The sequence below is a fragment of the Bacillus rossius genome, chromosome 10 (assembly GCF_032445375.1).
Source record: "Bacillus rossius redtenbacheri isolate Brsri chromosome 10, Brsri_v3, whole genome shotgun sequence".
NCBI classification, from domain to species: Eukaryota; Metazoa; Arthropoda; class Insecta; order Phasmatodea; family Bacillidae; genus Bacillus; species Bacillus rossius.
This window is the reverse complement of record NC_086337.1, coordinates 42,879,957-42,940,904: the sequence shown is the minus strand read 5'-3', so window position 1 is coordinate 42,940,904 and position 60,948 is coordinate 42,879,957. Positions and strand designations below refer to the sequence as shown.

General features: G+C 37.0%; 3 protein-coding genes across 3 annotated transcripts in view; 1 reads left to right on the top strand and 2 right to left on the bottom strand.

Annotated features, from left to right (window-relative positions):
* Positions 1–3,485: 3,485 nt before the first annotated feature.
* On the bottom strand, positions 3,486–22,588 carry LOC134536029 (3'(2'),5'-bisphosphate nucleotidase 1). The gene is made up of 6 exons (XM_063375539.1): positions 22,446–22,588; positions 22,118–22,315; positions 18,228–18,437; positions 15,864–15,912; positions 13,427–13,713; positions 3,486–13,098 (listed from the first exon to the last, which is right to left on the bottom strand). Exons 2-6 carry the CDS (start codon positions 22,235–22,237, stop codon positions 12,841–12,843), a joined length of 924 nt encoding a protein of 307 aa, XP_063231609.1. The 5' UTR covers positions 22,238–22,315; positions 22,446–22,588; the 3' UTR covers positions 3,486–12,840.
* Positions 22,589–26,009: 3,421 nt separating this feature from the next.
* Positions 26,010–32,121, top strand: LOC134536028 (uncharacterized). Its single transcript, XM_063375538.1, has 2 exons — positions 26,010–26,206; positions 30,291–32,121. Exon 2 carries the CDS (start codon positions 30,331–30,333, stop codon positions 31,210–31,212), a length of 882 nt encoding a protein of 293 aa, XP_063231608.1. The 5' UTR covers positions 26,010–26,206; positions 30,291–30,330; the 3' UTR covers positions 31,213–32,121.
* Positions 32,122–38,759: 6,638 nt separating this feature from the next.
* Positions 38,760–60,948, bottom strand: part of LOC134536026 (pneumococcal serine-rich repeat protein) — a 608,959-nt gene continuing 586,770 nt past the window's right edge. The window contains exons 16-22 of the mRNA XM_063375537.1: positions 59,316–59,528; positions 57,905–58,008; positions 55,859–56,023; positions 53,788–53,964; positions 53,046–53,120; positions 51,168–51,322; positions 38,760–48,960 (exon numbers count right to left, since the gene is read on the bottom strand). Of these exons, the coding sequence (XP_063231607.1) occupies positions 48,786–48,960; positions 51,168–51,322; positions 53,046–53,120; positions 53,788–53,964; positions 55,859–56,023; positions 57,905–58,008; positions 59,316–59,528 (1,064 nt within the window). The 3' untranslated portion in view covers positions 38,760–48,785. The remainder of the gene's footprint in view (positions 48,961–51,167; positions 51,323–53,045; positions 53,121–53,787; positions 53,965–55,858; positions 56,024–57,904; positions 58,009–59,315; positions 59,529–60,948) is intronic.

The window sequence follows — 60,948 nt, the reverse complement described above, 5'->3', positions numbered from 1 at the left end:
CCACGTAACAAATACAGGCTGTACTCGTGTAAATAAATAAATAAAATACTCTACACAGTAGTGCTACCTGGCGGACGGCGGCTATTATTCCGTGCGCCTGCCGAGTGGAGTGAACAGTGGACACCGAGCGCGCATTCTATGTAATTCGAGGAGAACTAGGAGAAGTATTTACATTTCAGAAGTTTCGTAGCCGCGGCCCGCGTGTACAACACAAGTAATTGCAACTGGCTTGTTTCCGTGTGTATAGTTGGTTCGATTGATAATTGATATACTGATAGTGTTATGAGCACATATCTGTAACTCGACATGACTGGAAAACATATTTTTTTTTGGAAATAATACGGTTTTTTGTAAGTATGTATTATTTCTGCTTGTAAAAAATAAAATAACGTTAACCCTAATGGTGGTGCCAAGGCACCTGTGGCACCTACCGTGCGCACGCCTATAAATAGGTACTTGAGATTTGTATCCATAAAGGTTGTAGACACTTTTTTTTTCACAGTTCGATGAAGACAGTAGTATTTATCTTATTTTAAATGGCAGTTGTGCTAAATATCACCAAGAATTATCAAAATTCCAATTTAAGGGGTGGGAAAGGGTAATGGCAGTGGTTTCTAACACGTAGGCTGTGACATTTCATCAAGCTCAGAATAAAACTTTAAATTTGTATAAAAACATGCAAACACACACACATAAACTTTCTTTATGTATGTATATATGTACACATATTCATGTATACCCAATCAAACATTTTGAATATGTTTACAAGATTTATTTTTATTGTAACTAAAAAATAAATTTTATATGCTTAACTAGTGTAAAGTAAACAAACCAACTGACTGAGCTGTGTATATAAAATGATCATAACACTTAAACAATAAATAATAATATGATTTTCTTTAACTATGGTGTTGAAATATAATAATGAGTCATACAAGAAAATTTAAAATTTTACATAGAAACAGACTGGTTTCAATCCTGAATACTTTCGATCATCAACCACGCATAATACCACATTGGTAAACACATAGTCTGAAACTAATTGTAAAATATAGCGTTATTAAATCAGTAATACTAAAATTATAACATAATTTTAAAGTTGCTATTATTTCTTTTGTGACTTGAAAATTATTAAATGTATTCCCGAACATTTTTTTCTATCACAGAGATTTATTTGGCGCACACACAAACTTGATATGCTCTCCGGTGTTCATGAGTATATATAGGTTAATGCCACCACATGCAGATGACTGGTACCAAAGGGCCTAATTTTAACTTCAAAAATGACCTCGAGCAGTTAGCAACATTGTAATTGATGTAACCAAACATTGAATTAACTTTTACAGCCACAATAAATACCTAGAACTAGAGAAAACTTGGAAATAAACGTACATTAAAAAAGACTTGTCTCAAATGCACTTACACTGTAGGATCAGGCCATGCCGTTAGAATACGCTGTCTCCCATTTTTGACGACTTTACTAGATTGATCTACTACAATATTTGGTTCATCACTTTGGGCGGTTCTTCCTTCTACCCACTTAGCCCTGTTCTACAATACAATTGTTCCGTGAGATCCGTTTCTGTGTCATTGTAGAACGGACCTTACAAGAGCTTTGCGATTATGTGCCCATTCAGAAATCTTTCCTTTGGACATCCAAAGATTTCTCGCATATTCTGTAGCAGGACCTAAATTGGACTGACAAAATCTTAGCGTACTACTGGGCCTATGCATTACATAACGTTTCAGAAATTTTCACCAGAAATATAATTTTCCATCACAGAAACATCTTTATTTCCAGCTACATTTCAATAATGTACCTGCATTTTGCTTCAGACTAATTGTTAACTTTGACTAGTGACATTGATTAAATTAGGGAGCAATTGAATTACTCTATGTGAAGGACATTAAGAAATTGTAAGTATATGAAATTGCTTCACTCACATTTGCATGGAGAGAGGATGGAAGTCTACTACTATACAGCAGGAAAACACAAATCTTAATTTAGGCGGTCAAAATAGAACCTGCATCCTTCCGAATGCATATCGTGCTTTTTCAGAACTTGGACAAACATGTTTGTAAGGGTTTTATGTGGTATAGTCATGTGCAGAGCTTTAATGAGGTGGTACCTTAATTAATATTTTTCTTAACATTTCTTGTTTTTGCAACTGACTTTTGATAAACTCATATATAACCAATTGTAATTGTTTGTAAACAGTGTTTTCTACTAAAAAAATATTCTTATGTGTAGAGACCTGAAAATTTCGCGGATTCATTTCGTGAAATGCTACAATTCAAATAATTATACCTTAGTGCTGCTCCTGCCATTGGTTCACTGTTAATCTGGAGTAATGAGGGCCAATTTAAGACCCTCACTCATATGTGTCGAATCACAGGCTGCCCAGTCGAGACGACTCACATGTCAACAGCCAATGAACAGTTGGCATTTGCCCGAGTGTGTAGAGGATAGTGGGGTCCATCCTGGAGGTCATTGAACCAGCGATTTTTTCCGGTCTCTACTTATTTGATAGGTCCCACAGTCTGATTTGCACATCCATCCTGGTCGATAGTCACACAGGCCCTTCTGCTGTGGCACACATCACGGCTGGTTAGCAGCATGGGTGACTCAACGTTCATCAGTCCCTTGTTGCACCGTTGCACGGATGAAACTGCCTTAGTGGACCCATGGGAACACAAGAGGTTGCCATCAACGTAATGAAGAAAACAATAAAAAAAAATCATGCTTACGAATATTATCACTGTGCCACTGCAGACTGTTTTTTTTTCCTCAGGGATGCTGTTACAGACTTCCTTAAATTATATCTAGCAAAAAAACTTCAAATGTGCGCGTAACATGCAAGACATCCAACTTAGCAGAAGTTTCTACTTATACCTGCCTATCCTGCAAAGATAAAAATTCTGTGGTTAAAAAACTTTAATTATATCTGTATACTTAATTATTTTGTGCAGTCTAAAGTTGTGTTCACAGGCTTAAACCAATTTGTAAGTAATATTCTGAAAAGTTAAAAAAGGACACTTATTTTTATTAAGTTTTCGTTATTTCCAAACATTTATTTTTACGTAAATGTAATACCAAAATAATTTGGGGTCATAAAATATACAGAATAACAAAGCAGTCAACAGATATTCTTTTATTTACTCAAATATATTTTCATTACGTGAGAAAGAAGCAAACACAAGAATAATTCTCTCGCACGACCGATGGTGTAACATTGTAACACGCAACTAATGATTGGCTAAGCTGATGTAGTGGCAGACTATTTTTTAGGGGAATACACCCTCCTAATAAAGCTCTAACTGATTAAATTTCAGCTTTCACTGAACAATTCCTGACCATCTCTGTAATTGCTGGTCTAATAGCGGATGGTTTCATTTTTGCCAGCACTGAGACAAATTTCATACACAAGTTATTAGCTACGTTATAACCCATAAGAGGGAAGGGCTGTAAAGAAACAACCACTTCATGAATGGCAAGATTTACTTTAATTACAGTTTAGTGGGAACTGTACACAGTTGGGAGTAACTACACAATAATAAACTATCTTACCTTACTAGGTTAACCCATGCCACATTGACAAATGTGTAGCAATGTTTTGCTCTGCTTTGCAGCAGGGAACATTAGGTTGGGAACCTGGGAAGTGGCAGGGGCCTATATACCGGATGTTTACTAACACCTTTATATTACAGGGATAAAAAAAAACAAAAAACAATACTGATATAGATCTATTACTCATAGTAACATGCCTTTTTTTTTTAAGTTAGAAAGTTGAAATTTTTTCAGAGATAATTCACACATACGTAATCTAAATGGACAGTCTTCAAACTAGTATTTATATTTAATAGAGAATTACAGGAACAGGACACCCAAACATGAATAGAGATGACTAAGCTGAGTAAACCATGGGCAGTGGCGTAGCCAGGATTTGTGTATGGAGGGGGTGTTAAGAAGCATCCCCCCCCCCCCCGTACTAAAGTGGGGGGTTCGGGGATCCTCCCCCGGGAAAATTTGGATTTTAAGGTGTAAAATAGTGCTATTTTAGCAGTTTTCGGTACTTGAATTTAAATATTGTAATGGTAAAAATTTTATTAATTTTTAATATGAAATTTGTTTGAGTGATGAATAAGAAATTTAATTAAAGATTTGGTGCTGGGGGGGAAGGGGGTTAAACCCCCCCCCCCCCCCCCCCCCCCCCCGGCTTCGCCCCTGACCATGGGGACCACTTATTGAAAAAATAAAACAAGCACAAACCATGAGGAGAGAAGCCATACAGGTTCTGATTCAGATTGGCCAACAACAGCCAATGAAATGAGGCCATGCACGATTGGACGATACTGCAGTCAATGGCAGGAGAGCCCTCCTCGGATTGACTGGCACTAGAGCAAATAGGAGGAGATGCATCTCATGATTCTTTATTTACCAGTTCACCACCTCCCAGAGCCAAGCTCTGATTTACAAACTTACCAACCGGGCATTTGCCTAGAGCACCAATATTTGAGGGGCAGGAGTATTTAAGGTGGGGGAAGAAAAAAGAAAGAAAAAAAGAGAAAAAGAAAAAAAAAGGCCAAATAAATTGAGGGACAGGAAAAAATTAAGGTACAGTAATGAATTTATTTACAAAAATGCATGTCAAGTGGAAATGTTAGTTTATACTAACCATCGCAGTGTACTTAAAAATATTAGGCTTTAAAACCAAATACTTAAATAAATAGATTTAATACTCATTTAACAATATACTGTATACTATAGGACTATAGCTCATGTTTTATTACGGTAGTTATAACAGTCGTATAAAACTTCAATAACAATTTATTTTAAATAAGAAAGATAGTTTTGAAAAAGCTCAGTATTTAGTTTCATAATGTGCTGTTTTAAAATTAACTGTAAATAAGATTGAATTTGTAATATTTTATGATGTGTGGGGGTAACTGGAAAAGGAAAGGGGACAAATGTATATTATTTTCCCAGAGCGCTAGCTGCCTGAGATTAGGGCTTGCATCCCAGCTCTATTCTCAATCCTGAAGATGTCTGTTGCAAAGTAGAGCAAACATCTGTACACACTAACACTGCAACAAAACCCAACTTGTCAAGTTAAGGTAGTTTATCAGACCTGCATTCTACTTCAATTGTGGTGTAATACAAACCAATGACTACAAATACACACAAAAAAGTATTCTTGGACCACAAAATTTTTCATTTTAAACATCTTCACATATATTACATTCATGAAATACATGATATAAAACTACTTATTTCATTCATCACATATCACAATACTTTACAAAATATAATCTTTGAAAATAAATTTTCTCTTTCAGGCACTGCCCACAATGGTTATGGGTCAGTATTTTGTGCGTTTGCAGCTTGATAAAATAAAATTATCACCATAACCTGCATTTCTTCGGAACAATAAACTGCTCTTTCATTTCACAATTATCTTTCCTATCAATCTTCACTATTAATTCACTTGCAGCATATTTAAGTATATACAAAATAAGTTACCATGCATATCATAAGCTATTGAAAGAAAAAATAATTGCCATAATAAATACTGTTTGCTAGTTACAAAGCAAACACTGCATTCTAACTTAAGAAAAACATTTTTAAACCTCGCCCATGTAAATATGCACAACACATATGACAACTTGAATCATTCATTCGTAAAAGTGCTAAGTTCCCTTGAAAGAAAAATATAGAAAAAAGTTTAATTATTTACAAATAGCTTTTGGTATGCATGGCATGTAACATTCAGTTTATACATATACACTAACCTTACACACTAATAATGTAATAAGATCCAAAAGCTACAAGAGATTTTGTTTGGAAGGCTCTTACTGTAAGACATGAAGTACATTAAGTGAAACATTTGACAGGTTCTATATTACAGGAGTCATGAACAAATTTATACCAATGTAATACTACATGCTTTACAATATTAAATGTCAAAACATTAACAACTTTAATGGGCTCAGATATATTTCTATAATCATCTACATTTAAAGTTTAATATTACAAACAATACCTGGTGGTTTACAACAGACCACAGATGAAGCAAATTTGGTTAGACAAATTGTGGGAGGTAGTTTAGAAATACTAAATTATTTCACATGGGAAACAACAAAAAGCCAAAATAGGTAACTAGCTTTCCAAAACCGGATTCAAGAAGTGGGGAACAACCCCATTTTTCGTTTTCTGCTAATTGCAGATCTTTATGAAAAAAATATAAAAAAATAAGATTGAAGCAGCTTTTAAGTTTTATCCAGCTGTGGAAACCTAGTAAATTAACTTTCAGTAAATGACTGACTTAATCAGGAGTGTACGCAGAAGTTAATTTGAGAAAAGGAGGCAAAGGAGGAGAATGGAGGGGGGGGGGGGGGGGGGGGTGTTTGAATTTAATAGAACCACTTTGCCTGCTGTTTGCTTTCTAATTCTTTCATTTTGTTGCTAAGAATGCAATAGTTTTTATAGATTTTTCCTCAAGAAAAAATTATAAATATGAATATCTACCAGACTTTTTTTTTTTTTTTTTTTTTTTTTTTTTTTTACAAATAGCAGATAAGTATCACAACTCCTATATCACTGACGACATTTGCTACAAAACAAAAGGAATGCACACTTAGTGAAATATTCATAGGAACTCCTTAAATAAAAAAATTCCATTAAAATGCAATAACCTGATGTGGCAAGTAAAGTTGAGCCTAATGCACTTCAAAAGCACATAAGCCGATCAGTCTACAAGTAGGCTATGAAAGTTTCCTACTCATGCAGGTAGTAAATTTCACAACCTTTTGGTCATATTGTAATGGAGTTTAACCAGAAGATACTAATCTTACTAAGTCTTGTTACTCTCCCAAATTTGTCTATCCAATTTTGTTGCATCCTATACATCTAAAAATTCAGACAAACAAATTTACATATTTTTCAAAACAAGTAATGTACAATGGCAAGATTTGTCACTACTTTAAAATCCTATGTAGCAATTATAAACCAGCTCCAAATACATTTAGCAACATAGTACACACATAACATGTTGTTTAATTAGTTTAACATTTATACAGCAGAAAAATGGGTGAATGTTTAGGTTAGGTCACAAATAGCTTTTACTTTTAAAGTAGCTCTTTGAAAGCATTTTTCGCCTTAAATTTAAATCAACGTAAACAAAAACCTAAATTCCAATATATAATTTCTGCAAATACTGATCTTGACTTTAGAGCCCTAAAGTGTAAATTTAAGCACATAAATAAATATTGTGTGAACAGGTGGTTATTTTTCATTACGTATTTGTTTTCCAAATACTGAATTAAGATAAAAAACAACAGTGGCTAGATATGAAGGTTAACACATTTAAAATTTATCAGTTCATTGTAAAACTGTACTAAGAAGGTTTAAAAAAGATAGTGTATGTACACAGCACCTCCTACAAGCCAAAAAATTGGAAATATAACTATTACAAATTCAATGATCTGTCCAAAATGTAGTTAGATAGGTGAGTGTCAATATCTTAAAAACTTAATTTTAATTTGAATTCTGTTTAAAAAAAAAAACTATGCAAACAGGTAACAACCCCTTGATTTAAGTTACACATATAGTCACAATCATCAAATGTTCATTACACTTATATTTAATATTAATATTACATGCTTTACATAGAGTATTACAATAAAATGATTTTGAAACCTCAAAGGGGCAAGTTTTCTAAAATCTAACAGTTTGAGGCATTGATAGTTTTTATTTTCCTTATAAAGCATTCAAGAAGAACTATTTTTAAATGCTTCTTTTAAGTGGTGACCATCTGCCACCATGGAATAAGTTATGTGGAAGATAATATATACTCTACAAAATTTACAGAGCTTAAATAAATAATCAAACACCACCACCATTTGCATCCACAATAAAGCTGACATTTTTGCAGGAGGAATGAAAATGCTCCTTAAGTTAAAGGAATGTCTCTTTCATTACATAAATACCGCAAGTAATGGGAACCATAGAAAAACCAAGAGCTAAAAAGCAACACGTAAACTAATTCAGATACATGTTAATTACTGACACTGTTTAAAACATGCTTCATACAGTTAAAAATTGAAACTAACAATTAATTATAACAAAGTAAATCATTTAAAATGCATAAAAAATGTAGTTTAAAATATTTTATAATATATTATCAATTATGTCAATGTAAAACATTGATGTTATGATTTTTTTAATAGATACGTGACCAAATAACAGAAAATAATTGGAAACACAACATTTTAAAATTCCAGCACCCAAAGTGTTAACAACCTCTCATCCTTTTTCCTTGTGGTTTAAAAACTCTAAACCCACATAAATATTCTAACTCATAAATTGTAGCTGTCACATTAATCAGGTACTTGGCAAACATTATAATTTAATTTTTTTATTTATAAGACATCAAAAGTCACATCTTACGAATATGTTGCACTTCTTTGATCATCTTATGAGTACGTCAAGATTATTAAAAAAAAATATGTTGAAAATAATACATTAATATGCACAGACTGACAGTGCTGTCATTCTACTCACTCAGAACCAACTACCTATTAGAAATAAGTAGAGCATAAACACAAAAAATCGAAGATATAAATGTTACGTGCTACGATATACAATATTTTCATTTCATATCTTATTTATTTGTATTGCTATCATGTAAAAAGAGTTGAATTAAATTCTGTACTGCATTAAATAATAATGAATTTGCTCTAAGTACAAATGGGTGGCTTGGGTAGCAACAGCGGATGCATTCGGAACTGTAAGACTCTTTCATGCATGTGTCTGATCCTCTAGAATTTTTATCATACGTACTTCTATGTAAATATTGTTTATTATTATTATCATACTAAATAGATAAGTAATCAGGCATGTTGACACAATAAATTTTTTCCTGCATTTGGGTTCAATACCAAGCCGGATTACTGAATGTCAATATGCTTTTAACTGGAACACAAATGCAAAAATGCCAAATTTTAATGGCTGAAAAACAATATTAATTTTATTTTTAAGTTTAATACCATATAAACAGCATACCAATACAAACAAATGCATACCTGTTTGATCAAAACAGTGGTTCCATCACGCAATTTGTCCTGATATCAAGCCAAGAAATTCATTACCATTGCATTAAAAAAATTCACAAGTTGAAATATTTTTATTACTTTCAAAAACTTTTTAAATTGTGTTTGCATTCAAAGTTAACACATCTTCAAACCAAGCATTTTATACAACTTTTGCAGGTCCACATATATGATTACCTGCTATAAAATGTGTGTGATGGCTACAATAATGGAAAATATTTTAAAACGTAAATTTTATTTACTTCATTATTCTTAATACTAACACCTGGTATATACAAGTATGTACTTCAAAAAAATTCCTGTACAAAGTTGTATAATTTTCAGTTAATTTTAATACTGTCTTGACTAGAATACAGGGCAAATTCATTAATTATATTATGGGTTAAAACTATAAAGTGAAGAGAAAAAAATTGTGTTGAAAGGCATTGTCCCTCCTTTATTGGAGTAAACAGTATGTAAGACACTACAAAATCTACCATAGTTAACTCTATTATGTTTACCATAACTATGTGTAATACCATATGCTAAGCTTGAAAGTTATAACTTAATAGATATTCATGCAAGATACACAAAAACCAAAAACAATGCAGTTGAAATAACAAATTATGCACTGTTAGGGCGATATTCCAAGGCGTTCAGGTAAGGTAGTGAATAAGCATTGCCTTGTTGGGATACAACAACCGTAACTTAACTCGCAGGCCATGTTCCAGAATGTGACGAAACCGAATCCCAGTAAGAAAAAATATTTGCAGCCATTTTAATAAACAGTGCACTGAGAGAGGCTATAAACAGTTGCACATTGCAGATTGAGCACACCAAATGACGTATCTCTACACATTTGTTTGCGTAAGTCTACGTGAGAATCATCGAAGATGACAAAACTCAGCTTGTCTGGTTTACACCTAACGAATAGTCTTTTTTTAATTCTTAACATTTGGCAGTACAGTTTTTGTAACTAAAAAACATTTCACAGCACACAGAATATAACATGTATTATTTATATACACACATACTAACATTTATATTTATATGTTTTATTTTCATACTAATAAAAAAAACTAAGGGCCATAGGAATAACTTAGATGAATTAACTAAACCAATGGACCGAGATATTGTAGTTTAGCAACAGGGTTGGCTGATAACAACAATGGTTTTAACCACAGTTTAAACTATGTTTATATCAAGTGGTTTTTTAAAAAAAGAAAGTAGTGGGTTACCCTTAGTTCATAATAAAAAAAAGTATTCTAAATGTTGTTTTAAAATAAAAACAACATTACATAAATATACTTTATACGTTATTTAAATAGCAGTTTTTTGATCCTGCTGTAAAGTTATTGAATTGTTAATTAAGCGGTATTGTTAGCTAAGCAACTACTCAAACAAATAATATTTATTTTATACGAATGATAGGGTTCATTATACAATAATATATTTTATGAAAAGTTGAAGACAAAAAAAATTCCACTCTGTTGTGTTTAAAACTGGCTACTAAACAAACCCTTGCTTCTGTGTAGTGTGCACTTTACCTCTCTGCTTCATAGACTCAAGGATAATTGAATATACTACTACGAATATTACCTATTTTAATTTTCTCAAGTACTTTTTAAGTTGTGAATATTCTTGGTTATTACCATTAAAGTGCACAAAATATATTCCAGGATAGTTTAGCTATCAAAGTTTCATTTTGCACACCAATATGCTTCGTACTTCCCTGATGTTCAAGAAAGTGAGTATGTAAGAGTTAATGGCACCAGACACAGGTCCGCCATCTGGACGAAATCACCGAAAAAGTGAGTTATGCGCAGAAGTTTGGGCAACAGACCAGTTACAGATATGACACCAAAATCCTTGCCCTAAAAATAAGGGACTGGCCGTGACCTATAGTGCACTAGGAATACAGTTAGTGACATTCAACACCCAAACCCTTATTTCTTTTTGTCTTGGAATAACGACCATAGATATCACCAAAATAATTTAATTATTTTGTGATTTAAAACAAGTATCCCTCAATTTGTATACTTGTGGAAGGAAATTGCTGAAAGTTCTGAAGTTTAGTAGTTTAGCAGTCACTTCAAAAAGTGGTTAGGTGCTGGCTAATTTACTAATCCTCCAAAATCATAAACATAGTGAAATATAGTATTGCTGCTCAAATAATTAACAACTATAGTTTCAAAATAGTATGTACTAACCAAAGGATGTCTTGCCTGCGTTACTGCGTGGCAAACAGGGGTAAAATCCTTTTTCTAAGCTCATGGTCTGTGCCATTCGGCTGAAGTATTTTAAAAATAGAACTTATTGAAGTTATTTAGAATACATAGTACGTATGTAACTCATAAAGTTTTGTACCACTTGTTTGCAATATAAATATAAAGTACACACAAACAAGAACACGGTTTTCTACTTGGTAAATTTTATTAAGTTTGCACTTGGATACTACGTAACATAAAATCTACCCTTAAAATAAGTTTTGCTCTCTTAATTTTTTTATAATTCCTTGTAATTCTGAAGTTATTCTAATATGGTTTCTTTATTCACAGTACAGAATTTTGTTATATTATTGTAAATATTATACATAGGTAGTTCCTTTACAATAAATACTCATGGTGCCTGTGTATATGTTACTTTCCCCCTTTATCTTCTTGGAGGTTGTGCGATTACAGGCCAACACTAGACTGAGATTGTACATAAAAAGAAGTAGGCCTAGATTCAGACCAACACAAGACCACAATAAATTTCTTAAGACAGTTATTAATTGCAGAAAAACTGATTTTTTTCTACTGCACATCCATCCTCACCGCTCTGATAAACATAAGATTGTTGGGAACCACAGTGAAAGGAACTTGATGTGAGACTGTAGAGTGAATATAGAAGTAGAGCATGCACTTGTTTGTGCAGTAGAGGTATGTTGTGGTAAACTTCTACCATGCCTATAAACACACGGAAGTGACATATTTTTTTGATCAATCAGCGTTAAAGATACCACTTAATCTTTTTATTTGTCATAGTCTTAACATTTGTTTTTGTTTTAATGTGACTGATTCCGGTAGCAAGACTGTATTCTGTAACTATTTGATCCCAAGCGTGCTTTTTCTCTGCCATAATTTTGGGTACTCTAGATTTCTGTAGCAATACCAGGTGTTTACAAAGTTACTTAACAAACAAAAGCTCTGCCAGAAAATATTTTTTTTCTGTTTAATTCATTGTCAGAAGATTCACTAGAAGGCATGATTACTCAATTAACAAAAATAAAATCACAAAATAAATTGTAAAAGACCACCTAATTAACCGACCACGTATTTAAAGCGAGGCCAACATACTGTGATGACAAGTCAAGTTACTGTTACACCCTAGTTACAACCAGTGGTAGTTGTAACTACATAATTTCTAGGATATCACTACTTCAAGGCTCGTTTTGGCTTTTGTTTCTTCACACCGATCTGAGGGTAAAAACAAATTTTATTTAATCTACTCATTTAAACATACTTTAAAATAATTATTGCATCTTACATTTGCATTTAATTGCAAGGAAAGATGTTTAAAAAATTGCTAAAAATAATGCTGGAAAACACCTTAATATCTCATATTTAGGTTTGAATTTTACCACTGTTGAATTTTCAACACAGTGAGGCAAGTGTTGGCATGGTGCTCGCTCTACATCTAGACTCGCTCCACGGGGGTGAGGACGCTGGCGAGATCGGCGGAGCCGACGCGTCACAGGAGCGGACAGCAGCACTAACCGAGGGTCTGGCGGATGGTCTCAGGCAGCGTGCGCAGGTACCAGTCGTGGTCCTGCCCCTTCCCCGTGGCCAGCACGCCGCCCGTGTTCTCGCGGGGGGTGTCCTTGCCGTAGCTGTAGCGCCGGCCGTGCAGGTCCGTGAGCCGGCCGCCCAGCGCCTCCAGGACCGCCTCGGGCGCGCACGTGTCCCAGCGCTTGCAGCCGCGGCTCGCGAACACGTAGGCGTGCGCCTTGCCTTCCATCAGCAGCATCACCTGGCGCAGGAACATACCCACCTGTCACAGCTGCCAACCCCAAACCATTTTTAACTCCTAACAGTTTAATAAGGTGGTCACTGCATTCCCGTAAACCATTGCACAGAAATTTCACAACACGTTCACGAGCAGGAAAATAAAATTACGTGTTGTATAGTGGCCCGTACAAAAAAAGTGATATTTCTCTTGCAAAGGTTCAACTGTTGATGAGTAAACATCTCGGCTCTCGGCAGACGGCATTCGGCGGGAGTAACAGAAGTCGAATGAACGGAAATGCATGCAAGGGGACGTGCCAAGCGTACCGGTGTGCAGGCGAGGAACCACGCACCTTGTGGCCGGCACCGCCGACCCTGATGATCTCGTCAGGGCGCAGGGCCTGGAGCGCGGCCTCCACGACCTGGTTCGAGTGGGACCTGGTGGTGGTGACCACGCGCCTCCCCTCCTCCGCCGCCACTGGCACGAACCCGCCCACTCCGGCACCCACGACGCCCCACAGGGTGCGCCCCAGCTCGTCGCCGCCCGACCCGGAGTTGTAGTACGGCTGGTGGATGACGCCGCCCACCGCCCGGTCTCCCACCGCCACCCCGATCAGCACCGTCACGTGGTCCAGCAGGCCTGTCACAGTCCGGGCCCCGGCTCCTTTACTTCTTTAATTGGGTGCAAGCAGATAGTTAGTGTCCTATAAGGACATAGTTATGCAGAAAGAGGAACCAACCCACATGAAACATATTCCGAGTATTTTGAAGTTAAAACTTAATTATAAATTTGTAATTCTCGTATTGATAACATAACGCGGGTATGATTTTTAATGGTCCGGTATAAATACTGATATAATAACGGCAACGACGGGGTACGATCAACCTTGTACTATTTTTAATTTATTTTAAAATAAAATATAACAAAATTGTGGGCTGGTTCCTTTTTTTCATAACTACGTCCATTATAGTTTTGCTACTTTTCTCGTGATTTTAAATAAATTCATATTTAATTGCTTATATTGCTTTAATTTGCTTTTCAAACCAAGCAAATCCTTATTTATTGTTTTTTTTATGAACTTAAAGGCAAATTTTTTAAGACATTTCAAGCATGAATTGAAAGCATTAAATCATGTCGTAAACAGTTTTGGGTTAACAGTTTTCTTTCACCAAAAATTATGTAGCATTCAATGATCAATTAAAAAAATATATATTTTTTTTTCCAATACTCTGAAGAAAATAGGGTTCTATGGTTATGGGGGAAAAAAGTAGCTTAGATTTAATTAATCATATACTTGTGCTTAAAGAGGCAATACCATGCTAGAAACACCAGTGACCATCCTACTTATCATCCCACCCTGCCCCACTAACACAATTACACTGATTAGTCGGGCCCCTTAAACCTATGCAAGAAGCATTGGAAATCAACCTTCCTTACAAAAAATATACAATTTAAAAATTATCTTCTCATTTGATACAAATCAGAGCTATGAGTTCACTGATTTAATTGTAAGTTGATTGCAAATAAATAATCACTCGCATGCCGGAGAGCCATATTTTTCTTTCATCAAGAGAAAATGTTTTTGAGTCATATGATATGGGAATGAGACAAAACAAACATTGCAGCTGATGCAGATTGTGCGTGATGTTAATATTCTGTGCCTGCTTATTTATTTTTAAACATACAAGTTTACTTTATTTAAATAGTTTGCAGTTATTGTTGATGTGACTGAAATAAATGGTCCCTAATGTAGCTTAGCATTAACTTAACGGCAAACAGGAAAAAATAACCATGTAAATCATATCTTTATATCCCTATGCAAGATGAATTTCAATTTATTATGCCAAAAACTTGTGAAAAATACATCTTACATTCGGGTAGACACAGTATTAAAAAAAATTAGGAACAGTGGGTATGTTTAAAAAAAAGCATGCACACTGATGTTTGATAAGCTCACTGGAAAAAAAATTAGTCACCCCTGGAGAAATCATTACAAGCATAATTTAATACAGTGTAACTCCGCCTCTGGAATTCATAACCGCCTGGATTCAGTTAGAAAATGGTGCAGGTACGTCGCTTCCAGGTTAAGCCACTCGCTTAGGATTTAGGGAATTGTGGGGATGCTGATGTCGGCATTTTACCCTTGTTCCAACATGTCCCACAGATTTTCTATGAGGTTCAGGAAAGGTGATTTTGTAGGCCAATCAAGATGTAATAGGGTAAGGGAGTTTTCATAAAACCAGTCCAATGACCTTTGCTTGAAAAAATCGCAGTATAATCATCATTCAGGTGAAAACACGATGGCCAGACTGGAATTCGAACCAGGGTACTTAAACTTGAGAACCCAGTATCTCACACCAGTGCCACGTCGCTTCATGGTAAAACTTTCCATGTCCCCAACACAGAATGGCTTTTTTTTTGACAGTGCATACAGCCAAGAAAAAGTGACTCATGGCAAAATTAGCTGGTGTGTTGCCGAAGCTATAAAATCTCATAGAAGTTAATGAATAATTTTTGATAATACAACAGTAGTGCATTAAATATGCACCCTGCCAAATTACTTCTTACTTTAAATTTTAATAAATTCAACACAAATGTGTGTTTTTTTTTTAAACATTACCATTTGTAAACAAAGACACATGGCACTGTTTCAATTTGTTAATTCTGTTGGCAAATCATACGCTGCCTCATGTAAAAAATACAAGAATAGGTTCTATTATCTATTCTCATGGTTAATCTACGAGGGGCAACAAAAGCAAAGCTCTGCTGAAATCACAAATGTCGCTCACCTTGCGTGTACTCTGATGTTCCATCCAGGGGATCCACCCAAACAACTACCTGATGACGAAGGAGAAAAAAAATCATTTTTACATATAACGTGGTTTAAACTGGAAACGTTTATAATGTAACCGGCACACCTTCAGGGGGGGAAAAAAAAGAAGGCAAAGGCAAAGGCAAAATTAGTAAGAAGGATTGCAAAATATGTACATGAAAAAAATAGAGTTTTTCTTAATCTTCAGAGTTCTTACAGACAGATATTTTGATTGTTTTGTTTGGTTAAAAAGTACATTCTCAAGGATCAAACCAATAAAACTGATACAAGTTAAGATTGTCGGTTGAAAAATAATTAAAGAATTGATATTAAGTTCTCAAATGTATTTAAAAAAAAATAGAGGAAGTATAAAATAAATTGCTGAGAATGTTTGCAAATGGTAACAACCCTTCGGTTGCTACTGTGTACTTGCTCTTTAAACATGTTTGTAATAAGAACTGTGACCCTCTCATCCAGCACAAATGGTTACTCGAACAATTTAAGGTTAAGCTGGACTCACAATAACCTGTTTCAACCGTCCGTCCATCAACAAGATGAGCAGTTTACGGTGAACCGCACGTCCATCAAATCCTTTTCCTATCCTGGTGCTGCTTAATTGAAAAATTATATAACGGTGGAAATTAATATATATATATATATATATATATATATATATACACACACACACACATATATATATATATACACACATACACATACACACACACACACACACATATATTAGGTTTGAAAATTATTAAAGTAAAGCACTTTTGGATCGTTATTTGTTTTTCCACTTTGTAATTTATTTATTTATTTTCCGACGTAATTTCTTGCAGTTCTACGCCTCTGGCAAATTTTTGTATCAAATTTTCAAACTTAATAAAGTGTTCAAACATAAGTAAAAAACTTTTAAGCAGCTAAATAATTAAACATACTTAAAAACCTTTTTAAGATAGTAAAGGTTGCCAGCAATAGGTATCTTGCTAACATTTTGGAGGTTATTTCTTCCGTCCGTTGAAAGTTAAAGCTTGGCAAGGTTTTTTTTTGATGGACAGATGGAATTTTCTGGGCCACCCGATTGGCTGCAGTCACCTGATTGACAGATGTACGAACGGATGGACGAGACCGATCATTGTGAGTCTAGCTTTACAGTGAAAAGTCTTTATATGGCGTTCTATGGTTCAGTGCTAATTAAGCCACTCATGTTCAGAATATTTGAATGGATTACAGCTGCTGACCTTGGCAAACAGGTCACATTACTGTGCTGCCAGCATTTTTATTTCACTGAGAATTTTTATTGTGACTGTCAGTTTTCTGTGTTCTAGCAGGTTACATTGCAATTTCATATTTATATAACGATATTTGAAGAAGAAATTAGAATCACAGACACCATGTGAAATAAGATACATTTTTAGAAAAATATTTCCATTAAAACTACATTGACGTTCCAGAATCTGACATGGTCATGAACGCCGGATTAAAGACAGTTCACTGCATTTAGAACTATTATATTTCACACACATATAAAATTAAATGACTCTTCAAGACCAAAAGAAAGACATGAACTTTTAAAAGCATTGAAACTAGACACCAGAAATTCAATGACTTTCAAGAACCCTAATAGTTTAAATTAAACTGTACATTAGCCTCTCTCTTTTTCAAAGAAAAAAATGTGATTTTTTATTCTTACCTTCCAGTTTTAACTCTCACTTTAAGATATTTTTTGACCACTGCAATTATAATCACATCTCCAGATTCATCCACAGATTTTAATTTTCAGTTTACTTGGTTTTTCCACTTATTTTCATCGACGAATATTGCATTATACCCACATTTGTAAACACGAATGAGCCATGGCAAATGAACTCCAGTTTACTCAGAGCATAGGCAGGAAACAACAGAAACCACTCTAGCGTGAAAGGGAAAGCGGGTGAACCTAATGGTGAGCTGCAAATGTCTGACCTAGGAGACCGCCGAGACCAAATATCTAGTGGTGAAATGTAAAGGTATGAGAAAGAGAAATGCAGTGAGGAAAAGCCACTATCCAAACGCCAGGTCTGCCTGGCTTTCCAAAACGTAAAATGCCTAGATCCCTATGGTGAAATGTGAGTGACCACTTATGTTGGAATCACAAAATCGAACTGCGGCGACGTGAAGAGTTCTAACCAGTCACAGTCGACACATCTACAACGTCAGCCCGACAAAACTGGAGGACGTGACAAAATTCCCAATTAGAAATTCAATCGCTCTGCACCCAGACTGCCTTGGAGGGAGGGGAGTGATCGACCATTCGACCACCGTGGCCTCCTCCCACAGCACAGAAATGCCGACAACTCACATCCTTGTCTGCGACGTCCTGGTATTCCGCCGGACACGCGAGGTTCAGGACCTCTGGGTCGCTGTCGGTGACGACCCAGTCCGACGGCACTTCGCAGCTAGAAGAGCCTTCCTCGCCGATGATCGTGATTCCGGGGAACTGCTGAGACAAGGACGTGATGATGCACCGCTGGGCCGAGCGATCAGCCTCCGTCTGGAGGTCATCCTTGCCCTGGAACAGTTAAGCTTCCCAGTTAACGCTCACAGAAAAAAGCGAACAGCGAGAAAGAGTCGTATTCCTGTGGAACTGGCAATACCACCCCCATAATCCTGTAGAAATAATAATTAAAATAATAATATGTTCTTTAAATGATTCATGCCATGGAGAATTTTGATTTTGGGCAGTTTTTTGGACAAAAGCCATTGCAGTTTTACATAATAGTGATTTAGTTTCATAGTTGGTTCCGTCTGTCCAACATCAGCTGATTTAGTCTTTTTTCTATGAATTTTTTATCTTCATATTATTTATTTATTTTTGATTTTCGGAATTTTTTTTTCCGTGACAAACAGTGCAAAACTGCAATGGCATATGTCCCAAATACTGCCTTAAATTAAAATAATAAATCACCTGACCTATGAATTCCACTAAAGAGAAGTTAAAGAATATGGTTAGTTGACAAATAAAATATATAATGTATAAATTATTGTTGGCAAATTAATTACTCAAAATTATTAGTCAAAATAAGAATTTTTACAACAATGTAGATTTACATTCCATTCTTGGCTCCTAGTCGTCAAGAACAGATATATTAGATGCACTATTTGTAATAAACTGTTATGATCTAGAAAACACTATAAATTAAGTTCCCTCTTTCAATAGTCAATATAAACCACTGTTATGCACATTAAACCATACCAATGAAATATATAGCATTGACAAAAATCTCAACAAATGTGTCAGCTTGATTCCCTTACTAAACAATAAAATAACTGTAAATAAAATAGCAGTATCCCTGCCTTAGTTCAACTGTATACAATCTATGATCTAGTTAATGTGTGTTTGGTTATATTTATATGTATTGTCCAGTACTGTTTTAGTGTTATTCAGTTTTGTGTAGTTTTGTTTTTTGCAATCACGTCTTTGCACCTATTAGCATTTGTTTTTGTGCAGTTTTGTGTGAAGTTTCGGTGATTATTATTAGTGTATTGTTTTATACTTAACATTCGAGGCATCTAGCCGTATGTAAGAATGTCACAATAGTAAATCAATAAATTGTAAATAACATATGTTCAAAATAATTATTAAAATGTTAAATAATAAATTTCATATTTGGGCATTATCTTTATTCTTAATTGCTATAATGAATAATGAAAAAAGAATAAGTAATGAATTATTACCTGAGGGGGTTTACTCACTAATTATATAATGCAACCTATCTCAGAAAGATCATTTTGGAGCAATTCAGGGAGCACTATGAATGTCTTATCGCACATCCTATTGTGCTACAGCTTAATTTATGTGTCGGATATAGTAAAACCAGCTGCTATCTTCATCTTCTGTGGGATGAAATGGCTTCTAGATGCCAGAAAATTCAAAAAACTTTGATTAAAAAATTTAAGAGATACAACTAGAAAACCCAAATATTATTTAAACTTCATGATTTATTTGTGTAAGTTATGTGAGTATATCAATATAAATAAAAATGTAAATATTTGTTTGTACAAAATCTTAAATCTCTGAAAGTTATTCACAGATTGCTTTGAAATTTTTACACAATGTTGCATTCTGATAAATTCATGTATTTATGTACCTATGTCACACCTATAACAGATAAAAAGATAAAAATATAGATAGGTGTATATGTCTGTTCATCTTCTGTTTTGTAAAACTTTTATAAAAAGAAAACAAATATAGATGAGCAAGGGTATTTTTCAAAAAATCATTAGAAAAATGTAATTGTGAAATGGGCAACTATACATACAGGAAACACTGTACTGAAACGAAAACCGATAGATACAATAAAAAATCTGAGCAAACTAAAAAAAAACCAGCAGCGCAGAAATGCAGGCCAAGGTCTACAGCCAGAATCCACCGAATTTAATAATTAGAAATGTGGCTTTCCTTCAAAATTACAGATGTTTTAACCAATCGGCATAAATCTTCCAACCAAATACCCTGTAAGTAAATGGAATCTAAAATTGAAATCCTCGACTGTTGATTTTAGGCAAACAAAGAGAGAAAACAGAGGCAAAAAAATAATAAAAAAAGAGCAAATTCAGTCTTAGAATTAACTGATGTGAATCTTAGGTTTCCCGTATGTTTTTGAATACTATAATCAATAGCGGTATTATATTAATAATGAAAATAGTTAATATTAAGCAACTCCATTCTACTAATAAGCATCAGTGTCAATGTTTGACGCTTGGGTTTCAATGCAAAGAAGAGACGAACTATTTTTTTTGTTTTGTTTTTATCTACTTCTACATCATCAAAAAATCCAAAAACAAAATATTCAGGAATATTCTTACAGAGGGGCTTTTACGTAAAGTAAAAATAAATTTTTTTATGTACTTTTTTCGAACACTAGAGACGTTCCTATATCTACCCTGAAAACAAAACTTCTATATTCCTACTGGTTTCTGAGAAACCACAGTTTATACCTTACATTAAAAAGTGTGTGCGCATTGACACGGCTGCTGCCATTTCCTTCTTTTCCGTGTGGGTCAGTGTGTTTGTTTTGTAGAAATTTAGTAAACAGAAGTATTGTTTTGATAATCAAAGTAGTTAATATGACTATTGTTTTGCAATTACAAGGGATACTTAATGTTATATTTTCTGTTCATAATTTTTGTAAATAACCACTTGCATTACAGAATCTTTTGTTTTCGGACATTTGCATTTAAAGTAGTATTTTGAGTGACATAGATACGAAAGATTCTATTGGGAGTGAAAAATTAAACTGAATTTGAAAAGTGGGTCATTTGCTCTAAGGATAGAATTTTGTACACCAAAGTAGTGTGACCTTTTACATTTGTGTTTCATTTCATTCCTGCATCGAATGATGCAGCTACCGCCATTTTCCGCTTTCCCGTGTGAGTTTGTGTGTGTATATGATTCTGAGAAATTGAGTAAAATCGTAAGAATGGTTGATTACGTTAGGTTAGCTACATTAAGAATACTTCACAACATTGTGGTCGGTTGTTGGTTGGGTTAATATAGTTACATTAAAACTACTGTAAAATATTAAAAATATTTTTAGTAATTGCTTAGGGATTACTAATTTAAGATGTAGCTATCCTGACCTAAACTTACCACCATCCCCATGATTTCAAAGTATTTTTTTTATGTTGCTAACCTAACATAACTGACCATTTTTACAAATTAACTCAATTTCTCCAAATCATATACACACACTGACCCACACGGGAAAACAAAAAAATGGGGGCTGCCACTTCAATGAACAAGTATTGAAATAAATTCTATTAATGGCAATTTCTCAGAAACCAGTAGGAATATAGAAATGCTGTTTTCAGGGATAATAAAGGAGCGTTTCTAATGTTCGAACATTTTTTTTTTCAGATTTTGATTTTTACTTTACGTTAAAGCCCCTCGGTACGAACGTTGGCAGTATTGTAAGTCACTTATAAACGATATTTCAAAAACCAATAAGGATTTTAACAACCCTGTTTTCAGATTCAAACAAGGAACGTATGTAGTACTGAAGAACACCATTATCGGAATTTTTTTATTTATATTTACAGATCTTCGTTGTAAGAGTTTTACAAAAAAAATATATTATAGGTCCAAGGCATTATTCAAAGTTAGTTATAGAAGTATGGCTTTCAGAAAATCTGCAAGGAATGTACTTATATCATATTCAATATCGTACATAGGTGCATGTGCAAAGTTACCTTTTCGACTATTCCCAAATCTCCCGCACTCATAACGTCTCGTATTATCTTCCCAGCACGGTTGGCAGCTCTTACAGACGATGCGACAATACGAAGTAGAAGTGGTGCAGACTGTGCCATGGTAATGCTGACAGCTTCAACTAGACTCAACTGATTTCGATCACACAATCATAAAAGACAATTCGCTGTCCTTGATTCCTGCAAAATATAAAACAAAATACTTCAAAACCTTTCTCTATACAAGGTCACAATTATTAGAGGGGTAAAAAAAAAATACAATTTACACTTCAATGATTACAAAAAATAACACCAAAACTCATTTCCTTACACTTTTCTTTAACGTCTACGGAATATGACCTTGTTTGACAAAGCAAACAGCAAACGCACATACATCTGTTTGCATTTACAAAATATCCCGGCAAAGAAACAAACCACCAGCTGATCTTAGATAAGATCGGGAGCGCATACGGCATAGATATACTAAACGGTATTAAGAATTCACACTATAATGAAAATATACTTCCATTTTTACACATACACGATATAAAAACATTTTTGTCAAAAGTCTTATAATTATTTTATATATCTAAAACTAACTAACGATTTAGCAATATATTTTATAGTGGTATAAACTCAATGATTAACTAGTGCATCGAAAACTATATAAGTGTCAGTTCCATGTGACTGCTCATAACGAATGCAATTCAATGTCACACCAATGATTGGAACATGACTCGAGATAAGTGAAAACTTCAGGGTGCACTGTTTGAAAATTTAGGTTTTATTAATGAAAATAATCTCAGAAATTCTCAGTAGCAAGGAGAAATTATTTCTCATTAATACATCATCTTGAGATCATCATGTGTGGAGACTCATCAGCTAAGAAGCGAATATTCCATGGAATTAATGGAACCGTCGGTTCCTCTTTTTTGAGGATGGATAATATGCCTTTTTAATTAAGTCGTAAATCTGTTTTTCTAATAACACTATTTCAGAAGGATTGCTCATTTTCAAACAGACATACCTACTTAATTTTTGAAACAACATTCTTTCTTCACTTAAATCTTAAATACCGCGATCTATATCTATTGTATGTTGTCGAGATCGGTTATTTGCGTAATCCGAATGTACTCGAAGCCATGTGATAGAACTAGGGGATCAGACCATCAACGCTCCATTTCGTTTACACCAGTGGCATAGCCAGGATTTGTGTATAGGGGGGGGGGGGGGGTGTTAAGAAGCATGCGCCCCCCCTCCCCCCCCGTATTAAAGCGCGGGGTCCGTGGGTCCTCCCCCGGGAAAATTTGGATTTTAAGGTGTAAAATAGTGCTATTTTAGCAATTTTTCGGTACTTAAATTTAAATATTGTAATGGTAAAATTTTTATTAATTTTAATATGAAATTTGAGTGATGAATAAGAAATTAATTAAAGATTTGTTGCTAAGGGGGGGGGGGGGGGGTTGAACCCCTAACCCCCCCCCCCCTGGCTACGCCCCTGCTTTACACCAATAATAAATGCTTGTGTAAGACGAATTAAAATGTTTTTAAGACCTGGCATGTTGTAAAAAAATAGTCGTAATAACAAATTTTTACATCAAATGTCTTCTTTCGCTTGGTGTCAAGGAATTCTCCCCCTACTTATTCTACCATTTCCTGAAGCTTCTTCCGTAAATCCTTCCAGCCCCTCAAAGCCAGTATCTTACCCTCAAGCCCATTCCACTTCCCTCTTAACCCTTTCCATACGTCTCCCCTCCCTTGGGTTCTACTACTCATGATCTCTCCTCCCTCTGGACCCTCTTCTCTGCAATCTCCCAGCTTCCTTCAAACCATTTCCCCCTGGATCACTTTAAACAGCTTTAATAGTCTTTATACTTTCCTCCTCCCCTCCCCACCCCTCCTTGAGCATCATTGATGGTCTATGCAACTTTCCCTGTTCTCCTTCCCTTCTCCACCACATACCTACTCATCACCCATTTCACTGCTCTGCCTTGTACATTTTCCAGCTCTTTTATTTCCATTCATCATGTACAGATCCCAAATTGAGGTCACAAACTCCATCTTTGGCCTTACCAATGTGGATTGTGGAATACATATTTTCTTGCCTTAATTTAGCCTTTAAGGTCCTGACAATCCTCCCCTTCCACACTACCTGCTGTACCTACTTTCCCCATCCCAGGTAGCCCTGCAGGGTTACACCCAGGTATTTGTAGTCCTCTGCTCCCTTTATATCCTGTTCCTTCCAACACACAACCGAATCATCACTGCATGATTGATGTGTCCATTCCCTGCTTCATTTCACAGACTGTGAAGACTAAATGTTGCTTGGCAGTCTCCCGACAGGAACCTGCCCACCCCACCACTCTCAGCCAACACTCCATCAAGCTTTTTCGAGGTGCGCGACAGCAGACATAGAGGGTTGGAGGACTGGGTTCAACTGTCTCACTTTCCACATAGTAACAAACAAAATTATAGAATTTTTTTTTGAAATTTATTTTTATTGATTCATTACTCATACAACATGTATTATTTGCGCTTTCCATAATTTAATTTAATGTAATCTGATTAAACAAATATTTTTACTAGTATTTTTCATAGTTCTTACACTACTTATTCATCATATAACATACTTATTGCATTGAAAACCCGCACTGACTATGGAAACGGTGCGATAATTTATACATCTAGTGCGCACACGCCCAGTGCAGTTCAAGCAATCTTTATAAACCATAGACTAACGTTCTGATAGACATCAATCTCAAGTTTCGTGGTAAAACATTTATGGTTCCAAATTTTAACCCCTCTTTTGCCAATGCAACTCAAGTAAACTGTGAAAAACACATGACAAGGGAGACGTAGTTGGCACATTGTTGAAGTTATGCAATCTCATTTTTCCTGTCGGAATATAAATTCAAAACAAATGTAGGCTACATGTAATTTCCCAATAAAATTACTTTGACAGTTAAAATGACAAGTTGTAAATTAATTTGTCACATATGCACAGAAAATGAAAATCCGCCTATTTCATCATTAGTCTATGGTTACGACTTGATTTTTTTTTTACACAAATGCGCTTATTTGGACCCTTTTACAATATAAATTTATCCATATACATTGTCTCATATTCAATTTACTGTCAAAAGTATTTGAAAGGCTAAAATTTTCGAAACCTAACTCGGAAGACACCGTACTTCTTCATTTGCCACATTAAAATACTGTTAAATTAAGATTACAGTACTGTTTAATGTTATTTATTCTAAACTACAACAACTGGCGTTTTTCTTCGTTATGATCTAGCCAACATTGGACCCATAGAAATTATCCAGAAATATAAATTGCATTAGGAAGACAGATTGAACTCACACATATCCAATATAACACTATAAGTACACTTAGCCCATTTAAAAAAAAAAAAAAAAAAAAAAAAAAAAAATTGGGGTCATGAATATTTGCAGTAAAATAAAGAATAAAGTCAAATCAGCTTCAGTTTCATCATATTTCTTTAACAGACTAGCCTACACATTGAACCTTTTCACCTTTGTACAAATTTCTGTGGCATGAGATAAACGATATATGTATCCAGCAACATAACAAAAGATGTTTCTTTAGTTGCCATACATGGCTTTATTCCTTTGTAACCTTGATACTAAAAGAACTTCATTCAGTCATTTGAATTTGACCTGAACTAAAATATTGGCAGTATAGACCATGATTAGATTGATTACACAATATTTGTTTGAATGTTACCACTTTTACCAAAGCCCACTGAAAACAGTGGTATTTATAGGCATTGAATATTTACTATTCCATAGAAATAAGTGTAAGCAAAGACATTGATGGAAAGCTCAATGCATTACCTATTATTATATAACTGAACATCAGTTTTATATTCGGTACCTACTAGTAGCTAAGGCTTGAACAATGTCCAAACCAAACTTTTTGCATAACACACTAGTAGAGTCTGATTTGTTGACTGCATCATCTTGTATCTGCGAACAAACAATCTTTTTAAAATTATTTTCACTGCGACTAAAATTTTATAAATTTAATACTAGAAGTTAAACAAAAATGGATCAAAATAGGACGAATTCGGTGAGTAAATGATTTATTTATTAAGAATTTAAAAATGGAAAAGCTAGATTTGTCATTAGTAAGACTTGACAGACGCTGTCATGAGTGGGTTTTCTCGGGGTACTATCTCTTCCCCCAGTAATGAAATCATATGCGCTCTAATTTATTTCATTTTTATCAAATAGTCACTCTGTCAAAATAATATTCATTCATTCGTTTTATTCATTCCATCAGCATGAGAGCTGTGTGGAGTAGGCCTACACGAATTTACTCTTGGTACATACGCCTTTTAGCCTTCGAAACAAAAAAAAATATATTGAGATATCTAGTTACTGTTTGCACAGAATAGAAGTATGTCTATGAGAATGCTACTACAAAGATGACTTTTTTATATAGATTAATTTGATTTCAACCATAGGTATACCTATTTATTTTTCAAAAAAAAAAAAGCCTAGAGAATTCACTTCCACCTCCTCCTTTTTAAAAGCGTAAGGTCAAAAAATTTAAGCATTAACCATGTCGTTTGAAACAACACTATCTCTCTGTCCGTCTGTCAGTAACAAAGGCGAGAAAACGCTTCGTCAAAGTGTGTAAATCGACCTTAAAGTGCTATTCATCCACATAAGGCCACGCTATATTCAATAAAACTCCCTCATCACATTGTTAAAATGGGATGACATTTGAAGTTAAAAATTCGCTAAATCTGTTCGTATGTTCCAGGATATAGTACGTTATACCCAGGCATCCCACGAACGAGTGAACTTCTTTGACATGCGACTTTATAAACGGTTTTAGTTTAACAGCGGAATATTCTTACATTATTTCTTATATAAAAAAAAACTGGTTAATGGTTGGCTAACCTCGTCATTTGGAAAACAAAGTACATGAACTTTATTTAATATAATGGAAAGATGCGCGTGGAATGATAGCTTGGTGCCTCGCACGAATCTGTGAGAATTTGCACTCGTTCACGGGCTAGATTTTAGTGTAATAAATAACAAAAAAAAAAAAAAAATTTGAATGTACGGCGAAATATATTTAATCTAGACATTGGTTCGCGAGTCAGACTCGATACCATACGAGCGATACGAACTCGTAAATTGTAGTATTTGAAATGAGTTTGTCGAAGCAAGTTGCAACTGCGGCTGATCGTCCAGGGGTGATGAGCCAAATATTAAGTAAACAGACTCTCCAATTTTTTTGTTTTTCCAAGAGAACCGCAAAATGTATTTTTTCTGCACTACATTGAATTTTAAGACGACAAAAAAAAAAAAAAAACGAGATAAACTCAAAATATTTTATCAACAAATTCACAATAAGTTTTCAAAATAAAGTCTACTTAGGAAAAAAAACAGGTACATTAAAACAAATATGGTAGTCATTAGTAGAGCTCTACTGATAAAACAAGAAAAGCCTAAATTATTTAAATTAATTATTAAAATAAAATTTAAAAAAAAAACAGCTGGGTGAGTGCGGGGGCGGGGTGGTGCGATCGTAGGGGCGAGCGAAGGTTGAGGACAGGCCTTGTGATTGTGCCGCTTGATTTTGTGCTGTGGAGCGCAGCGAATTGTAGAGCGAACCATTCCTACGAAAAGAGCCGCATGCGGCTCGCGAGCCACGGTCTGCTGACCCCTGACTTAGACGAATATTGTATTCACGAGGAGAGAGAGAGTGTGTGTGCAAGAAAGAGAGAGAGAAATTTATAAACAACTGGAAAGTTTGAGCTGAGAAGTGTTTGAAATAAAGGCCACTATTCATGTAGGTACTTAACTTTAAACAACTCCGCCAGAGTTGACAGTATTGACGAATGCAAATAAAATTTTGTAATAACTGTCAAGCAAGGGCGTATCCCCCCTTTTTTTCCCCTTGTTTTATGAAGTGAAAATTTTGTAACTAATCCTCACAACTTATTGGGATAAGGAATGCTATATCGTGAGATGACACAAAAACCTGTGTCTGAAGCCGGAATTGCAATAGTCCGTCGTCTCCGTCCGTCATCCGTCCACCAATCACATGCCCCGAAAAATTCCGTCCGTCCGTCCATCGATAACTTGGTAGCTTCATACTTTTGATGGACGGGTGGATGAAATTATAACCTCCAAATTTATGCAAGGGTTTCGCAAGTCAAATATTATTTTAGAAGCTTGTTTTGTTCTTTAGATGTTTACACAATTATTTTTATGACGTGACAACGTCTAATAAATCGATGAACGCCAGCTGCACGCACGAAAAAGGATGACCCATTGTCCCATTACGTACATTGTCCCGTTACGCTCATTGTACGCTTGCGCCGCATCTATCTCTCTTCCACTCGATTGGAACAACCATCGATTTGACTTTATCGAGGCACATTAAACTTGAAACACCCCCATTCGTTTCCTACTTTTCCTATCATCGTCCTATCCTTAACAGAATAACACAAATTGGAAGAAGCTAAATAGCAAACATGTATAAAAGTTATAATTAAAATAATCTGTTCGTTAAAGTAGGTAATATACATAATTGAATTAATGAGTGCAAATAAAAGTAAATTTATCAATTAAATTGTTGATTTCATTTCACTCCTTCTTTGTATCCATACGAAATAGTGATAATTCAATAAAAATGATTCAATTTTATTCATTAAAGTATGCAATCATTTAATCAATGTTTTGTTATGACGTTGTCACGTTAAACTATCGACCGTAAACCGACTTTACAGACAACTTTCAGAGATTGCGTTTTTAAAAAAAATTGTCCGATTAATAGAAGTGTAATAAATTACGCATGGTAACTCTGAAAATGTTGAAGGAAAAAAAATTACCAGAGTGAAAAATATCGAGTTTAATGAGTTATAAGTTTACGATTGTCAAACTAATCTAATTATACAAAAATAAATTTCAACCCAAAATTTATGTTTTCTTAACAGTTGGCAGCATGTACAAGGGGAAATATTGTGACGGAAGAACGGAGTGTTGTCGATCGCTCGGCGGCTGACGATCGAACGGGCGACGGACGGAAGCGACGGGCAGGGGCGCAACAACAAGGGGGGGGGGGGCAAGGGTATTTTGCCCCCCCCCCCCCCCCCCGTTCTGAAACTGAAACCTTGAAGTGGGTTCAAACGGGGGCAAAGAAAGTGCTGTGTAATCAATTTTTATATAATAATACTGCTTAAATAGCACCATTTTCCACCTTGAAATACAAATTTTCCCGGGGGAGGACCACCGGACCGCCCCGTTTCAATAGGGGGGGATCGATGATTATTTATAAAAAGGTATATTGCCCCCCCCCCCCCCCTTTGGAAATTTAGTTGTTGCGCCCCTGGCGACGGGCTATTGTAATTCCGGCTTAAACGACGAAACTCAACCACAAAACTGAGTGGGAAAAGTCAGAGCTCGTGAAAGCCTCCGACACGGCTTGTCGTCCACAAAACCACAGTCTGCAGCGCCTGGCGTGTTCCGGACCGCGCAGAGCCGTTCTCTTGCCCACGCGGCGCGGGGCGCTTCGACGGAAGACGACTTCGTGCTCGTGACCTCTATGACCGGCGGACGATAGGTCCCGAGGGGGTTCGATTCCCGGCCGATTCAGCTTCACCTTCCCCGATTCAGGACCACGTTTCATGCTCGTCCCTTCACCCACTCTCACTGCGGAAGGCAACGGCGACCACCGCAGACTCACCTCTTGCGCGTCCCGGCTTCCATCACCGCGGCGTTTATTCGGTGGGGTCGAAATGCCCCTGACGTACTCAATCAGGTTTGAAGAAGTTTCACCAGTAGGTAAAAATACACGCGGTAGCATACCAACCGAGGCATAAGCACAACGGTAAAAAAAAAAATTATAAAATCCGATAGCACCCAGGTTAGATGCCCAGTAATACCATGGTCGCTTCCTTCCCGATTCATCACATTCTCACCAAAAAAAAAAAAAAGGAAAGAATTTGAAAGCAAACAGCGGACGAAGAGTTTATAACTCTCTTTCCTCTCCTCACTCCCCTTACCCAAGGAAATTAAAAATTCTGCGTACACTTCGCAGAGAGTCCGTTGTATTTTCCCCTCCTGTAACGAACTCGCTAAGGTTTTTTTTTGGGATCGAGTGAACATCATCATTTATTTTTTTTATTTTGCAGCTCGCTGTCGACTGAAGATGGCCGAAAGTTATTCCCCGACATGTATTCTCAGTGGAGGCGAGACAAACATGTGCCCTCGAAGGACGGGAAGGTGCGTCGCGGCGCCGGCGCGACTCGGAGGGCGCCCAAGGAGCCGGCAGTCGCGGAGCGGCCGCCGCAGGCCCTGTGCTCCAGCTCTTCCTCGTCCACGATAGGCAGCATCTCGCACTTCGAGGTCAAGATGAAGAAGCTGAAGAGGAAGAGCAGCCGCACGGGGGAGTCCCAGCGGGGGGACAGCAAAGAAGACGTGCTGGAGCAGAGGTTCCCCGGGTTGTCGCTGGGGGGAACCGCGGACAAGAAGAACAACCCCCCGCCGCGACCGAGGGTGCGCGAAGGCCGCGGCGAGCACCTCGCGAGACGCGACCAGGCGAGGGACCCGCAACATGAGGAGGAGGTGGTTCGCAGCAGGGCCGAGCCCCCGTCGCGGATATCCAGGACGGCGTCCCAGGCGTCTCGGACGACGACGACGACGACGGCGACGACGGCGCACGAGCCCGGCGGCGTGTCGCAGTTCGACCCGTACCGCGTCTCCCCCGGTCCGGCGGTGTACAGCCTGCCCTCGTACCTGGGGCGCCGGGTGCCTCACAAGCGGGTGGCCGGCGCGGCAGTCATCCTGGGGCGCGGGAACCCGGGGCTCGGCCAGAGCAGGGACTCGCCCGGGCCCTGCTACTCGCCCGTCTCGCTCGACGTCTACAAGAAGAAGCAGCCCCAGTACTCCATCTCGCCCAAGGACTCGGTGGACCGCGACTCGACCAGCTCGCCGGGCCCCGGGGCGTACAGCCCGCAGCTGGCCGGCGGCGGCTACCGCAGCAAGGGGGTGTCCTTCGGCAGGAAGCACTCCATCTACCGCAAGAACCTCTACACCAGCGACGACCTCCTGTAGCCCGGCGCGCGCCAACGGGAAGCTGCCGTCACTATCGATCAACCAACTGCAGCGTTTGTCAAATTAAGCAGTGATGTCCAGTTTTGTGTTGATGTATATTTTTTTTTAATATTGGTAACATTTACAGTTTTACGTCGAAAAAAATTTTTTTTTTCTTCATACCAAACGGTAGTTATTTAAACTTTTTCCTAACCTCATATGCTTCCGTCTAAGATATTACGGTATGGAGTCAATTTCCGGCTCTGATCTTTCGCTCGCTGAACCTCAGACAAGTACCTCCTACCCCCCCCCCCCCCTCTCCGCGGAAGAACTCCGCCCTGATCCTCTAAGCCAGGGGTCGCCACACTTTCGAACGAGATCGGCCGCCTCATGTATTTTCTCTGCATCCACATGGAATTTTAAGATGATAACAAAACGAGATAAAATCAAATTATTCTATTCACAAACTCGATATAAAGTCTTAAAAATAAAGACTACTTAGAAAAAGATGTAAATGTGAAAAATATTGTAATCGTTAGTAGAGCTCTAGTGTACAAAACAAGAAAACCTAAATCATTTAAATTAATTATTAAAGTAAAAATATCACCTGGGCTTTGTAAAAATTTATCGCTTAGTTGTAAAGGTAAACGTTGCATCGCTTTCGAAAGCTCAGCTATATCTGGCGAATGAACACGAATTTTCAATTTCAGACGTGACTGTAAATTGCACAGCCCGTAAAATCGTGTGGAAAGAGCCGCAGTCTGTCGACCCCGGCTCCATCGTGAGCTCTACCAACATATTTTTAACAGAGTTGAGGGTCAGAGGTGCGGAGAGAACATGCACAAGGGTGTAGCTGGGTGGACCCCTGGGCCCAGCCCTGTTTATTTTTAAATGTTTAACTATTATAATTTTTTACAAACTAAAAAAAAATGATTATTTTTTCATCGGATGAAATTTTAGAAGATTTTACACACCTACAGCTAATTTTATTTTTCTGTAACTATTTTCATTTTTATCTCAGTGTGTGAAATAAATATACATACTCGCTGTAAAATAATTTCATAAACAAAGCTTAGTTTGAACTTATAAAAAATAGTAACCATAATTATACCCTGTGTATTTTCAGGTTCAATAACATTCTAAAAAGAGTGTAGGTAAGAAATAACCATGCAATTATAATGTAGCACGTGACTGTAAAATGGATGGGGGGGGGGGGGGGGGGGTCCAGGGCCCGTAATCGAATGTGGGTGCCATGATCTCGGGATAAGCCCCTGACTCCTGAGACATGCACGAGAAATGTTTTGACGTTCAGAGCAGAGCGAGGCGGCACACACACAGAGGTCAGCGGTTTCAAATCCCGACCCGCGTAGATCTGAAGCTTTGCCAGAGACGACTCCAGACAAATAATTTCTGGAAGGTTTCTTATACATGCGAGACCATAAATTAATGTCCCATTTTCAATCGTATATTATAACAGTTTAATTCAAAATATTTGGGGGGCGTCCATAAATTACGTGTAGCGTTTGCGAGTTGGTGGAGGAGGAGGAGGGGGGAAGGGGTCGAGCCGAACAATTAGCTGAAGGAAAAAAAAAGGCTTCGCAGATCTGTCATGCAATCATGCAGACGTGGCCACCCCTTGCCGTGAGGAAGTGGAGATAAGTGAAGAACGCGAGGCGCGGCCAATATCCTAGGACTTTGAGTGCCACACCCTTACGTGAAATGTTGGTCACGTAGTGCTTGTTGAGCAATTGATCCAAGCAGTAAATATATAAAAAAAAAAGTATGTGCGTGGAGTCGACACGCAACAGAAGTGGCTTATTAGGTATTAGGTATAGATAAAGATAAATTATAAGTATTTTTTTTATTGTATAAGAGATAATAATGGGAAAATAAGTAACCGAAGAGTAGACAAAACACAAGCAGCGTTACTAGAATTACGTAGCAACACTGCTGCGTCATTTCTACCTCTCCCCTGCCTATACCCCATCCGGCCGTTAAAACTATCATATAGAATTCTACGCTACATACCTATTTCCCCCCTTCCACCGCTAGTGCATGTGTTGGAGTGGGGGACGGAAGACTGCCATATCGGAAGACTACCATAATGACCTCTTCGAAAAAGGCGGAAAAGTACCATAACGGAAATATGCCATATGTTCAAAGGACGAGGTGGAATTCTACCATATTTCCTTATACACTCCATGGAATTAGTACATCTGCTTTGCTCTTTAAGTAGTGCATAGAATACGTCGCTAGGTAGCACTATTAACCCCCTAGCTGTTTATTAGTTTAACTTAAAAGGCTACAGATAGCGCTTCTGATGGTGATAGTTGTAATAACAAATCACTTCCAGATCGCGGACGAGAAGAAAGAAATGTTTCCAAAAATGTATTATAGGTAGAACTATATTCTTATTACGACGATTAAAAAAAAAAAAAAAAAATACATGTGGTACCTAGTATTCCATTCTGCCAAAATTTCTTATATATTCTACGGAATGAGGAAAACGGCCAACTGTCAGATCAAATTGAAATTAAGTTTTTTGTGCCTTACAGCACCTATAAAGGAAAACGAAACACGAAACAACACAATTAACAGATAGATAAAGTTCATGTTAACCAATTGGTTACTTTGGTTGTTACAAAAATCTTAAACCGAAACTAAAATGGTGTATACAAAATATATATGTAGATTACAAAAGTTTTACCAATGAATATTTGTAGATTATTCAAAAGGAGTTAAACTATAATTTTTTTACACATTTTATAGTTACTAATGGTTTTCAAAGTGTCACTAATTCTGTAATTGCAAGTTGGAATTATTAATCCAAACCGAGTCATTATAACTGAACCAACAAAAATGGTAATAAAATGTATATAATAAAAAGTGCATCACTGATCGAACGTCTAATAAATATAAAATGCAAATAGGTTATACAGGAATGTAAAATATTCAAAATAATTTAAATGCCTGAAATTTTTAAATATTAATTTAAGAACTTTTTCTGCATATTTTCAATTATTTTCTAATTAAAATTACGTCTTGCTAATAGTACCTATTATTTACATGTTGGTGGAAAAAAAAGCTTGGCATCAATATAACTCGAAGGTCTTAAAAGAGAACACCACGTTTAATGTCATGCATTTACTGTGTGATAATTCTGATAAATTAAATTAGTTTTTTGACTAAAGGTTATACATTAAATGCTATCGTAATTCCGAGACGTTTGATAACTTGAAACTCATATCCGGACAGCTGAAATATCATGTTGAATAGTTTCACAAACATATTTCCCAATTTTTTTTTCATCAGCATCTTCTGATTACAGTTGGAATATCATTTATTAAACATAAAGAGTAGTTAAGATAAACTACTACTTTGCGGAACACCCAATACCATGGAATTGCATTTGCAAATTTGACTGAAAAGCATCTATTTGTAAGATAAATTAAACATAATGTTTTATATATTATATATTATATACCACCCATCATAAGATTATGTTGGAAAGTATCAAAGGCTTTGCTCATGTTGAAATAAATAGAATATTTATTTACATCTGGATTTATACTGGTACACACACACACACACACACACATATATATATATATATAAAAGCGTATGTTAAAGACGATCTTCCTGATTGAAAACTATGTGGTTTTACAGAAATAATATTTTTAGGGATAAAATTAATGTACCTATAAATATTAAAACTTCTAAAATACTACATAACAAAGATTTTTAACTAAAATTTAACCGTCAATAATACTTCAAGTAAATATATACCGATAAATGGTTGAACGCACAACATCTGTATACAACCACTCACTGACTGATACACACTTAATTCAAATATTTTATGTTCAAAAGCAAATTTTTTTTGTTTGAGCTTTATATTATTTAGAATGATAATGCGACAGTTACTAAAGACTAACACGCTACAAAACTAAAAAACAAAAAAAAATATTTTTGCAAAACTCCGTTCCCCCGGAGAAACCCCCGGAATGGCCACCGCATGGGGAGCCCAAGAAAAGAAACGGGCTCCCCATTTGGAAGCCACCTGGAAGGTTTTTTTCTGTTCCACCCACCGTTTCTATGGTAGCCTGACTTGTTACAAGGGATTGTATTCCTACCATAGAAAATGCCACCATTTTGTCTGGGCAATCCGCCTTGGAGGAGCCGGGGCGCGAACCCGGGACCTACAAGTCACAAGGCAGGCGCTCTACCCCAGAACCAGAGTGGTAGAGCGGATACTTGCAGTCTTCTCAACACTGACCCTAATATTTGCCGCCCGGGGCACATGCCCCCCATGCCCCCCCTTAGTTCCGGCTCTGGGCTGGGGACACACTATCCGTTTTCCCGGAACCCGCATGTCCGCATCCCGTTTGCCGGGATGACCTGCGCCCGACTACACTTTCCCGCTCGCCAGGACCAGTTGAAACTCAGAATTCAAACAGTGCATTCGACATGTTTACAAAGCTCGCAGTTGTTTAAAAGGTGCTCAACAAAAACAATCGTACTTTTACATTTTAACAAAAATTATTTAACTTTACATGTTACATTCATTGCAATGTTCGTAAGTAATTTTATTTTATAATCCATAGTTTTCGTATATTCGTAGGTCAATGTAGGGGTTAAACTATAGAAATGAAGATGTTAAGATTGAAAGTGTACTAGGATACTGAATGATAACTTTGTTACGGTTTGTTTTAAATAAAACTGAGCTAATAACATAATGTTTGCCTAATTGAGTTGCACCTATATCTGTATTTCGACGCGCAATTATGTAAAAACTATGGAACGTATGTTTTAATTCCAGGAATATCATTGTAGTTTAATGCACACAAATGTTGACCATGTTTGGTAAAAAATATAACATTATGAAATATTTTTGGTTCAAAGCACACTTAAATGGAATATTTAATAATTTTGTTTGGTATTTTTTACTTGAATTTGCAAGCAGATAGTATAGTTATGATTTACTTTTGTCGTGTAAGAACAACATAAACACAGTTTTATTAAGTATGTTTATAATTTACCATGAATAAAATTTTCCGCGTATTGTCATAATTTAATAAACAAACAAGAAATATTGAAACACAACATGTAAGTTAATGCTGTAAATATAGTTGTAAATAAATATGCAAATGAGACTTAACTGGATCCATTTTATTTAACTAATCACTCGAACAATGTTCTAATAGAGTCGGTGTTAGTGAAAAGCAGTATCTATAATAAGAAATTAATGCATATCTACATTTTTAAAAATTATAATGCTCCATGAATAAATGTATGATGTGATACATTTGTTTATATTCGGCCTATCTGAAATATCGTCTTTTACAATTTATTAAGTTAAGTAATTGAACTTGAATCGGGAAACGTAATTAACTAAAAACAATTTATAGCATACTTAGCGGGCTTCACGTCTCGATACATCGAGGTAATTCTCAAAATGATGTGGCGTGATCTCTAAAAAGTATAGAAAACGAAAATGAGAATTCACAAAATGGGATTCGAACCAGCATCCTCCATAATGCAAAGAAAACTTTTTACAGCTGTGCCATCTCGTTCTGTCAAACGAATATTTAATTAACAAATAATAAATATATGCACGTGCCTTGCTGTAGCTTTTCTTGTGGTCCCAATTCATCCCACGTTGCACACGTTCCTTTTCCGATCTCTTCCCAACTTTTTTTTTCGCTCATTTCGGTCCATATAATTTTTGGATGCCATGTCCCAGACACCGGTATGGTATAAAACGATCAGTATGAAACATGGTCTCCTCGAGCTACGGACTACAAGCAAAACGGGACCCGCACGACTGGACAGTGTAGCCTCACCCACTGGAATGCATGTGTTGTTGTCTCCCGTCCCTACATCCCGGCGACGGGACGACCGACAGCATGTTCCCGGCGCTTCCCGGTACTACCTGTTTTCAAGGACAGTGTGGCCTCCCCCATTCAAAGCAACAGTACATGAGCTTCCCGCTTAGAAGGACCCGGAAAACGGGTCCCGGGAAAACGGATAATGTGTCCCGTCTGCAAGAGAAGCCGTAGCCCTGTTTGACCGGGTCATTCAGGGCGTGCTTTTGCTTCCGCGCTGGATGGCTGATAATGGACACGTACCTGAAAGAAACACAACTTTTCACGACACACAGACCATGCTACAAAGTTTTTTTTTTTAACAAACAGCTGGTCTAGAAATATATTTTTTTTTTTTGCGAAAAATACATGGCTCTAGTAATACGATAACATTGTGCAATTAGGAAGCTAGAGAAAAAAAAAAGCACTGTTCGGTGCCGTAGGTCCCCGCTCTGAGCGACGCGTCTCCATCGAGCTACGGAGCCCTGATGCTCGGAATACTTTTGGGCCGCACCATAGAACAAAGTGTCGTTCAATGAGCGAAATACGGGCGGATCTAGGAATATCTGAACGCTTTGGCGATCGTTGAATGTGTTCGTGAGCAGGTGCAGAGAATACCACTACAGACCTTACATTTTACTCATGAACCAACAAATGTGCACACGTAAAAAAAAAAAAAAAAAAAAAAAAATCTAGCATCTTTTCTAAGGTTGAATGATCGCCACATATTTTAAAGACATCCTTCGCTAAGTTAACCGTAAATATAGGGTTTTACCACTTGGGTACCATACCGACACTGGGGTCATCGTTAATAAGATTTAAAAAAAAGTACACTTGCAATATTGGGCTTCCACCCGGTGGCAAGGAATTCTCCCTCTATTTTATTTTCCCTTTCCTTTAAATTTCTTCGTAGGTCTTTAGAACTTCTCACTTCAGTACCTTTCCCCCCAAGCCCATTCACAACCAGGGGGAGTGCTACTCTGTTCTGTCTGTTTTCGTCTCCACTCCCTCTGTATCATCTACACTCGGTCCCTCGTCTCTCTATGCAAACCATTTTTCGTGCGTGCAGCCGGCGTTCATCGATTTATAAGACGTTATCATGTCAAAAATATAAAAATTTTCAATTGTTCTGTGAAGTACCGGACTCACACAGTTTATGTTGATGGTCAAATGCGAAGCTGAACTGCACATCCTACGTGTGTTCACACACTAAGCTTTGTCCTATCTTTACTCAGAAAATGATCAGTTCTCTGAAAAAAAAGTCTCGTTGTCCAGTCTTTCTTTTTTGTCTGTGGTTTTCGTTCTGTTGTTCATTCTATAAAAATGCAGTCTTGACGTACAATGTGCCATAAAATTCTTGGCATGTAGTGTGCTATGCAGATTTAATTTTCTTGCACTTTAGGTAAGATGGTAATGAATGCATTGTCTGTAAAAAAGGAATATGTGCGCCTGCTTCATCTCGAATTCTCCTAACAAAATGAATATGAACTGAAGCATGCATTAGGGAAATGCAGTTAGATTTTAAATAAAATTAATTTACTGAATTACATTACAAAAAAAAAATATGCATTACAAATTTTAAAAAAATGCACACAGAGCAAACTTGCAGAGTCAAGAAAATGATAGTTTCAGGAAAATGACATGCATATTACAGGATATAGGGCAGTTAGCTTTGTTAATTGCCACAAAGGATTAATAAAAAAGTTCAAAGATAAAAATACATTTAATGAGAAATCACCACAAAAGTATGCATACAGATCATATATATGTAACATACATCTGATTATTTCTCTTGTACTGAGGCTCTAGCATTTCCTGGTACACAGCAATGCAGTTACACAGATCGTCATCGAAAAGCCACACATTTTCCAAACACAAAACAACGGACGCTGCCTGCACTAAAACTATTCTCGCTCTAAGCATTCTATCACAGCATAGCCCGGTCAGGAACATTTCAGCTAAGTATGTTAGATCAAACAATAGATTGGCGGAAGGGTTGAGAAAAACAAATTAAATATTTCATGCTGCTGCACAGATGATGGCTAGAAAGCAAGCTTACACATTAAAAAAATTTTTAATAAAATACTTTTACGTAATTGCACACAAAAAAAAAAAACAAACAAACAGATTTTATTGGGTAGCTATTCCGATAGTGGCGAATAGCACACATCAGAACAAAACAAACATAACGTTAGCTCCACAATTCAAAGCACACACATATGCACTTAAACAATAAAAATAAAATTTTGCATTATAAATTCAATATTTAAGTGTTGATGGATACTGTACTACAAAATAAACAAAAAAAAATGGTTTTCACACCAACAAATCACAACTAATGTTGACTAAAAACAAAAAAACAAAAAATAATGAAACACCAGTAGGTGTTAAAGTTAAGTTGTCAGAAACATTCTGAATAAAACCACTTGCGTTTCCCCAAAAATTGATTAGTACATATACAAATTTCTCCTTCAACCATTGCAGAAGTGATAGTTCTACAAGTTTGATACTAATACGGTGACATCACAATATTACAATAGGGTTGTCTATCTAGCATTCTGAACAGGTAATTTGGTTTTAAGGTGAAATTTATTCAGCTGAGGAAGTATGATGTTGAACTGATATTTTCAGTATCAGGTACAGTAAAGTGGGGGAACGCAAAAAAGGAGCAAGGGCGGGGGAGATAAATTCATGGCATAGCTACAGTGATACGTGACTGCATTTATTCCTGGGTTAATTTAATTAATTTTAGCACTGGTATTATTTCAATAACTTTAATACAAAGGAAGCTTGTGAACACTGACTGTAATAATGAGAATAAGGAACGACACATTAGCAGAATTGAATGATAATCATGTATGTTAAAAAAGAACATCAGCACTGGTCTATGCAAAGCTCTGGTCTATGCATAGCTCTTTAAAGGCACTACCCTTTTTCCAGTTCTCCCCCTCCTCCTGATCCAAGACTTTAGCTGAAGTGCCAGACCAGTGACGTCTGATGGAAAAACTTGGGAAAATACAGGGAATTTGGAGGTCATGTTGAATGTGATCTGAAGAAATTGAGTCAATAGCCAGGCGACTTTGTAACACAGTCAGCTCAAGATCAGAAGATTGCAAAGAGTCAATTGCAAGTGAGTTACTTCTGCCTAAACAATGACGATGATAAAGAATTAAAGGTTCCTATTTTTAATCATCAGGAAAATTATAGTTAATAATTTAAATTTGCATTCAAAATACATTTTTTTTAGATAATTTAAATCTTAATAGACAATCTAAATACAATAAAACATCTTTATTTTGTCATTCTATGGTTCAACCCACATTCAGATTTTTTCAGGTGGTTGAATTACTTGTCGAATTACTACGCTGCCACATTTTTAGTTCCCTCTGAGTTCAGAAATCCAGAAATCCAGAAAAATTGCAGTAATCTACACATACACAGTTAATAATTAATCATATCTGGACCAAAAATTTCAATTCCAGGGTCTACATTAGATTGATGATATCCTTCTAAGGAGGCAGGCAAAACTGTAAGAATTACAATAAAGAGGAGTTGAAAATGTGGTACACTCTGTTAAAAGATAAAGTGAGACTCTTTGACAGGTGCTGCAATGAACATAGAGAACCTGACAACTGAACACAGTAGCAAAAGCCCCCACAGAAAATGTGGGTTCAGGAGTCCCTCACCCGGAAAATTTGAAAACCAAAATCTTAGAAACAATATTTTTTAAGCAAACCTCAAACCTGAATTTTGATGATGGTTTTGTTAATAATTTATCTTAAGAAACTTTGAATTTATTTCATGGTAAATTTAAATTATACTTGGGTGAGTTTTATGAATGCTAATGATCAAATTCTTGTTAAATTGTTTCGTTAAATAAAATGAGGCAGTAAAATCTTTGAAAGATTTTCTGTTATGTATTCATGAAAACTCAATTGATATCGAAAGGCATTGACCAGCACTTTAAATTACATGTTAATAACAATTTATTTATTTTTTTCATTAATGTCCATATGTTAAAAAAAAGAAACTAAGGAAGGTATACGTGAAAACAGACGGCATGGGGCCCGCAAGTCTTGCGTGGTCCTGAGGTGTCTCTGGCTGGACATTCTCACAAAATTAGCCAAAAAAATATTTATATATGATTTTGAGAGTATGGTGCCTCATGAATTATGTTTTTTTTTTGGTTCATCAAGTTCAATACTCAGCTGTAAGTCTGAATGTTCGCTGAAGGACCTTTCGAAACAGTTTCACCTTATCTTGAGCAGAGTGTAGAATATATTTATGTAGATACATTTAATGGCAAATTAACACAAACATACATTAAATTAATTATACTGCAGTTTAAATCAGTCCTGAATAACTTCTTGATGTATTACATTAAAAAAAATAGTGTGTTATTGTAACCCATGAAACGAAACTGTATACCTAATATACTAAATTCAAGGGGCACAATATTTGGTGAAGTTTTCGAGCTTTAAGAATCAACTATATCTTAAATTCGGTGGTGCTTTTTACGTACCCCAAAAATTACTCTTTTCTTTAGTGTATCTTTGCTGCGACATTTTGAGCTCTAAAAATTGAGTGCTGCTTAGTGCGGAGATAATTTAGTAAGTTGTACAATTAAAAAAGTGGTGACTAGTCAAAAGTTTAATTAAAACAAAGCGCTTATCATCACAGGCCCACCATTCTTCAAACATTTTAAATATTTCAGAAAGACACCAGACACTCAAAACATCAGAGAACAACCTTCTCTTGGTAATGTTTTTATTTTATAGAATTTGCGTTGCACGGCTGTGCACAAAGGCTTAAGGGGACCACCTAGTCAGGGGAGTATTTACGTTAGAGAGGAAGGATGCTTCTAGCGCAGTGTTGCTTATAAGTGCAAGGTTGTGGACCGACATGCAGTCTTCTCGTCATGCACAGGGTAACTATGATATCCGAGAGGCAGCCGTAAAACTGTGTTACAGGTAAATGAAGATAAAGGTGTAATGTAAGTCCCTTGAACGCTTTCATGAATCTGTACCGGATGATTTATTCTGAAAACACTCGTTTCAGCCATTTTCAGTCTCCTAAAAATACAGTTTAAAAGTGAAGTACAAAAGCAGAACTACCCACCTGCCCTCTGCGCATTCTTAAATGCTTTTCGTAAAAACACACCGCTCGGAAATGTTGAGCAGTTTTCAAATCGATTGTTTTTTTTTTTTCTTTCCCGGAAGCTCTGCACACCGTGTGTCTGTGTGCCCGTGCAAATGGGGCCCTCAAGGCGGCCATGCTTCCAAGATTACAGTGGGCTCCGAAACACTGGTCACTGACTCGGAGGCTCATCAATTTGAGAAGTATCGGAGTGTTAGGATCGAACCTTCTCGTCATTAACGCGCGAAGCTACCAAATAATTGCAAGGTCGCTAGATACAATTCATGCCCAAAAGTTGCTTTGCGTCGCTGTGGGACTTTTCTACTGATGACAAAAAATGCACCACAATGACCGGGTAGAGGTATACAAATCTAAAGAAGCCATACTTATGCCATAACAATTTTTTTATCCTAATACATTGAAACATTGCCTTCTGTAAGGCAGAGATCACAAAATACAGGTTTTCAAAGACCACAATAAAGTGTTTACAGATAGCATTATTACTATAAATGGGCCAATAAAATCCTCAAATACATAGTATTTAAAGGATTCAATATTGGAGGACTAAGTTTGGACAAAAAATATTAGAAGGAAAAAAGTAAGTTGAAGTTTACTAGGTCAATTTTTCCTTCATGCCTATCTTGTTACATTACATAGGATATTGTAATTTAAAATGTAAACATATGAATCAAATTACAGTCAGGTATGTATTGATTTTGGAAACTTAGTTTGTGAAACAAACATTTGAAGGGTTGAATGTTTCAACACCATAGTTAACCCTTTTTTTATTTCTTGTGCATTATTTTATTTTTGACTCTTGTGACCTAGATTCGGATTCAAGAAGTATATTAAAATTACTCTTTGGGATTCGAATTAGAGATTCAGAGTTGAGAAAATTTGGAATCTGGCCCATCACTAATTAATATAGTTAGTTTCATTCTCAAAAAAAGAATTTATTGCTAAACGCCAATGACTTCAACGGGAAAACGTTTTGCAGCAGCCGGTCATCATTAAGTTCAGATGATCTATTGAATTGTATGCTTCAATGTAACAAAAATAGGCAAAACAAAAAATGATTTAGAATTATTGCCTAAAAATTTTTGAAATTAAGATTGTTTCTTTTGGTTCCTATTCTCTCCCTTATCATTTATTTGACTGAAATAGTTTTTTCAATTCTGAGAAACAAAGTGTTAAAGAGGATCGTCTTAGAATTGATTAAATAGAGTACTTCCTAAAAAATGTAATTAGAGTCAAATGCTAGTGACAATTTGTGTATGTTTTAAATAATAATTGGAACATAGTTTATGTTGTAATTACTTGATTGAAAATACTGTCATCAAAGTTCATACTTTTAATACATGCTATCATCCTCTCTTGTGTTATATTAGTAAAATTAATGATGTTTTACATAGATTAGTAAATATGTAATTGTAATAAATTTGATAGTTTTTTCCTAAATTAGGAAAATAAGTCAATGTTCATTCAGTGCATGCCAACAATAATCTACTTGAGATATTAATCAATCAAAATTAATTTAAAATTTTTAACACAACTTCAAACTATCTTTTTATTATTACTTGTGTACTGATCAGTTATTATCTTTATAGTTGTTAGATATGCAAAACAAAATAAATTATCTTATAATGTACTACTGTAATGAATTAGGTCACATATTGATTTAATTATTCCCTTGATTTAATTTATCATTTCTTGTTCTACTGTATTTAACATGTTTATTTTTAATTTTTTGTTGTAATAAATATTTTGTCAATGCTTTAATTTAATTTTTGTATTTGTTCATTTTTATGTAAGGTGTCTACCACTTTGGCCATATGCTTTGGGTAGACATGTCACAATTTATAAATAAATAATAAGTTAAAGAGAGAGTTGATTTTAAACTAAAACTTCACAGTAGTAATAAAGTACCTATGTACTACATCACAACATAAGGAAGAAAGCCTAACATGCTATGCTAGCCATCTAGAACACCCAAATTGATGCACCAAAACTCTCAAATATAAACCAATTACTCTTTCCCACTTTTTGGTAACCTTTTAACGATGCAACACCAATTAAATAGCAAGTAAATTTTTAAAAATCCTCCGACTAAAGTAGTCTTATAGACAGGTGAGCTAGATTTGATTACACCTAGTTGTAATGCATCAAAAATGGTTGTTTGCATCTCTTGGCGACACAGTACCTGCAGGTATTTTAAATGCACATCATAAACACAAAAGCATTTGCAATTCCGGATTCTAAATGAGTAGGTGTCATGTTAGGACATCATAATACTAAACTGCCGTTTAAACACTCAGGTTGTGTAGCTAGCTTAGCAGTGTTATGATGTATGAGCTGGTGCCAGTTGACAATGGTAATAAATAAGTTTATATTAGAATGTAAAGTCATTTGAGTGAGGCTCTAGAACAAATCTTTTAAAAACATGGAATCATCAACACAAAAAACTTAATACAAAAAAATTGTATGCTCTTACACATTGTATTACTGTACTCATCTTAAATTATAATTTCTCATTCATATCCACACACATGTAACCAAAATAAAAATTATAAAAATTATAAAAAAATTAAAGACAAAAATTTGTAAGTATTACTTACCTTACTACCTAGGTAACTTATGTATACTAACAAAACTGAACTAGAATTTGCACTTGCAAAAGGTATTTTACACACTTTTTTTAGCATCTTATGAACAATGTATTTGAATTGGTACATGTGCTAATGGCAAACAGTTACTAGGTTACTGTTCAAAGGTGAATAGTGTTCAGCTTTGCTTGATTGATATGGATAATGTAGAACTATTTCCCCAAAAAAGAGGAAAATGTGTGGCTTTTTGCAACAAGGGGACATCACATACAATTTGGCCTTGATAAGACATGCCAGTTTATCGGAACATTTTTCTCTCAGTCACAATAAGATTTCATCAATTATTGCAGCAAGATTTATTTTATATGCCTACGACACCTTCCTAGAAAACTTGAACAACAGTCTCTCAAAAATATGAGTAGGTAGCTATTCTTAATTTTCATCTCAATAATACTGATCAAACAGTTCGATTCCCCAAGGAATAAGTGGGAAAATATTGTACTTTTCACTTTTTTATGTTCGTATAAAAAATAGTTCTGGGATGGCATTTCTCACTACACTTGATACTTACCACCTACTGTAATGTAATTCAAAGCTGCCTTAAACATTACATTTATTTGGCACATTAAATTAAAATGTTCCTCAAACTAATATGCTAAGAAGATTGCTTCAATATGGGTTACAATTTTCTTTTCAGTCATTTACGTATAATTTTGAGACAATATATTATCCATCCTTATGTAGCACAATTTTAAAGTTAATTCTAGAGGTCTTGAATTTGTATAGAAGTACAAAATGAGTTAAGTTTTACTGCATTTAATAAAAAAGCAATTCTTCCAGTCATATTAGTGTTCTGCTCAAAGTCAGTCTCATTTTGAATTTATGCACACATTGACAATATTTTAACAAGACCAAACTATATGTAGAGTATTTTATGGCTTCAGGACTAAGCACGCAAAGAATTCTGCTAGTTTCAGTATTACTAGAACTCTAAAGAAACATCCATAAAATTTAAATAACTTGCATTCCGAAAAAACTCTTGTCTCAAAACTCTCTGAATCTTGATCATAAAGCCATAGTTCGCAAGTATTACGTGTGACCAGCAATATGAATAAAAAACAGCATCATGATTTCATTATAGTAATCTTATAATCTGAGTAAAGAAATAAATATCCAGCACATAGTGAAACATCAAACCGGTGGAACATCATGTTGTGTTGTCGTTGATGAAGAGTATTACGTAATATTATCTGGGGTTTGCAGTGTGCACATGTCACACGTCAACATTCAGTAATGTTTAACAATAACTACTTGACACTGCTCCATTTCATATAACGATAATTATTATTGAAAGTTATAACACACATTATTCTTGGGTCAATTAAAAGCATGTACCATATTTAAAATAACAGATTATTGTGCATAAAAAATATACACACCCTTTTATAAAAAAGGAAGCAATAAAATTTTATATTTGAAGATGTACAAATTTTTGAATTTTTCTATTAATCTTAAAATCTCTTTTTTATTATTATTTGCTTTGAATTCTTTTTGCTTTTATATTTTATACATGATGTCTATAACAGACCACAAAGTACAAACCTATAACAGCAAATGTTTCGACTAGTACCGTTGAACACTCTGGTATTTGGCCTTTTCCTACGTACAGAAATAGTAAAAATGTTTTTTTTTTTTTGTTTTTTCTCCAGAATAGCTAGAAAGTCAAGTACTTTGCAATGAATCGTAAAATAATGTGGAAAAGTCTTGAGCTATAATACATCTTAGTTTGGCATTGCAGTAAGACTACCGAGTCTTTGATAAATGTGTGCATATTTTATTTTCACATGTTGCACGTTGAAAAACAAACACGTAGAAACATTTTTAACTCTCGGCAAAGGGCCGAGGTTTCGAACCAAGCACGGGAGGTTGTCATGAACACACGACGAGGGCAGGACTGGCAATAAATGCTGCCAACATAGGACTAATACATACATCAATATAAGTGAGCCAGCTTATTGCCTACACTTCATACCACACAGGGAATAGTATTATTATTAATATTATTACATATTTTATTTTTTGCAGAAAAACTTAAGTACTAGAGTAAAGTACAGTCGACTACTGAACTCAGTTGGAAAGGGTCGCTCGTGTGTCATGGCATGTCGAGATAACTCATGAGATCATTTTGCAGTGGCCCTTTCCTCGATCCACATTCATTGTTGGCACAAGAATACAAATCCAGGCACATGAACAATAGATTCATACTATTGATTTGTTAAAAATCTACTTACATAATTAAAACACTAGTTTTTTTTTGACATCATCAGGTTTTTTTTAAATATTTTTGTTTGAAAGACCACAGCAATATTACTTGATTGTTTTCTGTTCTCGAAAAAACCACACTTAAAAAGTTTTGTCATTTAACGTCAGATGTACACAAGAATCCACACAACAATAATGATTTCTGTAACAATGAAGTGACCGTAGCACCTGATACATAACAACAAACACCGGATAAGTCAACTGACAGAGGAACCTAGCTAACAACGTCCATCCACTAACAACCAATCTAGGCTCGCATCTCCTACGATGCTTCATCGTTTTTTTATACTTTTATTGTTAAAATGCTATGACAGCGGTTTTTCAAAAAAACTCAAAGTCATCAATATAGCCTCAACAACAAACATAAAATATATAGACTTCATTATTTAAATAGATTTATCTAGACACTCCTACCGCCTCATGCGCGCAATTGGTGAGGATTGTCTATAACAGGGGGATTAAGAGGAGGAGGAAAGAGGGTATGAGATACACAATCCACCTGTCAGCTGACCTGCACATAGTTTAAAAAGACACAAGAAAAGTGTATTTTTTTTATATCACAACACACAGCAAAGTATCTGGCAGCAAAACATGGAAAAGGAAGTCCACTTTTACATAATTTGTTAGCCAAGGGGGAAAAAAAAAATAAAACGAAAAAAAGTAGCTTCGAACTGTCTCAAACAAATACTGGAACTGATCTCCCCTCTCTCATGCTCTCAGTTTTACGTGCCGAGAACTCGCTATATGGCACACGCTACTGCACATGTATATCACCACATGCAAAGTTATTTTTATTTTAAATAATATAATCTTATTTTTCTAAGAAACTATTGCTTCCTTGCACCCCATTACTGCTGCCAGGCATGGAAAACTGTTTTGTAAGGACATGAGTTAAACTTACAGTCCAGTCAAGCTAGGGGTAACTTCGTACAGCACTCCTCTTTTGTCATTATTCTTATATTTTATTTTACCCAGTCAGAAGGCACTTTACTTTATACGTGTTTTGTCCTCAACTCAGTACAGCAAACACATCTGCACTTTGGTATTTTTTAAATTCTCTTTTAAAAAGGGATTTAAAGAAACATGTACAGCACATAAAAGTTATACATCTGTGTTCATAAATCTTAAGAAATGACCACAAAAATCAATCAAATTTTTACACAGCACAATACAAAAAAAAAAAAAACCAATGCAGCAAGGGAAGTTAGTCAAAACTCAAGACGGTAAAATATGTATTAGAAAGTAACACTAGTTTTACTGTACAGAGACTGATTCAATAAGATAATACTGTCAATTCGAGGCCGAACATTCCGCCTCAGCTGAAATTGTGCACTTGGCTCCAAACGAGTCTCTAATCCCTCGTTTTTTTTTTTTTTCAAGTGTCCCGACCTAACACAAAAAACACTAAAAACGTAAGGACCGACAAATGAACGTACAACGATGAAGAATTCCACGTGCGCATCTCCGCACCCGCGGGTGAACGACGACCCCTTCCTCCCGCTCGCTCTCGAAACGAGGGACGACTGGCGAGGGAGGGGGACAGAAGGCGTGGCGGGGAGGACAGGGGGGAGGACGCAAGCAACACCTCGGGGGGGGGGGGGGGGGCGAGAGGAACGCGAGCGCATCAAGTCCGTCTCGCGGGAGGAGGAGGGCGGGGGGTCGCGGTCGCTCAGGTGTGCCGCCCCAGGCTCCCGCCCACGCTGGACGAGACCCCCATGGCGCGCCCCAGCGTCTGTTCCGCCGACTCCATCTTGTGGGGGTCGAGTTTTGGCTTCTTGGGCTCCGCGTCGGGCGGCCGGTGGGACTTCATGTGGGCGCTCCGGCTCTTCACCTTGTTGAACACCCTGCAACACGCGTGGCACCCTCGTTTTTCGTTTACTTGGGGGTTAACTTCCCGTGGGCAGCGAGGTCATTGGAAGTGGTAACGCACAGCGAGACAGACCAGGGACATTAAGGGACGGATCTAGAGGTCAAGAGGGGGCACAGGATGGGCAGACAATTTTTTTTGTATACTAAAAAAAGGTGTGAAATATATGTCAAATAAAAAAAAAATAGCTATAAAATATTTAATTATTTTTTATTTTACTCATTATCAGTACTAATCATACTGGGTTTGATAAAATTAAAATTTTACTTAATATTGTAAATGGATGACAAAATTTTTACACATGATAAGTTTCTCGCTCTTGGGAAAAGATGGGTGACAGCTAAACTTAGTTTCTACCCCGAAGCACATTCAAGTCATTTCTGCCATTGATGTTGCCTCTACATCATCTTTAGTCTTATTTTTATTTTGGTTAAAAATTAAGAAATTTTAAAATCAACCGATTTTTCACATAATAAAAATAAGACTGAAGATGATGTAGAGGCAACATCAATGGCAGAAATGGTACTGACAGAGGGAAAATAAAACTTCTTTTCAAAAATGAAATCCTCCTCCATATTAATTTTCGGCTGTTTAGGGTAGGAGAAAGAATCAGAAATGCTAGTAGTTAAGTATTGAGCCCACTTATTCTATAGTTTTAAAAATTTCGATTTGAGACAATAATTACATAAACGAGTCAACAAATTAATGACAGATGTGCATGCTAAGTAGTGATTTTGATTTGCTGGCAAGTGTTTGGCTACAATTTTTTATTCCTAGTGAATTTTAGCACATTATTTAGTGATAAACACAAAAAAATAGAGTCAGGATGTTATTTATAATATTCATTCATGAAGTTTAACACCCAATTTAATAAAATAAAAATATTGCACTTTCTAAAACCTTGCTTGTGAGATTACTTAAAAACATAATTTAATAGCACACCTCATTGATCAATTAATCGTAATTATTTTTTAATATATATAAGTTACAGAATATAAAATAGATAAAAAAAATTAAAACTTTGTACCACATGCACACAATCAACAATACTGCTATAATACACCAAGTATATTAGTTGAACAAGAAATGTCACACGCAAACACACACAAAAATAAAAGTAGGAATTAAAAAAAAAAGTATATTTGCATACTGCTCTCAGAAACCTAAACTATACACCAATCTTTAAGTAACTGCCTAAAACTAATGTAACACGTGATCTTTTTTTCTTCTCAAAATGGATTATGCAAACTGAGAACTTGGTGAGCACTGCTTATAGTAGTTTCAAGTACTATACAGCAATTTGTAATACTCTTCTAGTTTTTTCTCTTTTTTCTAATGGGACTACAACCTCATTCACATTTAATTTCTCTGCATTCTGTAAGATAGAGGAAGCTGTCGACATTTGTGCCTCAGATTGCAGAGGATTCTAAACAACAGAGCTGACCAGGGATTGGTTGCAGTGCTACAAAATGTCGGCTGTTACTTTGCCTTACCTATCTGAATAACCTCTTGAATAATTTAGTGTCCTTAAACCTAAAAAGGTTCATTATACATATCAATTCTGTAATAAAAAAAAAAAAAAAAAAAAAAAAAAAAAAAAAAAAAAAAGCAATTTTGGCAGCTAATTATGCAAAAACTATGCAATATAAATGTATTTTTAATTTTTGTTAACAGGTAGCTACTCAAAATGTCTACAAATTAAACAGTGTACAAAGTAAAGATAAAATAACGACACAGAATAGGACAAACCTCCTTAAGGCTTAAATGTACATGTATTTTTTTTTAATCTACAAGTACATTATCACACTTAACTTTGGGAGACTACCATTCACAGCATGCCAAAGAGGTAGTAAACGGGGAAGTACTTGAAGGAATTTTTCCTCCGCGAGAATCCACGTCTGCGAAGCGTGTTTTAGTCGGCACGCGGAGTCACGCTCGGCATGCACCTTGCGCAGGTGGCTGCTCGTCACTTTTCGCTCGCCACGCGAAGGGAGGGGGGAGGGGGTGCACTCGCGGCAACCAAACACCAGGCCGCCCACAGGCGTGGGAGTTTTTTTTGGTAACACCAAGGGAGAGAGAGAGAGAGAGCAATGTTGTTTCTTTACCTGCGGCGCGAGCCGTCTTAGAGAAGGGCTACGTCGGCCCTTGAGGGGGGAGGTTGTGCGAAGCCTCTCTCAAACTTACTTCCCGCAGATCTTGCAGGGGAACTCCTCGAGAAGGTCGCCGAGGGCGGGGGGCGTCGCCGTGGCGGGCCGCTTGTCCGGGGTGGGCGACCGCCCGCTCGCGCCCCCGGCGTGGATGCGGATGTGGCCGTTCAGCGCCGCCCTCGAGTTGAAGCTCTGGAAGCCACACAGCACCCCCCCGCTCCGATTACCGACCTCACATCTTGTCTGACAGCGTGATGGGAGTTTCCATCCACAACTCGTGAAACCTCATGTCTAACGTCTCTCATGCCACGAAGCACATTGTCTCCCTTGTTCGTGACCTGAGGGTCCCTTGCTGCCTGGAGGCATAGGACAAGGATGCTTAAGCCTCTTTTAGGAATTTGTGTTCTTTCTAGGGCAAAACGACTTTTGAGGATTTTAGAAATCCTAATTTTTGAATTGTAGAATTTTTTGAGAATTTTTGGCGAATTTTGAGGAATTTTGGGCAAATTTTGCCCAATTTTGGCAAATTTTGACAAGTTTTGAGGGGTCAAGGTCAAATGTCAAGGTCACACTCATCCAAGATGGCCGCCGTGACGTCACAATGTAAACAATCTTCAATCCTGGCCCCCGACTTCTCCCTTGAGTCAGGCACGGATGCGATCGAATTCCAGAGTGGCAGGGGCGGGAAGTCCAACCCCACCCCACTGCTGGCATTGTTCACGCCACAACACGTCGTTGTAACAGGGGCCGAACACATCTCATCCACAAAGTAATCCCAACAAGGAGGCTAGCGAAAATCTGTTATAAAAAATGTACCTCACTTTTCCCTGATTTTTCCCATCTTGAAAAAAATTTTTTTTTCTCTGACCACTAATATTAGTTAATCGCCAATAACTACAAAAAATCCCAACATAAAATTGCTACTCGTAGGCATACCACACTTCACTATTGCAACAGGCAACTACAGTGGAGTCTCACTAATCCAAACCTCGCTAATCCGAACCCCACTAATCTGAAAATCCAGCTGATTTAAATGAGTTTAGGTTGAAAATGATGTAAAAAAATTGAATTTTTGGCAATAAATTTTCTTTTTTTATGTTTTGACCCAATTATTAACACATATAAAGATTTTGTGCTTGTAAAGTGTTATTATAGGCTATGTTACGTGATACTGATAACTTAATGCTTAACTTAATGCTTATAGAGTTGTATTTTAGTACATGCTGTTGCATTGCGACAGTTATTCGGCTAATCCGAAAATACGGTAATCCGAACAGGTGTTGGCCCCATTTAGTTCGGATTATTGGGACTCCACAGTTCACAGTATATACACACTTTCAAATCCCTACTTTCATTTTTAAGAACCATAACAGAGGGTACAGGAAAAGCCTCTTTAGAAAATCCTACTAAGAAAATTCCCTGCATAATAAGTTTAAAAAATTTTGCTCTTGCAATATTAATAAACACAATTTTATCCTTTTAACAAGATTTCTCTGTTATTAAACCTAAATTAAAATTTCGTTGAGAAACTTCTTGACAGGAATCTACTTTATCTCAGTGAAGAGGTATCAGTGAACAGTCGATGTTCAAAAATAATTTATTCATGATGCTAAGGATTTTCAGAATTAGCCAAAAACCGGCGAATCTAAACATTTGATACTGACACATTTTAGTTTTCTTACATACCTAAATGATTGCTTCACTGAAAGTTACTTAAAGAATTTTTCTTTAAATAGTTTGAAAAAAAATTATATGTAAAACAGACATGGAAGATTTTATTACCAACAGTGTCGAGGCATGACAAAAAAATTTATAGAAAAAAAAAACTGATAAAATTGTATGATGGCTTACTAAACAACTCTGAAATGAGTTATTTCAGCAAAATATATATTCATTTAAAAAAACTGATACTTACAGCTGAACAGTCAGGATATTCACAGACATACAAGCGGCTTTCAGAGCTCGTCGTCACCAGTTCAACGTCACTGGCCTGAAAAACAATCCCAGCATTCCCACACAGCTAAGAAAATGCAAATTAAAACATCTCAAATAATATAATTCAATTTCTTACATAACTTATTGGCTCAGATTCACTGGAACTTAAATAAATTTTGTAGAAATTTATTAAGAATCAGAATCAAAGTTTATAATGTTCAATATATGAGGATTCCAAAGTTTTAAGACCGTACCAAATCTACCCAAACGTAAGACCAACTAAATGTAAAATGTCTACCTCAAATATTCTCTCTCAACAAGAAAAAAATTCAATTGAAAATTTTATTGCCAAATATCTTTCTCAAGAAGAAAGGATGTTATTTTTCATCATTATGAGATGGAATATTTGATACTTTAACACCGTGATATCCACTGATAATAGGTACATTGAATCAATGTTATTGGTTGATGATCCAAACCGCCTACACTTCTTCTTATCCATACCGCACAAAAAATGTTAAAAAATTCATTTCCAGCTAATTATGAAAAAAGTTCGGCCACTCAAAAAGTCTGAAATTTTAACCTGGTTAAATGTAAATATAAAATAATGACAAAGAATAGGACACACACAAACATATCAGTATCAAAACTATTGTATTGTCCCAAACCTACAAAGAATTTTTTGTCAAGTTTTAAAGTTGAACTATGACACAACAACTCACAGGAATGCTACTTCGGGAATCCTCTAGCTTGATGTCTTCAAAGTCGAGATCCATCCGGGAACCGAAGTCTGCATTCTGCCTCCTCCTGATCAGACGTAGCCTTTTGTACTCCTCAGGACACACTTTCTTCCACAAGTAGTAGAACTGAATACATTGCTTCGTGGTCTTCGAACCAATCTGCAGAAAATGTAGATTTTGGTGTTACTGTTTTTTTATTTTTACACTCTGTCTTTATTCACAAAAAAAGAGTGTGCGTAACTCAGTACACATGAAACTTATTTTGCAATTCAAACCTAGACTCATAAGTATATTATAAGGGGTAAAACAGCAGAACGAGAGAGAGAGAGAGAGAGAGAGAGAGAAAGAAAGAAAGAACACAATTTTCTAGATACATATTACTCAATGTTGAAATACTCAAACCATAAAGAAAAATGTGCATGTTACCATATCTTCAAATACTCTGCTATTTGGAACACTCAAAATCTTTGAAAGAAATAATAAATTCATAACAGGTAACCCTATCTATGCGGGAAATGTATCAACAGCATGCTGTTGGTTGAAGAAAGAGGAATGTGAGCGTGTTGGTAGTAAATTTAAAATTCAAGGCCATCAAAGCTGACTGTATAGGATACCTTAAACAAATGCATGAACACATTCTCTGTCTTATTCTTACGTTCATCTATTTCTCTTGGTTCTATTTTTTATTGGGTGGGGGACAAATCATCGCACAAAGAGGAGAACGAAAATGAGCCCAGCAACATATATAGCATAGTGCTCTATTTAAATCTCTTTCGCCGTAACTATCCTCTGTCCTTTACGCGTCAGAAAAGTTTCACGAAAACGTTGCATTCAATTTCGGCCTTGAAATTTTACTCACATTGTGCCCAAAGAAGTTTCTCTGAAAAAAATAGTGTATTATCAACAAATATATAAAATAGTTCTTAATACTTACTTCGCCAAAAATGTCTCATTTCTATACACACATAATGCCCTTATAATATAAAAGCATTTGTAACGAGATGCCTAAAACAGAATTACTCAGAAAAATAAAAAAATACATTGGAAAGTTTTTGCGTTTGAAAAACTTGCCAATGTCATTAATGTAAAAAGTTTTACTAATAAGAGATGGGGAACAAAACTATACTCAAATGACAAAAATATGTAATATCTATTACTATGTCATATTAATTTTTTTCCAATCCATTTAGTTAATACACTTTAGTACAAAATTCATGCTAAATAAATTATACTCAATGATTTTTTTTTTAAAACAATCCTAGAAAAGATACAACTTATTTTAGCAAAAAAAACTTTACCCTGAATTTTGTTTACTCTCTTTTTATTATATCCTCCATTAACAATTCTCAGCTTGCTGTTACTACTTCCCAGGACCGGGGCAAGGTAAATTGGCACCCTAGGCGAAAAACCTTAATGGCTCCCCCATTCCCCCCCCCCTCCCTCCCCCCCCCCCCCCCCCCCCCCCCCACCACAGGCCGAACACCCCAAAAACAATTTTCCTTGCCTCAAAATACATCACGTAAGCCTAAGATTTTGTCAACAATCAAATGTAAGCAGACTTGTGTTTTTTTTCCTTTACTTTTTTAACTTATTAGAAATCATAAACAGGTCACCGTGGACTTCTAATGATTACTTACATCAATATAAACATTCCAAACTGTTACAAAAATCCAGTGGCGGATCCAGGATTTTGGTTTGGGAAGGGGCTTGACCCAGCTGAGGCTAGGCTTTATCAAGGCAAACACTAAAACAATAGTGGACCCAGATGCTTTTGGAGGGGGCTTGAGCCCCTTAGCCCCCCCCCCCCCCCCCCTCTGGATCCGCTACTGCAAAAATCCATTTTCGTCTAGTTTCGATGATCGTTAAAACATGTCGTATCAGCTGTTACGTGTCGTGCTGCGCCGCCCCCCCGGCTACTTGGCGCCCTGGGCGGTTGCCTGGTTCGCCTGTACCGACGCGCCGGCCCTGCTACTTCTCCATCATCCTCGTTTTCCCTTCCGCGCCGCCGTGCCCAGACTCCTCCCTGGGGCCCGGGGCCGCAGCCCGCCCTCACCTCGTGGGCCACGCTGGTGAAGTCCTTGTCGTACTTGAGCAGCCCCTGGTGGAACACCTCCATCTCGTCCGTGCTCCACCGGTCGCTCTCGCAGTAGTCGTACGCCAGCAGGGGGTGGGTCGCGGGCAGGGAGGGCGTGGGCTGCATCAGCTTCAGCATCGCCTCCTGCCGGGCAACACACCGTTTTCTCCCCGACCTTCCGTTCCCCGGACCGGCGACGGCCAGAATTCGCTCTTTTCCAGGGCCCAGGTGTCGTTTTCGAAACTTATCTGAGGGCCAGACCCAGTGCAGTGATCAATAAATACAATATGTGGCATGTCGTAAAAATGATAAATGATAAGTCTTAAAAAAAAAAATTTAAAAAAACCTAAAAATTGAAATAGAATTACCATAAAACCATTTATAGACCACATGAATGTAAATAATAATTTTGAGCAGGGGTGTTAATCTGTGGGATTCTCAGATGGGGACCCTCGGGATTACTCCTTTTTTTTTTTTTCACAGTTACGATTTCGTAAGCGCAAGCAGGCCCCCTCAGAGAGGGGCTTTTTTTTGGTTCCAGGGGGAACCAGGGCCCTGGGATTTTCGCCCATGTTTTTTTGAGTATTCTTGTGAGAATTCTGTGGTTTCTGAACGATTTCTGCCTGACGGCTCACTCTACATACATGCATCCCATACATCTCGCTACCCAGTGGCTTGCCACTGTGTCATGGGACACCCCTGAGACCCCTGAGCCCATGCATGACCAGGCATGACAACCATGCTCGTGGAAGACTGTGGAGTCGTCGCAGCGCCCTCATGCAGCAGCTAGTGGACTCCGAGCTCGCCTTCCAGTCTGGGGCGCACGCCAGAACATCCTGACGCCTCGGTAAGGAACGAGGCACCGCGAACCTGTCATGCCCTGAGACGTCTGTGCTCTCTGCGCCCCTGTTCAGTCAAGTGCCAAGGGCATTGCCTTCGAATCTCAGGCACATTTGAAACAACGAAGGCTAATGAGCTACAGTTTACCTGATAATACTTCTTTTTTGAAAGACTATTGAGGCGGGCTGTGCGAAACGGATGTAGCCCACGGGCCGCCAGTTAGCAACCACATCTCTAAATCACTCCAGGGAAATGCTGTAGTGAAAACCTTGCAATACACCATAGCCAATTCCTTTCCCAACATGGCACAGGCTGCAAGGGCTATAAGCCAATATGCCCATCGACGACCTGACGCCGAGCTATGATGTATCTTCGGTAACTCATTTCATTATCCCCCACCACCACCCTTTCCCCCCGACAAATGTTTATTGCCAACTTCATGCTTGGCCCCACAAACACAGTTGCCCGCCGTCGCTATAGCAGTGAGTCTTGGCCTCTTCACAGTGAGACCACACCTTTGAAACACAACGGCCTGAGAGGGCCCGTGATTTCGAATCATCCTTCCCCCCCCCCCCCCCTTCCTCCTCGCATGGGCCAACTTCATGCTCGGCCCCACAAACACAGTTGCCTGCCGTCGCTATTGCAATGAGTCCTGGTCTCTTCACAGTGAGACCACACCTTTGAAACACAACGGCCAGAGGGCCCGTGATTTCGAATCATCCTACCCCCCCCCCCCCCCCTCCTCCTCGCATGGGCCAACTTCATGCTCGGCCCCACAAACACAGTTGCCTGCCGTCGCTATAGCAGTGAGTCTTGGCCTCTTCACAGTGAGACCACACCTTTGAAACACAACGGCCTGAGAGGGCCCGTGATTTCGAATCATCCTTCCCCCCCCCCGCCCCTCATGGCATGGGCCAACTTCATGCTCGGCCCCAAAAAAACACAGTTTGCCTGGCCGTCGCTATCGCAACGAGACTCGGCCTCTCCACAGTGAGACCACACCTTTGAAACAACACAACGGCCTGAGGGGCCCGTGATTTTGAATAATCCTTTCCCCCCCCCCCCCTCCCAAATTGAATTTTCAGGGACCGTCTGCTGTTTCCCACAGAACTAGCCCCTTCTTCCTAACAGGATCCCCCTTTTTCCTGCAACTGAGTGCACGGTGCCAACACACTGGTGGCTTACGTGGATGTTCCCGTGACACATGTGCAGAAGGTGCAGTGCGTACTCCTTGTTGCGGCCGCCACCAGGAACCGCCGCGCAGCACGCAAACTCCAGGTACATGTCCACTGCACAGCGAAAGACAAGTCTGTGAGGATCCGACACTTCGATGAACTTGCTAACACAATAATTAGAGACCCGCGAATTTCGCGGATTCAATGACCTCCAGGATGGACTCCAATATCCTCTACACACTCGGGCAAATGCCAACTGTTCATTTGGCTGTTGACTTGTGAGTCGTCTCGACTGGGTGGCCTGTGATATTCAACATTTCTATGAGTGAGGGTCTCAAATTGGCCCTCAGTCCTCCAGATTAACAGAGAACCAATGACAGAAGCAGCACTAAGGTATAATTATTTGAATTTTAGCATAACACGAAATGAATCCGCGAAATTCACAGGTCTCTAACAATAATATACACACAACCTCGGTTGTAAATACTGATAACAATTGAAATTTTCAGTTTTCATCAGCTGACCACGATATGCGTGAACAATCAATGGTTTCATTCATAAAAATACAAAGAACAAAAAGTACTAAGAATAAAAATTCATAAAAAAAAAGTGTACTAGCCCATTTCCTAAACGTTAACAACATTGTAACCATGACAATTCACAAGAAAGTTGGTTGTCAATATTTACACCTGAGGTTGGAAAACAATATTAACAAAACATACTTGTAGGATAGCTATAAGAAGGTCTTTAATGAACATGCAAAAACCATACTTGTGTAAAACATTTCACCACAATGATGCATGTATGACCTCTAGCGTATTTCTTGGGGTACATTTGTTTTTTCTGCACATATTTAGTACTATTAGGTATTTGCTTTATTACTCTGTGTTAACAATCATGCCAGGTCTGAATTTCACCACTCAAAAAAAATGTAATAACCCACCACTGGAATTACATTCTGCACTATATATTTGGTGAAATCATATAAAACTTATAAAGACCATAACCTTGGCAATTTGTATTAACCAAATCATTGCAGTTTTTTTTAATATCAGGAGTAAAAAATTTTCAGTTTGTATTCAATCCAAAAATATTAATTAAACATCTCAAACTTTTACGCAAATGTGTACAATGGAAACAGCAATACAGAGAATAAGCAATATATTATTTATGTAATTCTACTTAATTTCCTTGTACAGTGAAATAAACTGAATATAAAACACTATAAAACCATAAAATATTATTAAAAATCTCTACAGCTAGCCGTTTTAAAATTTTTTTAAAAATCCAAGATATGTGGGTTTAGATCCACATTTCAAATGCATTTTCATCATCAAAGGTAAAATGTTATAATTTTTTTTAAAAAAACTTTCATGTTCTTTCGTGTCCACACGATTGGTCCGGTGGCGTGCGAAACTCACCCTCGGCATCTGTGCAGACCTTGCTGATGCCCGGGTCCCACAGGAGGTGCTCGTACGACGGCTCCCGGTTCGCCTTCTCCCGGTCCGGGTTCCACTTAGGTACCGCGCTCTGGTACTCGGCGCCCACGTTTATGTGAGGGGTGCCGTCGCTCTCCGGCGCCGGGTCGCCGCACGGCTGGCTCTCGTCGGGGCTCGGAGACTCCGCGCTGCCGTCTGAATGTACAGCAGAGTGTCTCGATTAGTTGCGGTTCCATATCATCCAAGATGATCTTAACTGCCAAATGCCAGCAAAGACTGGTGAAACATTTGCGTGAGAACCTAGAAAATGATCTAAATGTTGCCGAAACTCTAAAGAAAATTAACCTCAAACACGCCATTTACTGATTGGGCAAATAAATAAGTGAGTGAAGTGAAAGAATCCACACCAAAGAAAAGCTGGAAGAAACATCACCCCGAAAAAATGACGCCACTTCGCCAACTGGAAACGAAGACAATTTTCTTATTGCGTCCATGTTTTCCGAAATTTAGCTTATCATAGTTTGCCGCAGTCCGAATTATATCTACTACCTACATCTAAAATACACGTAGGAGGCAGAAAAATCAATGAACATAGGTCCATAAATACTTTTGTTTATTGTTAGAGCTGCTACAGTGTACAACAAGATATGTACATTGGCTCCCTTTTATGTGGAATTCTACATCAACAAAGTACACAACAAACCATACGTATGGCGTGTTGTGTTCCGTGCACACAATCTCCAAAGTTCCTGGGTTCAATTCTGGACCGGTTTAGAGGCCAATTCATGATATTACAGTGTCTACAAATAACTGGTGAACCAAATTCCGGACTTTTTCCAAAACACCCATTAAAAATTTCTACAAATTTTTAAAAATATATTATAGGTTTATTATAGATATATATAATAATAATAAGAAAAAAAATAACATTTTAAAAAACAAATCTATTTTTGCAGGAACATGCAGATATTTATGTTATAAAGATAAAAACCCATTGATAAATTCAACGTGACTTATGTAAAGCCTCTATTTTATTATGCGACTATAAATTGAAGCGAGGTGTCAAAAACAAATAGCAAGTTAGTAAAAGGGTGCTGGAAATTAAAGTTTTGAGGCTTCCAATACTGTTACTTTTTATTTCAGGACTTTTGTGACCTATTTTCGTGACTTTCGTTACCCGTGGACACAATGAGCGTGGTCATCCCTGCGGTGAAGGCTGGGAGTACACACCAGCCAGCCTCCGGGCTCATGCCCCAACCATGTCAGTCTCTGATGACGACCATGTCAGTCTCTGACGACGACCATGTCAGTCTCTGACGACGACCATCTCAGTCTCTGACGACGACCATGTCAGTCTCTGACGACGACCATGTCAGTCTCTGACGACGACCATGTCAGTCTCTGATGACGACCATGTCAGTCTCTGACGACGACCATGTCAGTGTCTGACGACGACCATGTCAGTCTCTGATGACGACCATGTCAGTCTCCCATGATGACCTTGTCAGTCTCTGATGATGACCATGTCAGTCTCTGACGACGACCATGTCAGTCTCTGATGACAACCATGTAAGTCTTTGATGACGACCATGTCAGTCTTTGACGACGACCATGT

Excerpts from the sequence above, each read along its gene's own strand:
- LOC134536029 (XM_063375539.1), bottom strand. The coding sequence starts at position 22,237 with ATGGCACAGTCTGCACCACTTCTACTTCGTATTGTCGCATCGTCTGTA. Across the intron at positions 18,438-22,117 it reads ATTTGGGAATAGTCGAAAAG|GGCAAGGATGACCTCCAGAC; the intron begins GTAACTTTGCAC and ends TAACTGTTCCAG. Across the intron at positions 15,913-18,227 it reads AGGACGTCGCAGACAAGGAT|GTAGTTGTTTGGGTGGATCC; the intron begins GTGAGTTGTCGG and ends CTTCGTCATCAG.
- LOC134536028 (XM_063375538.1), top strand. The coding sequence starts at position 30,331 with ATGTATTCTCAGTGGAGGCGAGACAAACATGTGCCCTCGAAGGACGGG.